This window comes from Primulina huaijiensis, chromosome 12 (assembly GCF_012295235.1).
Source record: "Primulina huaijiensis isolate GDHJ02 chromosome 12, ASM1229523v2, whole genome shotgun sequence".
NCBI lineage: Eukaryota > Viridiplantae > Streptophyta > Magnoliopsida > Lamiales > Gesneriaceae > Primulina > Primulina huaijiensis.
Window position 1 is genome coordinate 9,506,030 of NC_133317.1, and position 72,089 is coordinate 9,578,118.

At 37.0% G+C, this 72,089-nt stretch overlaps 3 protein-coding genes and 1 long non-coding RNA gene across 4 annotated transcripts; 1 reads left to right on the plus strand and 3 right to left on the minus strand.

Moving 5' to 3' along the window:
* Positions 1–4,018: 4,018 nt before the first annotated feature.
* Positions 4,019–6,462, minus strand: LOC140990319 (uncharacterized). Its single transcript, XM_073459942.1, has 2 exons — positions 4,702–6,462; positions 4,019–4,626 (listed from the first exon to the last, which is right to left on the minus strand). The coding sequence occupies exons 1-2, from the start codon at positions 4,807–4,809 to the stop codon at positions 4,222–4,224; spliced, it is 513 nt and encodes a 170-aa protein (XP_073316043.1). The 5' UTR covers positions 4,810–6,462; the 3' UTR covers positions 4,019–4,221.
* Positions 6,463–43,713: 37,251 nt separating this feature from the next.
* On the plus strand, positions 43,714–45,392 carry LOC140990651 (uncharacterized). Its single transcript, XM_073460445.1, has 6 exons — positions 43,714–43,861; positions 44,070–44,160; positions 44,265–44,380; positions 44,611–44,670; positions 44,748–44,813; positions 45,097–45,392. Exons 1-6 carry the CDS (start codon positions 43,805–43,807, stop codon positions 45,214–45,216), a joined length of 510 nt encoding a protein of 169 aa, XP_073316546.1. The 5' UTR covers positions 43,714–43,804; the 3' UTR covers positions 45,217–45,392.
* A 302-nt stretch (positions 45,393–45,694) lies between these two features.
* On the minus strand, positions 45,695–46,360 carry LOC140989589 (uncharacterized). The gene is made up of 2 exons (XR_012177515.1): positions 46,227–46,360; positions 45,695–46,110 (listed from the first exon to the last, which is right to left on the minus strand). It is a non-coding gene; the product is annotated as an uncharacterized lncRNA (long non-coding RNA).
* A 538-nt stretch (positions 46,361–46,898) lies between these two features.
* LOC140989394 (protein FAR1-RELATED SEQUENCE 5-like) lies at positions 46,899–47,753 on the minus strand. The gene has a single exon (XM_073458600.1). It carries the CDS (start codon positions 47,751–47,753, stop codon positions 46,899–46,901), a length of 855 nt encoding a protein of 284 aa, XP_073314701.1.
* Positions 47,754–72,089: the final 24,336 nt, after the last annotated feature.

Genomic DNA, 72,089 nt, shown 5'->3' on the forward strand with positions numbered 1-72,089 from the left:
CTAGCTTAAATTTGTTTCAGGCGATAGGCTCTACGTATCACATGAAACTTAAGTTCCCCACACCCGAAGGAATAGGGGAAGCCACCGGTGATAGCCGATTGGCGAGAGAATGTCATGCCTTTAGCTTCCAGGGGACAACAAGTCACCGAAAGAGACAGGATGCCCCAAAGTACTCATCGCACAGAAGTAAGTAGAAGTTGGAGCATCATCCGGGCAACAGCGAGGTTCATGTTGTTGAAAGCGAATCAGGAAGAGACGAGAGACTTAAAGCCGCATAAATACTAAAGAGTATAGAAGTGATATCGGGAAATTCCGAGATCAAGGTCAAGGTTGGAGCGGGTTTACCAACTAATTTAGAAGAAGCCCTGACAGCTTTTCTGAGAAGTAACGCAGATGTGTTTGCCTGGAAGGATGAAGCATTGCCCGGAATACCCCAGGAGTATGCGCTCCACAATCTCAAAGCAGATCAAAAGATAAAACCAATTAAGCAAAAGAAAAGAACGTCCAGTCTCGAGAAGAGCAAACATATCAGTGAAGAAGTAGAGAAGCTATTAACAGCCAAGTATATCCGCCAAGTCATGTACTCAGAGTGGTCGTCAAATGTCATGCTCGTTCCGAAGCCGGGAAACAAGTGGCGTTTGTGCATAGATTTCACTGATTTGAATAAAGCATGCCCTAAGGATCCTTTCCCGTTGCCAAGGATTGATTCATTGGTCGACTCCACCGCCGGATGCGAAATGCTCAGCTTCTTGGATGCATATCAAGGCTACAATCAGATTCGGCTAGCACTTGAAGATCAGGAAAAAACAATCTTTGTAACTGATCGAGGGATTTACTGGTTCGAGGTGATGCCGTTCGGATTAAAGAACGCGGGGGCAACTTACCAACGGTTGGTAAACAAGATGTTTGAAAAAACAATCGGGCGCAACATGGAAGTGTATATAGATGACATGTTTGTCAAGAGCATACATGCTTCGACCCGCACCGAAGATCTCAAAGAATGCTTTGGAATTCTGAGAAAATATAAAATGAAGTTAAACCCCGAAAAGTGCACATTCGGGGTCGGAGGAGGGAAATTCCTAGGTTATATGGTCTCATTTAGAGGGATAGAAGCTAATCCCGAGAAGATCAACGCAGTTTTGAACATGACTCCTCTGAAGACGTTGAAAGGAATACAAGAGTTAAGAAGACGGATCGCCGCTCTTAATCGATTCACTCTCGGTCGACAGATAAAGGCCTACCATTCTTCAAAGTGCTTATACAAGGAAGTAGATTCAAATGGACGGACGAGTGTCAGCAAGCCTTCAACAGCTTGAAAAAATACTTGACCACACCACCCTTACTTGTAAAACCGTGTGAAGGAGATATGTTATTCCTTTATCTAGCAGTCTCAGTCGAAAGCAGTCAGCGCTGTGCTAACCTTAGAGGAAGGGCGCGAGCATAAGCCAGTATATTACGTGAGCAAAACATTGCAGGGATCAGGACTTCGGTACACCAATATCAAAAAACTGGCCCTAGCGTTAGTCATTGCGGGAAGGAAACTACGTCCTTACCTCCAATCACATCAGGTAGTAGTGTGGACCAACCATCCCTTGAAGAAGGTACTCTCCAGCCCTGAGGCATCCGGTAGGATGGTCAAATGGGCAGTGGAGTTGAGCGAGTACGGCTTGGAGTACCAACCGCGCCCAGTGGTCAAGGCCCAGGTTCTGGCGGATTTCTTAGTGGAAATGGAGATAATAGGTGCAGAATGTTCCAGCCCCGCTTGGACACCTTTTGTTGATGGATCTTCCACCGCATCAGGAAGTGGAGCAGTGATATTATTAGAAAATCCTCAGGGAGACAAGTTTCAGTATTCCATAAGGCTTTAATTTTTGACAACAAATAACGAAGCAGAATACGAGGCTATTATAGCAGGATTAAAGCTAGCTTTAGCCGCAGGAGCAAGAAGGTTGATAGCGCACAGTGACTCCCATCTTGTGGTTAACCAACTTCAAGAGACTTATGTGGCTAAGGAGGAGAAGATGGCCAAAAATGTGCTCAGAGTTAATGAGTTGTTCTCGCGTCTAGAAAACTATGAGGTAAAAGCATGTACCCAGGGCCCATAATGAAGTAGCAGATAGGCTAGCCAAGATGGCGAGTTCTATGGCAAATATCGATAGTAGAAGGGTCACCTTCCTAGCAATTACTAAGGAAGAGGTGGAGGGACCAACTCTTGACATTCTGTGCACTGGAGAAGGTGAACCAAGCTGGAAAGATGAAATCATCAGTTTCCTGATGCAAAGACGCCTACCACAAGATCCCTCTACAGCCCGAAAGCTTTGGATAAGAGCCGCTCGATTTACAATAATAGATAATGAGTTGTACAAGAGAGGCTACTCCTTGCAGTACTTGAAGTGTCTTGCTCCTAGTAATGCTAATTACGTACTTCGAAAGATTCACAAAAGAGTTTGTGGGAATCATTTAGGAGGAAGGTCATTGGCAAGAAAACCTATGCAACAAGGATATTTCTGGCCTACAATGAGGCATGACGCAAAAAAGTTGGTAAGACACTGTCATGCATGCCAAGATCACGCAAATATCAATCATCAGCCAGCTACGCTCTTACAACCCTTGGAGAGCCCCTTGCCTTTCGTGCAATGGGGAATGGATATCGTGGGACCATTTCCAATAGCTTCTGGGCAGAGAAAGTTCCTTCTAGTTGCCGTCGATTACTTCACGAAGTGGGTAGAAGCTGAACCTTTAGCTAAGATAGCTGAAAGAGACATAATAAACTTTGTGTGGAAGAATATAATCTGTAGGTTTGGAATACCACAAGCCTTCGTCTCGGATAATAGAGCACAATTCTCAGATTCTAAGTTAAGAAAGTGGTGTAAGGGGTTTTCCATCAAGCAGTTATTCACTTCGGTAAGAAACCCCCAAGCAAATGGACAAACTGAAGTTACAAATCATACCATCTTGCAGCTCCTCAAAACCCGATTAGGCGCAGCCAAAGGCAAATGAGTGGATGAACTGCCGAGTGCCCTCTAGGCTTATAGGACTACGTCACGCACCTCTACCGGAGAATCACCCTTTAACTTGGTTTATGGGGCATAAGCAGTGGCTCCCGCAGAAATAGGAGAATCTTCCATGAGAGTCCAAAATTATACTCTAGCGGATAATGAAAAAGCAATGAGGTTATCTTTGGATCTCGTGGATGAGCTTAGGGAAGAGGCATCACTCCGTGTGTAAAGGTGCAGAGCGCAAATGGCCAGAGCGTACAATAACAAGGTTAAGCATAGGTCATTTCAAGTAGAGGACTTAGTCTTGAGGAGGGCAGAAATCTTACGGCCAGTAGGTAAACTTGATCCGAAATGGGAAGGCTCGTACAAAGTGATCGAGATAATCAAAGGAGGAGCATATCGTCTTCAGCAACTAGATGGGAAGAACTTACTAAGAACATGGAATATTGCGAACTTAAAGAAATTTTACATATAGACTGCGTATTTCTATTTGTTTTACTTAAAGAACCATCAGTGGCAAGATGTTGTTTCCTCAGTTACCTTTATCAATAAATTTAAAAGTTTTTCCTTGCATTTATCATCTTATCATTTTATGCAATTAAAGACCCATGTACCGAAAAAAGAAATGTAACACACGCAAAAGTCATCACAAGACCCAAGATGTCACAGAGAGCCACCCAAGCATAAGAGGCTTGGCCAGCCCAGTGGAAAGTGCTCAGACACTGTAAGAGGTAACCGAAATAGAGTCTCGGGATACCTACACCTCATCACTCGGGTAAAGACTTCCCGTCTAGACCATAAGGACTTAATTATGCCTAAATTCGTATTCAACTAAGCAACAAGCATAAAGTACGACCGATAGAAAACATAAAATAATGTCCAGATGACATAGTAATCAAAATAAACCACGACTAAATAAAATAGTTGCACAAAAAGGCGATCTCAGAATAAAGGTCAGCCAAGTCTAGTGGAAAAGCAACAAGTCGTACTACTAAAAAAAAAATAACAAAAAAAAACAAGAAATAACATAGCTCATGAAAAGGCAAAAATCATCCATCCTCGATAGCTTCGTCAGTAGGGAGCAAGTGTAGCGCATCAATGACCTCGCAGTCAGCGTCCCCCACTGGGGGAAACTCTGGCAGAGGGTCAACCTGAGCGGTGTCATCCAACTCTGGCACATGAGGTGAAATCTTCATAACCACCTCCTCAGGAACCAAGCCTGTCAAATGGAGCTGGCGACGATAGTCCCGCACCACCTCATCATGGAGACCAAAAACGTGACTGTAATCCTCATCAGCAGAGAAGCACGAAAGGCTGCAAGTGCTTTCTCCTCAACACCCATCACAAAAAACTTCCCCATCTTAGAAGCCAAGAACATCCCGCCAGTCTTCACCTCGGTATGGTGCTTATCATAGAGGGAACCAAGCTCTTTACGCAGTTCCTCGTCATCTCTGGTCTTTTCTTCACATTTCTTTGTCAAACAAGAAAGATCATCTTGGAACTTCATGTTCTCCAATCGAAGACGTTCATTTTCTTCCTTTAATCGGGAAAGTTCTCGGCGAAATCGAGCCTCCTCAGCTCGACCTCTCTCCTCTTGAGCCTGGTAAGCACAGGCCAGAGACACAACCTGAGAAGCAAGAAACAATTGGTTACATCACATTAACATCCTAGCAGACAAGGCACTGAGGGACGAGGAAAGCACCTGGCAACCTATCAAAGTCAGAGATTGGGATAGAGCAGCAGGTGTTTGAGAGACCAGATGGGCCATGTCATAGTCGCATATAATCTCCCTCCCCTTTCTCCATCCCATATCAGGATCATCTGTATCCCAAAAAGACCCCACTCTCTCTTTAGCATTAACTCCTTCCAAGAATAGAGAGTTCTTCCGAGGGCCTCGAGAAGACGATATCGGATCTCCGCGACTTTCTTAAAGTTTGGCGGGGTGGCCACTTCACCCTTCCTCTTGTCATCATTGTGTCCTCTAGTACACTGGTCCTTTCTTTGATCAACATCAGCTCCAGGATCACGGCTGTCAGTCGACATAGGATGAGGCCTCTGGCGACCCTGAGAACTAGACCCTCCTCCACGACCAGACTGGGGGTGCGACCCCGAGATAGGGATAGAAGATCGAGGAGCGGGAGGGTAGCGCCGGTCGTCAACTCTTTTCTTCTCTCCGGTAGAAGGAGACCTCCCCATAGTGTCTTCGCGAGCTTGAAGGGTGGCCAAGTTCATGCACAACCCTACAAGAAAAATAGGGGGCAATGAAGCATCACAAGTCCGTAAATCAAACGTAAAAGCTAAAAATAGCGAACATCAACGATGTGAAAGAAGACAATTAGAGCAAGAAAATGGATACTGCGGGCCAACAAACTCTTAGGGTCGAATAAATCATCAAAAAACCCCAAGGTTTGACACTTAACTTGCAATTGTCAATGAATCATTCTCATTTTCACAACACTACAACTAGATCTCCAAGTTGAAGGTACGTCCCACCCACTATTATTTACAAAAAGAAAATGGGACCGTCAATCCCCTCGAGTCGAGTGTAGTCTGACCATAAACTTGCAACCAGCATGAGGTTAAAAATAGACGGAATAGTCAGGCATAAGGCATCGCACTGAGAAAAGAGAATGGAACAGAGAAGTAGTAGCCTGAATTTGAAACTCGTTTGCTCGATGACAGAATCCCAGAAAATAAGTAAGTGAGTTTGGGGACAATTGACTGAAGCTTACACCTAAGTTATGAGTCACCTCGACTAGTAAGGAATGAGGAGGGATAGAAAACCCACTATTAAAATGGGCCAGGGTCACGGTGAAATACCATACGGGTGGGTTGTGATAAGAATCCCCCAGTCCAGGAGCCTTAAAACTATAGTCGGATGAAATTTCCAATTTACCACTCAAGCACTTCATATTCCGAGGAGTCAGAAGACTCCGATCTAGGTCCCCGGGAATAACTTCTCGATCAAGATTATCGCCAAACAAGGAACCATGAAGGCGAGGTAGAGGAACTTGGGGGATGGGAGTGGAACAACTCTCAAGTTCATCTATTAAATCATCATCACCCAAAGAACCCAAGTCACCAAGAAGGTCGGATCACCCAAAGAACCCAAATCGCTCAAGAGAGACGGAGTGTCAGAGTGGTAGGAGTAAGTATCTGAAGCCTTGTCCCAGCTAAAATCACTTGAAAGGGGAGATTTGTGCATATGACTAGCAATTAATAAGGAGTAATCCTTACCACGAGGCGCACACCCTGCAAGAAGTTTTAAAATTTATCAGCTACCCCGAGAGAAGTAGCGTCAGGCATACAACCCATATTATTTTGCAAAGATTATTCATTACCCCAACACAAATCAACCCAGCCGAATCCCTAGACCAAATCACTCCAACCCAAATCCATTCCACAAATAATCCCAGCCCAATCCCTGGCCCAAACCACCCCAACCCAAACCCATTTCACAAAACTACCCAACCCAACTCTTGGCACAAGTCACCCCAGCCCAAACCCAAGCTGCACCCTCACATTCACCATGGCGAGAACTTCCCACTGTCCTACCACTAGCTACAAACCCGAACAACTGTTAACCCGAGCCAATCAAGGTCCCGACCCCTTGCGAGATAGTAGCAAGCTCGAGTTAGCGACTCTTGCACCCACATGCTGTGAAAAGAACGAGCGAGCTTGCGCCCTCGCGTGACTGCACCATGTCAACCAATCTATCTACTAGAGTTCACAGCCCAGCCCCTGCCCCCCAGCCCAGCACAAGACCGTCACTGAACCGAAAGGTCCCATTGAAACCAAAAATACCATTTTCAAGCACAAGCAAGTGAATAGCAGGGAGGAGGAAAAATATTAAATTTAAAAAAATTCATACAAAAAAATATGATAAGGAGAATAAAAAATGCAAATAGATCCTCGGTTGAACAATAAACATGGGCAGCACATCAGAATGTGGCAGTCCTTGAACTAAACTAAACCAAGAAAATAGTAGTTTCTTCAAAATCAAACAGCAAAGAATCCCCACCCCAACCAAGAACCATCACACAAGCGCCATTCGTCAAATAACATCTATTTCCTTATGTGAACACCAACAGAAAACAAGGAAGTGGGCAAACAAGCCACCGTTTTTGGAAAACTTGAGCGATTTACAGGTCACAACGCACTTATGATTCCGATCGGTTTGCAGAAGAGAAGGGCATCATGAAGAGGATGGTGTCGCCGGAGCTTTCAGACATTTTTCTCCACCAAGGTCAGACCAAGGCGTCGTGGTCGAAGATTTCCAGGGTGACTCACAAAATTACAAGAGTAAACCAAATACAAGGGAGAAGAGAGACGATTGTTTCATGAAGCACGCATTCAAAAAATAAAAGAAAAGCATATGAATATATGTATATAATATAAAAGCAAGAATAATGACTCATAAAGAAAGAAAACAAAGCAAAAGGTGATACCTGACATGGCGGCGGGGAAAGTTTGGAGAAGAATGAGGCGTGTGGGACCCTTGTATAGGGAGGTAGGGTTTGACCTAGTGGCAGAACTAAAATGAAGAATAAAACGAATTTGCTGTTAATTTATTATATTTTATTTTATTTGGGGCGAGGGGGAAAACTTTGTATTCGGTTAAATTAGTACTCTCGAACACCTTCAATAAAGTGTAGGTGTTTGAGAATGGGAGGCTTATGATGGGTATTAGTCTAGAAAATTTTTTATTTTTATGAATATTAGTTTGGCATAATTAAAAAATTGATTAAGGCTGTAAAGATTGGTATGGGCCATTAATTAAGGAAAATATGTTCAATAGAGAGCCCATGATATTCAAGCCCTTGACCCATCATGGAAGTTTATAAATAGGAACTATCTCTACATTTTAGGGGGACATTCACATTATCTTATTCTATGCTCCAAAAGTCTCTAGCTTTTGTGAGTACATATCTTGAGGTGTTTGCTGACTTAAGTGTAGGAGGATTTTTCGCCGGGTATCTTCCGACGCCTCTAACCTCATTTCATGACATAGGTGGTGACCCTGAGATTTACTGGTGTGGACGCAAAAGTAGATGATATTCTCTCATAATAATGTGTTCACCCGGACTGATTGATCACCCGAATTTCGTGCAGCATCAAAACTAAAGAGCAAAAGATACCAAAATAATAAACAACTCAATTATATATGTAAAGCTTAATGAAACATATAATAAAGATAGGGATATGATCTTCAATCGTCACTCTTGTACGCTTTATCCTCTCGTGGGGTCGGAAGAATTCATCTTCGAATCGGAGCGGTCGGGAGAGGTAGCGTTTTCACCAACATAAGGGATAGCCCGGAGGAAGACGTAGGCGATACGCATTTGAATTAATGTGTTCAAGAACCTCAAGGGGGCCAATTTTCCGAGCAACCAGCTTATTGAACTCGTGAGCAGTATATCTGTCTTTGGTCGACACATCCCAAACGAGATCCCACACGAAACTTGACGCGACGTTTCTTATCGACATTGTGCTTTATAGCGGGTAGTGGATGTGACAAGGTGGTCATACATGGCTTGATGAATCTGTCGAAGGTCAGCCACTAGGTTCGGTCCTCGAGCGCCGGAGTAAGGTCGCGGGGAAGCCAGGCACAAAGCCATAGACAACTTTAAACGGGCAGAAGCCGGTACTCCGATTCACAACATGTTGGAACATTTCATGTTTGCAATCTTGATTTTGATGTTAACAAAACTTTTTATTGTGTTTCTAACATATTTACTCAAGTGTGAAGTTATTAACACAAGAAGCAAACTGAAACTGAATTATGCACAAACTGAATTTCTGGCAAGCTTTGGTATTTTGATGATATATCTCTGCTGTTTGATTCAAATGACAATCCGCTAACTTGGATGATCATAAAACTTAATTTGAAACAAGTCGTATTTCACGTCAGTTGGGCAAAATCAGATGTTATCATGGTCTAACTGATCGCTGCATTACCGAACGGATTGCACGAAAACAGCAATCAGTTGGGTCTGAGCAGTTGCGGTATTTCGGTCATATCTCTCAGCTCGGTTATTGGAATGAAGCGATTTAGTATGCGTTGAAAAGATAAGACAATGATCTATTATTTTCAGAAGTTAAAGTCTGAATCGAAGCTTAAGATGCTGATAAAGGACGATAAAACTACTGGTTCTGCACAAACTGAAATCAACTAGCCTGATTTCAGCATACCAGCTGAAACTGAACTGAATCAGTAGCTGACCAACTGAACTGAACCAGTAGCTGACGAACTGAACTGAACCAGCTGCTGACCAACTGAACTGAACCAGCAGCTGACCAATTGAACTGAACTGAACTGAACCAGCTGTTGACCAACTGAACTAGTTGAAATGAACCAGACCAGCTGAAACTAAACCGAACCAGACTAGCTGAACTGAACCAGTTGACCACTCGGGAAAATGTCCAGCAAGGTGAATTTGACCGTTGCAATTTCAGAAACAGTACAGAAACTTTCCAAACGATCATATTCTTGTGTCTAACGTATATATCATTGTTGGGGCTTATAAATACAACATTTTGAAGATCAAACAAGAGTTTTTGAAGAGGATTCAAAGCATGAGGAGTTAACATGAATATATCAGCTAGTTGAGAGCACAAGCCTTTGTGTGAGGATAAATTTGATATGTACACTGTAACTGATAAATTTCTCACACACAGTCACTCACACATATACAAGAGAGTTGTACTTCAAAAATTAGTTGAGTGAGTCTTGCACAAAGACAATAAACTTGTGTATGTAGTCTTTGCATATGAGACAGTAAACAATATGCTGATTGTGAGGTGCTGCTTATAATCTTGAGAGCTAGGAGTTCAGTTAGGCAGTAGTGTAAGTCCGAAGCTGAGTGGGTTTGTACAAAGAGTTGTATAAATCAAAGTCTTCCAGTGAATCCTTCCCAAGGGGAAGAAGGGTGACGTATGAGCATTTGAAGTCTCTGAACATCCATAAACAAATTCATGGCTATTTATTTATTGTACTTACTTATTCTTTCCACTGTTTTGAAGATGCATTATTGAAGCATTTTATGTGTTCTTCAAATACCAAAATATTGCATACAAAGTGTTTGATAAAATGCTTCAACTAAAATATTTTTACTCATTCAACTTGCATATTTTTTAAATGCTTTACAGAATATTTAATCGGTTTCTACGAAGGATTGTTTCAAGTGTCTTCCGCCTGGTTTGAAAAACAAACTTGATTTAATTCATCGGTGTTCAATATTTCAAGAACCGAGCTATTATAGCTCAACGATGATCCCCTAACTGATCCTAACACAGCATTATGAGCAAATTTGGCTAGTGGAAACTTTGCATCGCAAGTCTTGACATGATCACCCACGAGACTGCGCAAAATATTGCCAAGAGAACGGTTAACCACTTCAGTTTTGACTATTGGTTTGCGGGTGATAAAGCCGAACTAGAGGCCAGGCTCGTGTGCACCAGACTCCACAGTCTGCGGCGAAAATGGCTAATAAATCAAGCCGGGCCACGTGAATGGCATCAGTGAATTTCTTACCAGGAATAAAGTGGACCACTTTAGAAAAAAACAATCAACCACTACAAAAATAGATTTGTGGTGCAGCTTCGTGCGAGGAAGACCCACGACAAAATCCATGCTAATATTCATTCAAGATTGGGTCAGGATCGGCAAGGACATATACAAACCCCAGTTAGAAGCAGAGCCTTTCGAAACCTGCAAAATAAGGCAGGATGTTAGATTAGGTGTCCAATGAGCCAACTTGTGGCTTGTGTTTTATTGACTCTTATTTAAAAATAATATTTATTTTAACAGTATTTTACGATTTTATCCAATTATGACATTTATTTTATTTGTATACTAATACAAATTGCATAGATAAACTTATTGAATATATTATAAATACCACAAGGTCTGCCTATCAACATAAGATCATGAAACTCATTATGAAGTCTACCGTAAATTTTAAACATGTTCCTAGTCAAATCAACCACCTAAAATAAGGATAAATGAAGCTTGAGCTCAATACTAGTATATGTGATGTAAACGCTATGTTTCATTGAAAAATGCATGGAGATGTCGATTCATACAGATGGATGATTATTTGATAATGCACTAAACAACCCTCATTCAGACTGTCCAAGTGGTTATCACGTATCGAATGGAATAGTCTGCGATTATGGTTGTACACCATTAGTTTTTTGACCCGAGACAACGTAGATGCTCTACGTACTAGCATGCACTTTGATCAGCTTACCGACTCCATTGAAGGTCATTAGGTGACGAGGTTGAGTGTAGTTTCGAAATACGTTTGAGCAAATGCATTGTAGTCGGGGATTCACCGTTTGCCTACGAGTGAAGATATCTTTTGTGATCTGATTAGTTAATAATGCAAAAATATTTGGACAGAGTATGAAATGTGCATTTTGGAAAAGTGTTTCTTCATTTACATATACCATATCACTGTTATTACTAAAAGATATATCACATCGTTATCAAATTCATTTGCAACTCTTGATATACCAATGGTTTCATATTCGATCGGGAAACATGAGTTGAAGGGGCCGTATTGTACACTAACTATAATTTAAGGTTCTTGTAGACACTATCAATGATACATAATGAATCATGGGGCGATCCTACTAGCTAGACGCTCTTGCCATGATCCGATGGATGCAATTAGACTTGAGTTATGACATTCTTGATCAATGGTTTGACGAAAAGAATGATTCTAACTAGAGTAAGTTCGAATAATAATAAATGTTATTCTAAATCACATGAAATTGTGAACCTACAACTAACTGTATCTTTGAATCATTGAATGTTACACAAATATCAGATTCTGTTTTCCCGTTGAGATAGTCAAATTCAAGGAGTTGAATTTGACGACTGTAATTTGATGAAGATCAAACAGATTGCTTATAAAGGAGTTTATAAGTGGATTTTATGTATTGGAAGTTGTGGAAGTTACCCTAACTGCTAATTAAGTGAGGAGAGTGGAATTGTCTGTTTTGGTGAAGGAGTTCACAAAATTGCAGCTGCCAAAAATGGATCAATGGAAATTTGATCTTCGAAATTTTCAATTTTTATTATATGAATAAGATTTTTATTCTCGGTACATCGGCACTGTTTGATCGTAGATCAATGTTATAATGTGTTCACAATTATTTATTTAGTAATTTAAGAATCTATTAATTAAAATAATAATGTTAGTAGTGATGTGATTCTCATAAAATATTCTAGAAGGGTATATAATTGATTAATTAATTAAGAAATTAAATAACGAATATTTAAATTTTACATATACATGTATATATATGTATGTATTTATGTATGTATAGATGTATTAATACACACACAAACATATGCCTATGCATTATCAATTGTTGACATTGCATGATATGTATAACATGATAATTTTAATTAATTAATTAAAATAAAGAAATCTTAATGGGATCACGATCATGAATCTTAATAAGAGTGAGATTCTTGATTTGACCTGGAATCAAAGTATATATATATTTTATTAAGGGTTATATGAAATAAGAAAAAAATTTTAAACAAAATTTTGACAACCAAAATTATTCTTCCTTTTTCCCTCACAAATTTTGGCCACTTCAATTTTTCACAACAAAACTTACGGCCACTTGCATTGACGAATCGCTGTTGGAGTTTTGAAATTCTGGCGGTCCAGTCTCGACACAAATTTTTTTAAGATATCTAGTACGATCTAAACAAAGAATCCAGTATTTGATCGTTGACCTAATTAGTTATCAAAGGGGAGATCCGTGTGTAAGCAATTAAAAGAAGTGTTATATCCGCTTAAAAACCAGAATAGTCAGAGCCGACGTTAAATATGTAAAGGTAATTCAGATCTAAATACCCTGTGAATGTTTTAAATCATACGATGCCCAAGAAATATTTTGAACGTCAAAGATAAAAATTTTAAACTTCTGCTACAATACAACAAGCCACATATCTGCCAACATCACGACGAAGAGAAGGGAAAAAATATGAAGAAGACAAAAAATGAAAAGTCTGAGTAACTCCCAAGTGATCTTCACCATGGAGGTCCTGCAACAACTTGAGGTGAAGGCTACAATCTGGAATACACATATGAGCGCCTCGAAATAGGAAACTGTCGTGTATGGCAAAGTTGCAGTTAGTCCCATAAGCACCGAGGGCAAGATTTTCGAGAAAAATGGGTCATCCAGATAGGCATCAGGGATAACATCAAAGCCAAGGACAAAGACACACAACTCAACAAAAAGAGTAAGGCGGCGACTAAAGCACATCAACAACACGATTGAGAGCGCCATACTTGTGTTTTATCATGAAAGTGAAATACTGCAGATATGCGATCCAAGAGGGATGCCGAGCTTAAATTTTATCCTGGCCATCTATGTCTTTAAGAGCATCATGATCGTTATGAAAAATAAACTTCTGATGGAAGATGTAGTCGCTTCAATGAAAAATGGTTTGAACAATTTCATCTTTAACGAGCACGAGAGCCTTGAAATTTTTTCGTTGAAATAAGCAACAGGACGACCCTTCTGGCCAAACTGTGAAGAGAGATATTTCAGAATTTGTAGCGAGATGTTTGATATCCCAGCGGGTAAAAGTCGAGAGACTGGAACCTGGGGGTATGTTATAGAATTTAGAAATAACACAATGGAACTGAGAACATATTGCAATGGACTTTGTGACTCACTTGCCTAGATCAAACGGAGTACCGTTTTCTCACACCCAAAGCACAACAGAAATTTAAAAATTTTTGTTTTGACATTCAAAGCATTTCATGGGTATCATATGATTTAAAAAATTCATAGGGTGTTTAGAACTATTTATGTTTGTGTAATTAACGATGTACATCAAATCATTTCGGGAGTAGCTGAGTTGGTTCTTCTTGTAAATCCCTATTAACGGATCTTCCTCATTTGATCGTCTAATCAAATCCAAAATCAAAGACTGGATTTTTCGCTTAGATCGCACTAGAGAACTAGACGAACTTTACATCGAGACTGGATCGTCTGAATTCTATTTCCTCTAATCCATTTTTGGTAGCTGCCAGCTTTGTGAAATTCTTCACCAAAATATGCTATTCCATTCTCCTCATTTAATCAACAATTAAGTTAACTTTCAAACCTTCCATCAATGGAATTACCTTATAAATTACTTAATAAGCAAATTATTTGATCACGATCAAACTACAATCGCTAAATTCAATTACTTGAATTCTTAAATTTGACTTTCTTATAAATTTATTCTTATTCGTGCTTGCCCTAATTAGGCACAATTCTTTTCATTAACACATTGATAAAAAATGTCAGAACTCAAGTCTGATCGCACCAATTAGATCAAAACATCACCCCATGATCCCCTATATATCACTGATATAGCCTGCAAGAACCTTAATTTCTGATTAACGTACAATATGGTCATTTTAATTCATATAGCCCGATCGAATATACAACAATTGGTATATCGAGAGATGCAAATGAATTCAATAACGATGCGATATATCTTTGAGTAATAACAATGAGATCATACGTGTAACTAAGAAAACACATTTTCCTAAAGCACGTGTCTTGCTTTGGCCAGAGACTCCTTGCACTATTAAATCATAATATCACATATGATATCTTCACAAGTAGGCGAGTGGTGAATCATCGATTACAATGTATTTACTCCTACATATTTAAAAACTACACCAAACCTCGCCACCTGATGATTTGCAATGAAGTCAGTGAACATATCAAATTGAATGCTAGTGCATAAAACTTCAACGTTGTCCTGTGTCCAATGACTAATGTTGTACAACCATAAACACTGACTATTCCACTCGATAATTGATAACCACTTGGATAGTCTGATGGAGGGTTTTTTAGTGCATCATCATAGAATCACCCATTTGTATGAATGGACATCTTCATGACTTTACCAATGAAACATGACATTTACATCACAGATTCTAGTCTCAAGATCAAGCGACTTTTATCTTTTTATTAGGCGGCTGATTCGACTAGGAACCTGTTTAGAATATACGGTACACTTCCTAATGAGTTTCACGATCTTACGTTGAGATGTAGACCTCATGGTACCTTTTGTATATTCAAGGATTTTATTTATGCAGCTTGCGTGACTATACAGATAATGTAAATGCCATTATTTTACGAAATCATAAAATATTATTAAAATAAAGATTGTATTTACATAAGAGTAATTAAAGCTTAAGCCACAAGTTGGCTCGTTGGGCACCTACTCTATTCTCCCACTTATCATATAGTCAACTACCTATATATTTCAAACCCATTGCTTCACGATGCGTCTCAAAAAATTGGCATGGTTGGGGCTTCGTCAGTGGATCCGCAATGTTATATGCATAGGCGCCTTTATCTACTGATATGTCTCATTTTCCCACAATATCTCGGATTAAGTGGAACTTCCTCAGTATATGTTTGGATCACTGATGAGACCTCGTTTCATTTGCTTGCGCAACGGCACCATTGCTGTCGCAATAGACTGGCACTTGATCAATTGTTTGAGAATTGATACACGACTCTTGAACAAAATTCCTCATCCAAACACCTTCATTTGCTGCACATGATGCATCTATGTATTCAGCATCATTGGTTGAATCCGCTATTGTGTCTTGTTTGGAACTCCTCCAAGAGACAACACCACCATTTTAAATCATCCACATTGGATTAGACGCTATAATCAATATAGCTTTCCAGTGTAGTTCTCCACTCTTTTAAATCGAGAACAAATTTTTAGTTCTTCTCTAGTACTTAATAATTTCCTTCATGTTATTCTAATGCAATGGACCGAGATTCTACTAATATTTTATTGCACTATTTAGTGAAAATGCAATATCAAGCCGAGTAGATATATACCATACATTATTCTGCTTATATCAGACGCATATGAGATGCGGCTCATGGTGTTTATCTCATCGTCAATCTTAGGGCACATAGACTTAGATAGAGTCATACCATTAGACATTGGGATATATTCTCACTTGGACTCCTCCATAGAGAATCTTCTCATTATGGTATCGATATAAGTAGACTGAGTGAGCCCTACCATCCTCTTTTATCTATCTCTATAGACATGTATTCCTAATACATATGATGCTTCACTTGTATCGTTCACGGAGAATTTACTGGATAATCATGCTTTAGTTGACTGCAACATCCCTACATCATTCCAAATGAGCAGCATGTCATCAACATAAATACTAAGAATTTCAACTGCACTCCTACTAACCTTCTTGTATTCACATGGTTCTTCAGAGTTTTTAACAAAATCAAACTCTTTCATAGTGTTATCAAATATGAGGTTCTATCTCTTTGATGCATGTTTGAGACCATAGATGGATCTTTGAAATTTGCATACTTTATGATCACTTCTTACTGATGTGAATCATTCATATTGAGACATGTAAATCTCTTCTAAAAGTCACCATTAAAGAACGATGTCTTCACATCCATATGCCATATTTCATAGTCATATCATGTTACTATGACTAGCAATATCATAATGTACTTGAATATCATGACTGGAGAAAATGTTTCCTCATAGTCGATACCTTGCCTTTGAGTATATCTTTTTGCTACCAATATTGCTTTGAAGGTCATTAACTTCCTATCTGCCCCAAGTTTTCTTTTGTAAATCCATTTGCTTTCTATGAAAACAATTCCCTCAGGTGGATTTACTGAAGACCATACTTGGTTCGAATACATGTAATATATCTAGAACTTCATGGCTTCAGGCCATTTGGATGAATCAACATCAGACAATACTTCTTTGAAATTTCTTGGATCACATTAAGGAATGAGCTCATCTTGGCCTTCTTCAAGAATCAGACTCATCCTTTTAGATGGCCTTGAGACCTTTTTGGATCTCTTTGGAGCTTGTGTTTCTTCAACTGACTGTTGGAGTGTATGTTCTAGTATTTCAGAAGTGTAGGTTCCCGAATCTCTTTGAGTTCTATCATTCCGAATTTTCTATCTAATAGAAACTCATTCTCCATGAAGATGACATTCCTTGAAAGAATGACTTTTATTTCATTGGGATCATAAAAATAAAATACAGCAAAATTCTTTAGATATCCCATAAAGTAGCACAAATTGGCTCTAATATCCAATTTGTCTCACACTGCTTGCTTCACTAATCATAACATCCTCATATTCTTAAGAAATAATATTTGTGTGGATTTCACATCCATATCTCATATGAAGTTTTATCTAATGCCGTTGTATGGATTTGATTCAACAATATTGCCCCAGTTTCATTTGCAAATCCCTAGAGAGATGGCGACAATTCAATGAATCTCACTATAGATTGAATCATATCCATCAAAGTTCGATTTGACATACAACTCAATTGGAGTGTGGCTGGTGGATTACACTGTGAGAGAATCACATTTTCTTTAAGGTAGTTTTGAAATTCAATACTTAAGTATTCTCCGTCTTAATTAGATCGAAGTGTTTAATACTCTTTCCTAGTTGTTTATCTATTTCAGCTCTGAATTCTTTGAACTTTTCAAAGGCTTCAGACTTATATTTCATTGAATGCATATACTCATACCTCGAAAAGTAATCAATAAAGGTGAAGTAGGATCGACCATATTTGGTGCTAACACTTAGCAGGACAATCACATCTGTATGGATAAAATCCGAAAGATTATGTTCACGTTCCACTTTCCCTGGGAAATGGACTATCTTTCCTTTCAAAAAAGACTCACAAGTTTCAAGAGAGTTAATATATGATATGTCAAACATGCATTCTCTCACTAGTTTGTGCATCCGAAATATGTCATAGTCTAGCGTGCCATAAGTATGCTTGATTTAGACTATCTTGTTTTTTTGTTTGTTGTTGAAATCATTTAGACATTGTTTATGACATATCACCATACTTTTTGTGTTCTAGCTATTTCCAGAATACATCTGGTCTAGATACTTTCCAAGGTCCTTGCTTATCGTATTATAAACAAACATGTTCTGAGTTATCGGGTTTTGTGGGCCTTTTAAGTATCATTTGGAGCTTGCCTCTTATTAGACTTGTTTTCTAGTAAGGGGAAAAATGTTTCTTTATCTTACTTTGTGGGTTATTTTTCGTCTTTGACGAGAATCCCAATAAGAGAATAACATATTCTTTCTTTGAGGTAGCCTCGTAAGTCGTAAACACATTAACTAGCTCTTCAAAGCTAACCTCTAACTTATTTATGTTGAAGTTCACCACAAACTTGTCAAATATGTAAGAGATTGACAAAAAAATATAATGTAATCATGTAACTCGTTGAGAATCATCAATTCCAAGCCCACCACCTACTCAATAAGCCCAATCACATGCACACCATGTTCATGGGCCAGAGCCCCATCTCGCATGCGTATAATCACGAGTTTCTTGAAATTAGTGTGCATCACATTACGAATTTCAACACCACATGTGCATTTGAATGTCAGCATAATTCATTATTTCATCAAAATGTCTCCACAATTAATTTGATATAGAAGCGAGTATATTACACTTGAGCTTGCATACTATGTTCTCACCATCCCACATGCTTCGCTGGTTCAACAAGGCAGGACTGCGTACAACCTTGCCCGCAAAATTTTTTTTATTGAAAAATTGTGCTTATCTGCATGCGCGCTGCCCGGAGCTATTTCGGGCAACCGTTAAAAAAATTATAATTTTTTATTTGAAAAATGATTTTTCAGGAGCTGTGGTTTTCTGGAGTTTCAAATGCAGTTGGAAATAAAATAATCAACACGGTTTTAACAAAATCATACGATATAGAAAAAACTGGCTCTGATACCACTGTTGGAGTACCGTTTTCTCACACCCAAGACACAACAGAAGTTTAAAAATTTTAGTTTTTGCATTCAAAATATTCCTTGGGCGTCGTATGATTTAAAACATTATATGATGTTTGGAACTGTTTATTTTTGCGAATTTAACACTGGACAACAAACAAGTCCGTGATTAGCGGAGTTGGTTCTTCTTGTAAATCCTTATAAAGAGATCTTCCCCTTTTGATCGCCTAATCAAGTCCACAATCGGAGACTAGATTCCTCACTTTTATTGCACTAGAGATCTAAACGAACATTTTTCGAGACTGGATTGCCTGAATTCCAAAAATCCGGCGGCGACGTGGTCGTTGAAGTTTCCATGAATTTTCCTTGTGAAAATAGGGTGGACGGGTTTTTGAGGAGAGAGGGAGGGAAAATTTTTTGTTGGAAATAAATTTGTCTGCCAAAATCTATATGTAAAAACTTGTGGTATTTCATATGACCCTCAATGAAATATTTTTAAGTTTTTATTCGTGATCACATCGGGAATCTTGCTCATATTAGAATTCAAAATCCTAATCCTATCAAGATTCTTATTTTCATTAATTAATTAATTAAAATTTCTAAGTGTTTTGGGACACTTTAGACAACATCCGATTAGCTTTCCAGTACATGCACTCTTGTCTCAACTTAAAATAATACGATTTTATACGACCATATTTGATACAATAATGACAAACAAAGTGGCGTCTCCTTTTATTCGACTTCTGAGTGAAAAATTACTTATTTTGTGTGAAGATTTTGACTGTAGGAGTGGGTGTAGGTGTACTTGAAGAGTTACTGCTTTCTCTCACGAATATAGTTGTTTTTGAGATTCTCCGACTTCAAAACATTGTTGTTGAAGCTTAGATAAACCTTATTATCTTTTCCCATCTTCAGTATATAATCAAGCTTGGTTGCGTTTGTATTAAACTTAGCAAAAGTTTGAGTTGATGTTTCAAGTTCGTCCTTGATCTTACAAAATTCCAAATTCCCTTTAGCTCAGTATTTTCCTTTGAGAGAGCTGTGTTCAATTTATTTCTCTTGATCCACTCGACATACAATTCCTCATACAATTTTTTTACGCTCTCCATAGTAGATCACTTGAATTTTCAAAAGTTGTAGCATTGAAGTAGATAGATTTTTGAGTGATGTTTCGTGCAAGTGTTGCAACAACATATGCAACACCCAGTGGATTGACTTGCAACCAGCGTCTTTTTTCCATTAATTCAGTTAGAGAAGTGTAACTTTCTTCTCTATTAGGTTCTTGCTCTTTATCTGATTCCTCATTTCTTAAGGAAACATTCCGTCCTTTATTTTTGCGAAGCCTATTTGCACATTCATTCGCATAATATTCAAAAGCATTGCATTCTCTACATTGCACACGATCGAACCTCTTAGGATCATATTGATTCTTACGTTCATTCATCTGTCGAAAATTTCCCTAGGCAGATGATAATCTTTGAGTTTTTTGGGGAGCAGTTAGACTTGGAAACTAAGATTGTTGTCCATTTTTCTTTTTGGCTCTGATACTTTTCAAATAATCTCAAAATTCTTTGTGATTAATGAGATATAGTCTTCAAAATGTCCGACTCATTGACTTCTTGTGACAATTGAAGAAGAACGTTGTAGGAATCATTATAAACTTGGAAAGCAATATTCTTATCTTTATCCAATTTTTGTAGATCCATGTTAATCTCGAAAGTACGAAGGGAACTGATCAAGTCATCTAGTGTGCGCTGAGTTGTATCTTGTGCTTCATAAATATTACAAATATTCATATTGAAACACTTCTACCGACCAATCTTTCATTTGAAATTAGATCACCAAGAATGAACACTTCATTGACTTTCTTTCTCAAGCGACAATCATACTCGGTGATTGTCTCCATTTCTTTCATTCTCAAACTTTAGAGGCTAGCATTCTTAACTTCATACATTTTCAGATCCTTCACAATGTTTTTGAAAGATTTCTCATTCATCCTTAGCAGAAACGCAGTTGGTAATAAGATTAAACATATTTATATCAACTGATGTGAAGATGACATTTAATGCTTTTGAATTGTAGTTCGAAATGTGGGATTTCATCAGTTGTCCATCACTTTCTAGTATGATCAGACTGTCTCATCTTCATCAACTTTTTTAGTGGAGTCCAACCATTGACAACTCGTTGCCATGCTCTTTCACCTATGGAGTTGATATAGAATCTTATTTTGAATTTCCAATTAGCGTAATCATATCCATCCAAGGCAGGTGGTCATAGTACAACATTGGCAAGTGACACGTCCATTGAATTTTAATTGTTAAACAAAAATAATCAAAATCTCACTTAGTAACGTCAAGAGTTGACTCTGATAACAAGTGAAAGAATTTTGTTTAACATAATTGTAAGGACTGTGAGTATCAGATATAAGTGTTATATCGGATGTTGTAACAAATCATGACAAAATATAGTAGAATAATATAACACACAAATAATTAAGTTAATTAAAAATAACATAGAGATCATTATGCACAAATGAACACACTTGTGAGATGTCTTAGAGCAAAATTATCACTAGAAAAGAAATCGAGTTCACAAAATCAATACTAGTGAAGAAACGAAAAACTATCTTCTTTAACAAGTCCAAGAAGTAAATTACGTCCTAAAATATCAATAACAAAAAAAATCAAAATAAAAAGGCTAATCTGTATGGCCAAAATTCGGAGAAACAAAACAATTATTCAATCAAAACTTTGTATGGGTGTTGTTTTCAAATATCTCCAACATGTCACGGTAACACAGCGAAACAGCGAAACTTCGTCTTTGCGAGTTCTTCATAAATTCTTTATTTGTTCTCTCGTATCTCGCTACTCTCACTTTGTTCTAGTGCATCAATTATTTTTCAATATGTATAAACTTGTGTTAATCTCGATACGATTCATTGAATAGATTCATACAAGATAAGAAAAATAGTCTTTCCCTGGGAACCAAATTCTTTTAAATATTAAAGATCAAATATAGAGTTTAAGTGAAACGTATGTCCTTTTTATTGCTTAAAAGGTACTAGAATTTTTTTTACACTCAATTTTCGGCCTTATACTTATACCACATGAAAATATTTTTATAAAATATTTTACTCCTTAAATAAAACATCAACCAACTAGTATTTTAAAAATCAAGTGAAGTAGCCATAAAAATGAAATCGTCGAATGTTTTATCAAACCTAAAAAACAATAAGTTTGAAAAGTATAGCCCATACTAAACCTCTCAAAAATCTCTCAAAAACACAAATAAATAGTCCGAAAATCTTTTAACGTAAATCATGAATCATAAATCGTAAATGCAGGAAAGTAGAAGCGCTGGTCCTCAGGTTGTGTGCACCGACAGTCCAGCAAATTCAACCATCAAGACCCCCCAGTAATATTAACATCATCTTTACCTGCATCCATCACACCTAGTGAGTCTAAAGACTCAACACACCGTAATCTTTATTACAAGTAATAGGTATAAAGTCACATGCAACAGTGAAAAATACTTGTACTTAAAATAACATTTTCATGAAGATTCATAAACTTTAAACATGAACATTTTCGTAAACATTTTCATAAACATTATCATGACATGCATAACTTAAACTTTAATCTTTTCCTTTTCCTCAAAACATAACATAAAACCGTTTATCATGATCATAACATTTTTTTCCTTTTTCTTTTCCTTTGTTGAATTCAGATCGTTAATTGTGACTTTTCTCAAACCTCAAAAAATCGATGGATCCATCTACATGAAACCGCAGTAATGGGCCGCGGGGGACACCAGCAACACTCTCACAGGTCAACTGGGACCTGGCCTATTCTCTTTCGAGTAGAATACGATCGTCGGGGCTCCCTCTGGGGCCTTTGCCCATAAATGGGCTCCCTCTGGGGCCTTTTCCTCTCACGATATTCTCATTCTTACCGTTACCTCATATCCTCGTATTCGTAATAATGGAAATACGATCGTCGGGCTCCCACTAGGACCTTCACCCTCACGATATCTCCAACATTATCGAATTAGTCACAATTACTTCACTTCTTTTAACGTTTACATTCTCATTACTTTATGAAAATCATGCATAGCATGTAATTTTGTTTTCGAAACCAATCATGCAACATGTCTTTTAAATGTTTTCCTGAAATCATAAAAAATCCCATAGACATTTAAAAATCATAATTTAATCATGAAAATTTCATAAACATTTAAAAATAATCATAATATCATAAAAACAACATTTAAAGCACTGCCATGACGTTTACTAATTTTTAGGTGTAAAATGACTGTTTTACCCCTGGACGTAAAATTTCTCGTTTTTGACATTTTCTTAATTTATTTGACTCTAACATGTCCCAAATAATTATTTAAGCCTATATGAGTTTTCTCATAATTCGAAATTGACACCTCATCGAACACACCGAGCCATCTCCTAATTTACTCGAGCCACGCCCGAGCCACCTTGAGCCAAAACCTAGCCAACCAACCTATGGACCCTACTGACCAAGCCCAGCCCAAACAACCAGCCTTGGCCCGCTAAAAAACCTCCTGGCCGTGACCCTATTGCATGCATGTGTGTAAGTGTGTATCATGGTTGCTCTAGGACTCCTAGTTAGCATAGGACTCTTCCAGCTGAGCCACCACCGAGCCCACCTGACCCTAACCTTCCCTGGACCATGCCCAGACCCTGCCCAACCACCAGAACCCACGCACGAAGCACTGATCCGTGATAGCAACTTCCCGCGTAGCACCATACTTCCCTCACGTTTTCTTGTTTCGATCGAGTCAGCAGTGAGCCAGCCGCACCAGCCCTTAGCCCGACCCCTGCCCATGACCCTTGGACCCTGATGAACCACCTAGACCCTATGGACTCGACCCCAGCCCCTGAAACCGAAGACACAACATAAGCTGCAGCAACACAGCCGAGGAGACCCACTTGACAAAGACCCTTGTTTTCTTGCTTAGCCACCTAACCCACGAGCCAGCCCTTGAACCAGCCCCTCATGCACCCTCTCTGGACCCTAAGGTCCTAATGTAGCCCAGCCCAAAGTCCCTGACCGAGCCTCTTTCTTCTTGCACAGCAGCAACAACCTGCGATGTTCCCTTCAAGCTCTCGGGTAGGAGTCCTTGTTGGCTAGGACTCCTCCCAGCCCACTTGACTCGAGTTCTAGCGTGGCTAGGACTCTTCCCCTGACCCACACATGACCCTATCCTAGCCCTGGTCCCAACCGAACCAAAGCCAAGCCCTTCAACTCAAAACCGAACCCCTCCAACCACCATGACAGCAACCTGGTCCCAGATTTTATTCCTGATCATGTGCGGTGTTTTGTGTGGGTCTAGACCCTTTAAAACATGTAAAAAAATGTCCCTTTTTAATCCTATACATGGCAGCCCCTTCATGCACACTTGTATCATGATTTTGGATCAAAACAACATGCTTTAAAATTCTTATTTGCATAAAAACGAAAATACATCCAAGTGCAACTTATTTTTCATGCAATCCAATTTTAAATAAATACTATGGTGTGAATGATGAGTAAAAGGGAGAATATGACATGCCTTTGCGTAATTTACGCACGAATATACGTTGACGAATCGAAGAGCGGCGACGCACGATCATGGCTTGAATTCCCTTGAAGCTTTTGAATTTTTCTTCAAATTATTGAGTGTGTGCTGTGTGATGTTTTGCTAGGGAGAAAGAATTTGTATTGCCTTGGAGATTGAGGCGTGAAACATATGGGGTTTTGGGTGGGGTTAATTACATATTATATAGTTAATTACACTTTAAACAAACTTAGGCCCATTAAGTAGTTAATTAGGCCCAATTAATCTCATTAGTTATTAATTAAAATATTAAAAATAATTTTGTTTAGAAAAGTTTGTGAATTTATTAGCCGGGTTGCCAAAACGTTTGTATTTTTATTAAAAATCCAACACCGATAAAATTTATGTCCCGGCGTATAAAGTCACTTCAAAACCTCTTATTTTCAAAAATAATAAAATATATCACCCATATTTTAAATAATTAAAAACAATTATTTATAAAAACATTTTCTATTTTTCAGCCATCGGTATCTGTTCCTCGATCGCAACTCGAATAATCTTTAAAAATTACATTTTAATACAACCATGTAGAAAAAATATATTTTAAACATGAAAATATGCACAACATAATTAATTCCTGGAATCAAAACATTTAATTAAAATACAAGAGAATTTAATAACCTGTGTGCATGTGGTTCGCGTGGACTTTTAAGAATTTCCGGGCGTTACATTAAGAAACTCAATATCTAGAAAGTCAAAATTTTTATGCAAAATTTTATTAAAAAAACATAAAAGAATTTAGGAGATAAATTGTGTTTTGCAGAGTAAGACAAGTTCCTTTCCGCATTAAATAAAATATATTGAACGGAATTGACAACACCACTAATAGGCTTACGCATTTCCGATTCTTCTAGTTTGTCTATTTCATTGAAAGAAGTTGTCCCATCATACAACGCCTATTCAACATGATTAAGAACCAACTGGTAAAGAATAAGTGACGTGCATGTGAGAGCATGTTGAAAACTCAATGATGAGAAGTCTGAAGTTCTCTTTTTGAGAAGTGACGTTTTCAAATCCTTTTGAATGTGGAGTTTCCTTCCTTTTGTTTCATCTTCACTTGTGCAAAGGCCAAACTTCATTTTTTTTCTTTCAATCAATTACACATTTTTGTTTTCCAATCAACCTGGAAAAACATTCCAAATCATTGCTATAAAACTCGGATGATACCCATAATTCATTTACCAAACTTTTATTTGATCATATGTTGTTAGAAACATAATTTCGGAGTTTGACAAATTAAGTGATTGAAGATCGCAGAACTGATTAGTTTAACTGAATCTACTCAAACTGAAAACACTCGAACTGAAGTTGCCCGAAATGATAATTAATGTGTTAAAATAATCAAAGGCAAACCGAACTGATCAAAGCCAATTAAATGTGTGAAGACAACTGAACTATCAATTATGAGATCTCAGTTATACTCAGCACACCTAATCGGCTATATAATCAACTGATAATCAGTTGAACACGTCATCAGCTGGAACATATCCAACAACCGACAATTTGTACATAGCAGACTATAACCTATAGTGGGAGCACCGCATATAAAAAAACTACAGCGTACTATTGTCAGAAGAATGTTGACACAATCAGAAAGGACAAATCAACAGATATAAATCATTCAAATGCTTTCAATATTATTGTTGGAAGCAAAACCTATAAATAGCCGAGAAGTTCACCTGAGAAAACAACTTTGCGCACATGCATTCTAAGTAGATTTTTGAGTTAAAGCTTTCAAAGATCAGTTACGAAAAAGCTCGCATTTATCAAATACATTCATATCTTTCAGACTATCTTTCGAGCACAAGTACCAGCACATCTCTTTATTGTATTCAATCTTTTGAGATCAGTTGTGCTAAGAAAAGAATATCAGTAGTTTACTGATAAATTTGTAAAGATGTTGTTGGAATCAGAATTTCAGAGTTTGACAAATTGAGCGTTTGAAGATTGCAAAACTGATCAACTCAACTGAACGTAACTGAACTGAAACGACTTGAACTGAAGTTGCCCGATTGATAATTAATGCGCTAAACAATCGAAGGCAACTGAACTGATTAAAGCTAACTGAAGCTGCGTAGCGAACTGAACTATCAGTTAAGACTGATCAGTTACACAGTCTGTTCATCGAATCGGCTATAGAGTCAACTGATAAATCAGCTTGACATGTCATCAGTTAAAGAGCTTAGCCAACAACCGACAATTTGTACAAGAGCAGACTGAAAATTGTAGTGGGAGCATAACATATCAAAATACCACAATGTACGATTGTCAGAAGAATGATGACTGTGTCAACTCAGGACAAATCAACAGATATATGAAATTTAAACGCATTCAATATTACTGTTGGGAGATAAGCCTATAAATAGCCGAGAAGATCAGCTGAGAACCAATTACAGTTACCGATGGTAAGAGTTACACTTATCGAGTTAGCAAAAATAAGAACAAGCAAATTATTATCAGTTAAAAAGAGCTCACACTTTATCAGATTTATTTATAGCTTTCAGCCTATATTTCGAGCACTAGCACAAGCACTTACTGTTAATTTATTCGATCTGTTTAGATCAGTTGTGTTTGGAAAAATACATCAGTTGCGTACTGATAAAATTGTAAAGATACTAAGAGTTTCAGTTTGACAGTGTTTAAGACCAAACTGAAATGGGTTATTACAGCTTCTGTAATTAAACAAAGTCTTTTAGTGAAAATCCTATCCTTGAGATAGAAGGGGTGACGTAGGAGCATTTGAAGTCTCCAAACATCTACAAATCTTTGTGTTCTTTATTTCTCAAGTATTCAATCTGTCTTTCAGTTTGTTTTCGCACTTTAAGTTAACTGATTGACATTGATAACAAGATTATCGAATTCAGTTTATCATTAAACTGATTCACCCCATCAAAAAGTTTCGAAAATCGTAAAGTGTTTATTCAACCCCTCATTTTAAACACTTTCAGTCACCCAATCGATCCTAACTCATACTAAGAGTTTCAGTTTGACAATGTTTAAGACCAAAATGAAGTGGGTTATTACATCTTCTGTAATTAATCAAAGTTTTTTAGTAAAATCATATCCTTGTCATAGAAGGGGTGACGTAGGAGCATTTGAAATCTCCGAACATCCGTAAAATCTCTGTGTTCTCTGTTTTAATTATTTTTAGTATTCAATCTGTCAGTTAGTTTATTTCCGCACTACATTAGTTAACTGATTGACATCGATGACAAGATTTTTGGATCCAGATTATCACTAAACTAATTCACCTCATCGAAAAAGATTTGAAAAACAATTCAACCCCCTTCTAAAATCTTGCACTCGTATATTCGATCCTAACAAGTGGAATCAGAGCAGTTTTCAATCTTGTTTCTGAATACTTTCTATCTATACATATGTTCACTATGTCGTCTTTCAATAAAATCCCCATGTTCTCAAGAGAAGAGCTCGACGACTGGAAGATCAGAATGCATGCTCACTTAGCTGCACAAGATGATGATATATGGTACGTCACAACTGACGGACCAATGAGAATATTAAAAGCAAATACAGTTGTTGCAATAACTGATGGAGCACCCCATCGCATTGAAAAGCCTAGAGAAGAATGGACAGCTGAAGATAAGAGTAAAGCAAACTTGGACAACGTAGCAAAGAACATTTTGTACAAGACATTGGACAAGATTACTTTCAGTAAGATCAAGATATGCAGAACAACAAAAGAAATTTGAGAAAAGTTGATTCAACTATCCGAAGGAAATGAGCAAACAAAAGAGAACAAACTCTCAGTCGTCGTGCAAAAATTTGACAAAATCAAGATAAAGACGGGAGAGTCAATGACTGAATATGATGAACGAGTCAGCGACATCATCAATGAACTGAATGCATTTGGGAAAGTGTATTCAAACAAAGAAATTGTGCTGAAAGTTGTTCGAGGTCTTCCCAAAGAATGTGATGTTAAGACGATGGATATGAGAGAATCGAAAGACCTAAAAAAGGTAGAACTGCACAAATTGTTTGCATTTCTTAAAGCGTACAAATTCAAACTACAGACAAGAGAAGGAGAACCTTCAACGCCAACAGTTACAGCTGCTCTCAGTGCCATGAAACTGGAACCAACTGATTCAGCTGAAAAGACCACAGAACAGCTGAGTAATGACGCCATGTCATTATTCGTCAAAAAATTTCAAAGATTCATGAGAATAAATCAAGGTTCCTTGCAACGAAAATATCAGAAGAACATATCTAAGGAAGAACCAAACTCTTGCTACAATTGTGGAAATATAGGGCACTTCATTGCTGACTGTCCTAAACCAAAGAAGGACAGTCGATATTCAACTGAAAAGGGAAAGAAGTCGGTTGAGTACCGAAGAAAAGATAAGAATGATAAAAGATCATTCGAGAAGAAACATGATGTTTTGTTGGCCGGAGAAAATAAGTCAAAGCGGGCAGAGACTGATACTGATGAGTCAGATTCTGAGAGCTCAATCAGCTCAAGCGATGAAGATGAAGCAAAGTGCTTAATGGCCAATGATGAAGAACTTGAATCAAGCAGTGAACACATATTTGATTTCAGTTCATCTGATTTTTCATGAGAAGAACTCATTTTCACATTGCATGACATAGTTAATGAGTATCATAAGCTTGCTCTTTCATTTGAGAAAGTCAAAGCTAAGCAAACCGATCCCAAAGACAACAAAACTGAAACCGATGAATTAGTTGATCTGTTGAGTCTAAGAAAGGAGATTGCTGAGCAAAAGTCTGAAATGATTGGGAATCAATCTTTAATTCAGCAGTTAAAAATTGAAAAATCAAGACAAACTGATCTGATTAAAGCTTGGAACAATTCATCAGTCACGTTGACTGAGATACGAGATTTACAAAAATCAATTACTGATAAAACTGGTTTGGGATTTAATAGCCATGTTGAATCATCTGCAAATGATACTATGCCAAAGTTGATTGAGTGCAAAGGGAAATATATTAACTTTGTAAAGTCAACTATGATACATAAATTCTGAGAACCAAGTAAACTTACTGAGCAACCGATTGAAAACACGAACAAGGCTAAAAGATTTGGAATTGGATACAGTCCTAAGAGTTCGACTGATTCGAGAAGCTGGTCACCCAAACGGTTCAGCTACAAAAATCAGAACTCTAATAATGGATACTTCAATTAGTGTAATTATAAGCCAGTCCAGAAGAGGTATCGGATTAACAATCAGTCCAAAAAGGTTAAAAATCATATCGTTTCATCTGCACACCACACATCTAACACACACAAGCCAGGAAAAATCATTTGGAACATAGCAACTGGAAAGTCAGTCGACTGATCCAGGTCTGGTTTTCAAAGGACTAATCAGTTTAGGACCCAAATAGATGTGGGTACAAAAATTATTTATTGTGTGTGATTGCAAGTGACAGGTATACCAACAAAGAATCAATACGGTATTTGGACAGTGGATGCTAGCAACATATGAGAGGGGATGCTAATTTGCTATCCCAACTAATCAAGTACTCTGGTCCAAACATCAGTTTTGGAGACAACTCAAAAGATAGATCATAGATCCTCATAGAGCTATTAAACATATCGTATCATGTATAAAAATTCCAAAGCATATAAATCATATATCCTCATAGAGCTATTAAACATATGATGTAAATATATGATTCATATAATTATGACGGTAACATCATAAAACTTACAAGTTTTGAGGCTTGACGACTGAGCTTTCCGGCACTGATGGTGGCACAATCCTTACAGGACCTTTGCTCTGATACCAACAGAAACGTCTGCTATACGTTTCGTTAAAACATGCTAGAAATTTTTTTTCCTTAATCTCTATAATTCAAAATATACATATATATACTTTAAAATAACGTGACACCATTTTTTTTAAATAAACAATCAACTAACATTTGCAAACCAAAGGAAAACAGTTTAAATCGTAAAATCGTTAACATTTTACCAACCTAAAAACATTATTTGAAAAGTATAGTTCATACTATAACCTCTCAAAAACCACTCATAAACATAAATAAATAGTCGTAAAAATATCTTTTAACATAAATCATAATCATAAACTAGTGCGAAAAGCTAGCGTCGGACCTCGTGTTATGTACACCTTCAGTCAAGCAAAGTCAACCATCAAGACCTCCCTTAACATTATTATCATAATCACCTGCATCAATCACACCTAGTGAGTCTAAAGACTCAACACACCATAATCTTGATAACAAGTAATACATATACAGATCTCATGCAACAGTGAAAAATACTTGTAATTAAAATATCGTTTTCATTAAAATGCATAAACTTTAATCATAACTATTTTAATAAACATTTTCATGATGCATAAACTTTAAACATAACAATTTCCATAAACATTTTCATGATGTATAAACTTTAAATAAAAACATTTTTATAAAGATGCATCAACTTTAAACATAAACATTTTTATAAACCTTTCATAAACATTTTCGTAAACCTTTGAATATCATCATCAACATATTCATATGAACATTCATAACTTAAACCTCAACATTTTTCTTTTTCCTCATTTCATAACATATATCCTTTCATCATGAGTATATGCATATTTTCTTTTTGTTGAATTCAAATCGTTAATTGTGACTTTCCTCATCCTCAAAAGTCGATGTATTCATCTACATGAAACCACATCACTGGGCGGCGGGGACATCAGCCACTCTCTCGTCAACTGAGCCTTGGCCTATCTTCATCGAATGGAAAAACGATCGTCAGGCTCCCTCTGGGGCCTTTTCCCATAAATGGGCTCCTTCTGATACCTTTTTCCTCACGATATCCTAATTCTTATCCTCATATCCTCAATAGTCACAATCACTTCACCTCCTCCAACGTTTTACATTTTCATCACTTTATAAAAATCATGCATTTAATATCATTTTCCTTTTAAAAACAAGCATGCAACATATCTTTTAACGTTATCGTTTCCTCATAAAATCCAAAATCGTTTAAAATAACATTTTAACATATTAAAAATCCATAAACATTTAAAATAACATTTTAATATCAAAATATTTAAAATATCATTTTGACATATTAAATCATAAACATTTAAAATAAACATTTTGACAAAAAAATCCCTAAACACATAAAATTTCATAAACATTTAAAATAATCTTTTTAACATATAAAATTCCATAAACATCGATAACCATTAAAAATAATCATATTAGCACATAAAACAGCATTTAGGGCACTGCCATGACGTTTACTAATTTCTAGGTGTAAAATGACTGTTTTAACCCTATACGTAAAATTTCACGTTTATGATTTTTTTTTAATTTCATTGACTCTAACATGTCCCAAATAATTATTTAAGCTTACATGAATTTTTCATATTTTTATTTATCTTAAATCGAGGACTTTTAAATTAATCTTTAATATAACATATTACTGCGTTTTAATATCGAATTAAACCAAACCTTAGTATAAAATTCTCAAATTACAAACTTAGACTTTAATAATTATTTGATCTTAAAAATGATTTTCCATAATTTTATAAAGCTTAAAACTAGGCTTTTCAATTAATTCTTCAATTAGCGTATCGTGCGGCGATTAAATCCCGGATAAATCCAAAACTCATTATTTTGACCCCAAATTTTAAACATAACATTTTATCATTTATTCTACCCTTCCAAGTCATGAGCCACACCCGTGGACCCATGGATTCAATTTTAGTTCTTAAAATCTCGAAATTTACACCTTATCGAACCACCCGAGTCATCTCTCAATTTACTCGAGCCACGCCCAAGCCACCTCGAGCCAAACCCTAGCCAACCCACCTAGGGACCCTACTGACCAAGCCCAGCCCAACGAACCAGCCCTGGCCCTCTCAAAAACCTCCTGGACAGTAGACCCGATTGCATTTGCTGCATGTGCTTGAGTTTCCTTCCCTTCACCAAGACTCCTAGCCAACTAGGACACCTCCAGCCCTTAACCACTTGACCCCTCATGACTCTAACCATCCTTGGACCATGCCCAGACCTAGCCCAGACCAGCCCAGCCCCTGGACCCAAGCAGCGAACCACCCGAACACAGCAACAGCCTGCGCGTCACCTTTGTTTACTCACGGTTCCAACTTATCCCTCGAGCCAGCTGCGACCCAGCCGTACCAACCCCTAGCCCGACCACTGCCCCTCATCCTAGGACCCTGATGCACCCCTAGCCCAGCCCCAAACCGAGCCACAATCCCCCATGTACATCAGCTGGTCGCGAGAGGGCTTGGGGAGAGTCCTAGCTTTCGTGGACTCCTCCCCATCCTGAACCACGAGTCCTAGCCATGCTAGGACTCTTCATAGGACCTAGCCACGATCCTAAGGAACCAGCCCCCATCCCTGGTCAAGCTCCAAGACACCATGCATAAAAACCGAACCTCAAGACCCCTTACAAGACAACACACCTTCGGTTCTTTATTCTGAAACAGACCCACGGTTCCAGCTTTGTTCTTCCTGATTTGCAACGTTTTTGGTGTGTTTTAGGACTCTTTAAAACATGTAAAAACACCCCTCAAACCTATCCGAATCATGGCTGCCCCTTTAGATCATATTAAACCCGATTTTGGATGCAATTTCTAGATTTAAAATTGACATATGCCACAAAACGGAATTGTTTCATGATGCATTTGTTTTTCATGCAAATACTCAATTAAATAAATGGTGTGATAGATGCTTGAAGGAAATAATATGGCGTGCCTTTGCGTATTTTTTGCATGATTATAAGTTGACGATTGCGAAAAACGGGCGACGACAACCTTGGCTTGATTTTTCCCCTTGAAACTTTCGAATTTCCTCTAGAATATAAGGTGTGTGTGTCGTGTGACTTGTGGGAGAATTTGAGAGTGTAGGGCATGGGGTTTAGGGTTTAATGGGGGTGATTAGCACTTTAAATATTAATTAACACACTAATAAAAGTCTTGGCCCATTAAAAAGTTAATTAGGCCTATTAGTGTTTAATTAAAATATTTAAAAGATTTAAAAATAATTTTGCTTAAATAAGTTTGTGAATTTATTAGCCGGGTTGTCAAAACGTTCGTATTTTTGTTGAAAAACCAACACCGATAAAATTTACGTTCCGGCGTATAAAATCACCTCAAAACCCCTTATTTTCGAAAATATGAAAAAGCATCACCCATATTTTAAATGATTAAAAACAATTAACCAATAAAAACATTTTCTATTTTTCAGCCATCGGTCTCCGTTCCTTGATCGTAATTCGAATTACCTTTAAAAATACATTTTAATGTAACCAAGTAGAAAATATATTTTAGACATGTCAAAATGAACAACATAATTAATCCATGTAATTAAAAGAATTAATTGAAATACACAAAAATTTTAATAACTCGTATGCATGTGGTTCGTGTGGATCTTCAATTTTTCGGGGCGTTACACAATTCTTCCCTTAAATTGAATTTCGTCCTCAAAATTCGCTTATTCTTGATAATCAAAAGTTTAGACTTAGTTCTAGTATCTCAAAAATCCACGCTTCCGCTGCGCTACTATGATAAAACCTAAATCTTAGGATGTCCTTACGTCTCTTTGATCTCAATTAAATTTATCTTCTAAATCCTTATTTTGCAATTCGCAACTTAAAAGGACCCATAATGACTTAGTGATGTTACTATTATAGCCTCGAATTTCAATTTTTCTTACAATTCCCAATATTAAAAGATGGATAATCATACTTATCGTATATTACTTTCTTATTTTATACCCAAAATGGTTATCAAATTATCATATTTCAACATTAAAATCTCAAACGCATCCGCTAGCGCTTAGATTTTCAAGCCTAAAATTGATTCATCCTTAAAAACCCTTGATTAACATTCCTTATAACATTATAACCAAGATATTCCAAGGTTTCAAATATTCTTAAAAGTCTAAATTATCGAAAATTCTTATCATTTAACACATTCAATCATCGCTTATTGCTAAATTAGTCCCAAATTCAGTAATAATTGCAAAACTAATTCTTAATTTCCTAAAAAATTATCCAATTAGTCCTAAATTTCGAAAATCCTACGATTAACCCATATGTTCTTGGCATTTTTAATTTCCTTCTACTTGTTTTCCATAACATAAATTTCAATAATTTTAAACTTATTTACCCAAAATCAATTCCTATAACCAATCTTACCTTTCCTCAAAACTTAGAATCCCAATTTATACATTTTCTTACTTCCAAAGATAATCGCAGTCTTCGAATCATTATTACTTATGAGTAATTCTCAAAAATTAATTCAACTAGTAACCACGAATCATAAATATTTTCTTAGAAAATCTACGTGTTCCAAAGACATTCATAATATTCATGCTTAACTTATAACCCAAAAAGTAGAACGTCGATACTAAAACCCAAAAATCAACATTGTCAAATTCCACCACGAAGCCAACATGCATTAAAATCAAATAATTTCTTATTTCATATCGTATCACGTATAAAAATTCCAAAGCATATAAATCATATATCCTCATAGAGCTATTAAACATGTGACGTAAACATATGATTCATATAATTATGCATGTAACATCATAAAATCATATAAAGCATGTAAACTTATAAGTTTTGAGGCTTGACGACTGAGCTTCCTGGTACTGATGGTAGCACAATCCTTTACAAGACATTTGCTCTGATACCAACTGAACCGTCTGCTATTCGTTTCCTTAAAACGTGCTAGAATTTTTTTTTTCTCCTTAATCTCCATAATTCAAAATATACATATATACACTTTAAAATAACTTGACACCATTTGTTTTAAAAAATAAACAATCAACTAACATTTGCAAACCAAAAGAAAACGGTTTGAATCGTAAAATCGTTAACATTTTACCAACCTAAAAACATTATTTGAAAAGTATAGTTCATACTATAATCTCTCAAAAACAACTCATAAACATAAATAAATAGTCGTAAAAATATCTTTTAACATAAATCATAATCATAAACTAGTGCGGAAAGCTAGCGTCGGTCTTCGGGTTATGTGCACCTTCAGTCCACCAAAGTCAACCATCAAGACCTCCCTTTGCATTATTATCATAATCACCTGCATCAATCACACCTAGTGAGTCTAAAGACTCAACACACCATAATCTTGATAACAAGTAATACATATACAGATCACATGCAACAGTGAAAAATACTTGTACTAAAAAAATCGTTTTCATGAAGATGCATAAACTTTAATCATAACCATTTTCATAAACATTTTCATGATACATAAACTTTAAACATAACAATTTCCATAAACATTTTCATGATGCATAAACTTTAAATAAAAACATTTTCATAATGAAGCATCAACTTTAAACATAAACATTTTCATAAACTTTATATAAACATTTTCGTAAACCTTTTAATATCATCCTCAACATATTCATATGAACATGCATAACTTAAACTTCAACATTTTTTCTTTTCCTCATTTCATAACATATATCCTTTCATCATGAGTATATGCATATTTTTTTTTGGTTGAATTCAGATCGTTAATTGTGACTTTCCTCATCCTCAAAAATCGATGGATCCATCTACATGAAACCACAGTACTGGGCGGTGGGGACATCAGCGACTCTCTCGTCAACTGAGCCTTGGCTGATTCTCATCGAATGGAAATACGATCGTCGGGCTCCCTCTAGGGCGTTCTCCCATGAATGGGCTCCCTCTGGGGCCTATTCCCTCACGATATCCCCATTTTTATCCTCATATCCTCAATAGTCACAATTACTTCACCTCCTCCAACGTTCCACATTTTCATCACTTTATAAAAATTATGCATTTAATAATTTTTTTCTTTTAAAAAGAAGCATGCGACATATTTTTTAACGTTATCGTTTCCTCATAAAAATCCATAATCGTTTAAAATAACATTTTAACATATTAAAAATCCATAAACATTTAAAATAACATTTTAACATCAAAACATTTAAAATATCATTTTGACATATTAAATCTAAACATTTAAAATAAACCATTTGACATAAAAATCTCTATACATATAAAATTCCATAAACATTTAAAATAATTTTTTTAACATATAAAATTCCATAAACATTCATAGCCATTGAAAATAATCATATTAGCACATAAAACAGCATTCAGGGCACTAGACGTTTACTAATTTCTAGGTGTAAAATGACTGTTTTACCCCTAGACGTAAAATCTCATGTTTCTGACTTTTTCTTAATTTCACTGACTCTAACATGTCAAAAATAATTATTTAAGATTACATGAATTTTCTCATATTTTTATTTAGCTTAAATCGAGGACTTTTAAATTATTCTTTAATATAACATATCATTGCGTTTTAATCTCGAATTAAACCAAACATTAGTATAAAATTCCAAAATTACAAAATTAGACTTTTAATAATTATTTGAGCTTAAATATAATTTTTCATAATTTTATAAACCTTAAAATTAGGCTTTTCAATTAATTCTTCAATTAGCGTATCGTGCGGGATTAAATCTTGGATAAATCCAAAACTCATTATTTTGATCCCAAATTTTAAAAATAACATTTTTATCATTTATTCTACCCTTCCAAGTCATGAGCCACACCCGTGGAACCATAGATTCAATTTTAGTTCTTAAAATCTCGAAATTGACACCTTATCGAACCACCCGAGCCATCTCTCAATTTACTCGAGCCATGCCCGAGCCACTACAAGCCAAACCCTAGCCAACCCACCTAGGAACCCTACTGATCAAGCCCATCCCAAAGAACCAGCCCTGGCCCGCTAAAAAACCTCATGGACATTATACCCTATTGCATGTATTGTGTGTGCGTGAGTTTCCTTCCCTTCACCAAGACTCCTAGCCAAATAGAACACCTCCAGCCCTTAACCACTTGACCCCTCATGACCCTAACCATCCTTGGACCACGCCCAGACCCAGCCCAGACTAGCCCAGCCCCTGGACCCAAGCAGCGAACCACCCGAACACAGCAACAGCCAGCTGCGACCCAGCAGCACCAGCCCCTAGCCTGACCATTGCCCCTCATGCTAGGACCCTGATGCCCCCCTAGCCTAGCCCCAAATCGAGCCACAATCCCCCATGTACATCAGCTGGTCGCAAGAGGGCTTGGGGAGAGTCCTAGCTTTCGTGGACTCCTCCCCAGCCTGAACCACGAGTCCTAGCCATTCTAGGACTCTTCATAGGACCTAGCCACGACGCTAAGGACCCAGCCCCCAGCCCTGGTCGAGCTCGAAGACACCATGCATAAGAACCGAACCTCAAGACCCCTTACAAGCCAACACACCTTCGGTTCTTTATTCTGAAACAGACCCACGGTTCCAGCTTTGTTCTTCCTGATTTGTAACCTTTTTGGTGTGTTTTAGGATTCACACCCCTCAAACCTATCCCAATCATGGCAGCCCCTTTAGATCATATTAAACACGATTTTGGATGCAATTACAAGCTTTAAAATTGACATATGTCACAAAACGAAATTGTTTCATGATGCACTTGTTTTTCATGCAAAAACTCAATTAAATAAAATACTATGATGTGATAGATGTTTGAAGGAAAGAATATGGCGTGTCTTTGCGTATTTTACGCACGATTATTTGTTGACGATTGCGAAGAACGGCGACGACAACCTTGGCTTGATTTTTCCCCTTGAAACTTTCGAATTTCCTCTAGAATATAAGGTGTGTGTGTCGTGTGACTTGTGGGAGAATTTGAGAGTGTAGGGCATGGGGTTTAGGGTTTAATGGGGGTGATTAGCACTTTAAATATTAATTGACACACTAACAAAAGCCTTGGCCCATTAACAAGTTAATTAGGCCCATTAGTGTTTAATTAAAATATTTAAAAGATTTAAAAATAATTTTGCTTAAATAAGTTTTTGAATTTATTAGCCAGGTTGCCGAAACGTTCATATTTTTGTTGAAAAACCAACACCGATAAAGTTTACGTTCCGGCGTATAAAATCACCTCAAAACTTCTTATTTTCAAAAATATGAAAAAGCATCACCCATATTTTAAATGATTAAAAACAATTAACCAATAAAAACTTTTTCTATTTTTCAGTCCTCGATCGACCGTAACTCGAATAACCTTTAAAAATAAATTTTGATGCAACCATGTAGAAAATATATTTTAGACATGTCAAAATGCAAAATATAATTAATCCATGTAATTAAAACAATTAATTGAAATACACAAAGAATTTAATAACTCGTATGCATGTAGTTCGCGTGAATCTTCAATTTTTCGGCGCATTACAGGTTTTATATAACCGTTATCATTGACCCAAAAAATCGTTGTCTTTGACCCGTAAAAGACAACGGTTTTATAAAAATCGTTGTCTTTCGCTTAAAAAACGCACATATGCCAACGGTTTTTACTAAACCGTTGTTAAAAAGCATACGACAACGGTTTTCATATGTGCGTTGTTGTTTTGTTTTTTTCTTGTAGTGCAATCTGAAGTATAATTTAATTAGCATCAGTCAGTTATGCGATAACAATTTTTCAGTTCAGTTCAACAAGCACATTAAAAACTCAACTGATGACATCATCATAACTGGTGATCGATGTGGTAATACTTATAAGGTAATTTTGAAAAATCAACCTAATGCACCAATTTTCTTTGTAGCTTCTAAATCTTCTAAAAACTGGTTGTGGCATAAGAGATTGAACAACTTGAATTTCAAATCCATCGCTCATCTGAGTAATCATGATCTTGTAACTTGTTTGGTGCAATAATTGTCCCTGCATGGTAAAGCGATCGAACCGTGGTGCTTGAGCTGCTGTGCGGTTTAAAAGATTTGAGTTGCACCATTATAGTGTTGGTCCTACAATTGGTATCAGAGCCAAGGTCACGGGTTCGATTCCCATTGATTGCAAGGAGTGCAATTATTGGGAGGGAGATTGTTGGGTGCAATAATTGTCCTTGCTTGGTAGAGCAATAGAACCATGGTGCTTGAGCTGCTGTGCGGTTTAAAAGAATTGAATTGCACCATTACTACTAGCTATAACTTTTGGTAAAGCGGCAAGCGTTCAGTCCTACATAACTGGTCTGCCTAAAATTGATTTCTCAAAAGATAAAATTTGTTCAGCATGTCAGTTAGGTAAACAAGTAAGATCTTCTTTCAAGAAAAAGTGTAGTAAATCTTCCTCCAGATGTTTATAATTGTAGCATATAGATCTTTTTGGTCCTATACCAGTCATGAGTTTAGGGGGAATGAAATGCACTTTCGTAATCGTTGACGATTTTTCAAGATTTACTTGGGTTATTTTTCTCAAATTAAAAGATCAAACTGCTGCACAACTGATTAAGCTTTTCAAAAGATTATTAAATGAAAAATCAGTTGGAATTGACAGAATAAGGTCGGATCGAGGGACTGAATTTGTCAATCAAAATCTTTCTCAATTTTTAGAAAATACTGGAATTAAGCATGAGTTCTCAGCAACTAGAATTAGGGGTGGCAAAATGCAACACGACCCACAGTCAACCTGACACGACCCAACACGAAAAAAATCAGGTTCGGATTGGGGTTTTTCTGGTTAGTTCCAGGTTAGACGAGTTTTTGGTTGGATCGGGTTGGGTCGCGGGTTGACCAAAAAACTTTTTTTTTTTAAATATTACCTATATTTTTATATATTGTATGTTTGAACAAAATTTATTGTATATTTATATGATAAATTTTCATCATTTAATATTTATTTTGTATATTTTTTTATTTTTTTAACAATTGTTTATTTGATTTAGTAAATATACTTTTAATTTTCTACAATTAAACTATCAAATTTAAATCGGAAATTTTGTTATTATGTGTTTAAATTAAAATATTGTTATTATTTTTTATTATTTCAAATTTTTTAAAAAAAAATAAAAAAAATTCGGGTTAAGCGGGTTGAATCGGGTTAGATGGGTTTGTGTTCGGGTTGGGGGTTTTCGGGTTAGTTCGGGTTTGGGTTGAAAAAAAAAAATTCACGGGTTGACATGAAACACGACCCACCCGACCCGATTGACACCCTTAGCTAGAATACTGCAGCAAAACGGTGTAACTGAAAGAAAAAATCGAACTCTTAAAGAAGCAACTAGAACAATGCTTGCTGATTCCGGTATATCTCAAAGATTTTGGGCAGAAGCAGTAAACACTGCATGTTATACTCATTACCGATAAATGATTAATAAAAATAATTTGAAAACACCATATGAGATCTAGCATGGACAGAAAAGTGTAGTGTCCTATTTCAAAATATTTGGCTGTAGATGTTTTATTCATAATAATGACAAAAATTTTCTGAAAACATTCGATGCTAAATCTGTTGAAAGAATATTTTTGGGTTATTCATCAGTTAGCAAGACTTATAGATTGTTTATAAATGTATTTTAAATATAGAAGAGTCAATTCATGTTGTATTTGATGAATATGCACTAACTGATAAGCCAACTGATCCAGTTGAACTAACTGATCGCTTTACAAAAATCAGTTTAGAGGATAATAGTGAAGAAGAGGTTCACATAAATCGAAACATGTTTCAAACACCAGAACCAAAAATATTGGATCAAACAGGTTAACAGGAAGCTGTTCCTAACAATCACTTGGTAGAACAACGTAATGGTATTCAAATACCAACTGAAGCTGTTGCAACTGAAACTGGAGGAAATGTTGAGTTACGAACTGAACAGTTGCTGAAATTGATCCAAACTACTGATGGAAGAAATCACATTCGTTATGATGAGACATATGCACCAGTTGCACGACTGGAAGCAATAAGAATTTTCCTTGCCTATGCTTCCTTCAAATATTTCAAAGCATATCAGATGGATGTTAAAAGTGCATTCCTAAATGGTCATCTACATGAAGAAGTCTATGTTGAACAACCACCAGATTTTGTAAATCACTCTTTTCCTGATCATGTTTATCATTTGAACAAAGCATTGCATGGTCTCAAACTAGCTCCCAGATATGAGAATTTGTACATATTAATAGTCATCACTACTAGTACCATCATTTAATCAGTAAATTTTAAATTAGCTAAATAAATCATTTTGAATTCGTTATAATCTCGATCGACGATCTGACAGCGCCGATGTGTCAGGGATTCAAGTCTTGTTTATATAATGAAAATTGAAAATTTTGAAGATCAAATTTTCACTTGCCATATTGGGCAGTTGCCGGTTTGGTGAACTCTTTTACCAAAATAGGCAGTTCCACTCTCATTCCTCAATTAGCAATTAAGCTAACTTTCATTTATTCCATCTTATGAAATTAACTTATAAATTCTTTTATAAGCATCTTGTTTGATCTTTATCTAACTATAGTCGTCAAATTTAACTCCTTGAACTTTGAGTTTCTCAACAGAAGCACAAAATCTGATACTTGTGTGACCTTCAATGGTTCAGGGATACAGCTAGTTGTGGTTCACATCTCTCTATGATTCAGAATAACAATTATTCTTATTCGAGCTTACCATAATTAGACTCATTCTTTCATCGACTCTTTGATCAAAAATGTTAGAACTCATTTCTGATTGCACCTATCGGATCATGGTAAGAGCATCTAGTAGCGTCGCCCATAATCCCCTAGATATCACTGATAGTGTATGCAAGAACCTTAAGTTATGGTTTGTTTATAGTACGGTTCCTTCAACACATATATTCTGCTCGAATATGTTACAATTGATATATCAAGAGTTGCATATGAATTCGATAACGATGTGATTTATCTTTAAGTACTAATAGTGACATGATATGTGCAACTAGGACATCTTCGACATCTTCATGCCCTTGTCAATGAAACATGACGTTTACATCACAAATTTTAGTCTCAAGCTCAAGCGACTTTTATCTTTATTTTAAACAGCTAATTCGACTAGAAATCTGTTTAGAATATACGGTACACTTCTTAATGAGTTTCATGATGTCACGTTGAGAGTCCGACCTCATGGTACCTATTGTATATTCAATGACTTTACTTATGCAGCTTGCATAGGTATGCAGATAAATCATAATGTCATAATTTAATAAAAATCGTGTTACATCAGAGTCAATAAAAGTCCAAATCACAAGTACCTACTCTAACAACATCCTCCTGCCAAGTACGAACTTTTCAGGAAACATTGAGCAGGAATTTTTTGAATGATATCAAACATCAAAGTTTGTAGTTTTTTGTTCCTTGCTTTTCAATGCTGATATTCTGCTACCTTTTTTTCCCAGACTTTCAGCTTCATTCAGATCTAATTTGGCTTTGTTTTTCACATCGTTTTACAAGGTAACTAAACTCGTCTCTTGAAAATGAACTATAACAAAGACAATTAAAATTTGGTACTGTTATTTATAAAAACAATGAATCGAGTTACATATCATATGCTATTATTCAATCCATTTTACATGATGTCACTTGACATGATTCCTTAAATATATGTTTGTAAGATATATAAATGATGCTTCGTTTGTAAGATTTGACTTTAAAAGAAGAAAATAAACATAGCAACATTAATTAATTTTATAGTCTTCTCTATTTTCAAATAATTGAAGTTTGGATTCAATAAAATTTTTAAATAAAAAACTAGATAAGAGCTGATATTAGATCCGAACAATTATTATTTAATATCATACAAAAGGCAACATTTTGGCTAGATACAATTATTTGGTTTCTGACGATTCATTCTCTCTTGGTTGACTTGATGTGCTCCATCCCTCAATAAAACGAGCATAATTTTTTTTTTTTTTTTAAAAAATAGTATGTGGGGATGGGAGATTTTTACCAATCTCTAGGTGCCACCTCTAGTCAAGTTCTAAAATTTATATTTATCATAAGGTAATTTAATCTTTTATACTGATTAATAAGAGCCAAACGTGAGATCCATATGTTTTGTTCATCAATTTTCACTGAGGTAGCAATTGGTTATTCCATTAGTAATGTAATGAAAAATAGAGGATAGTCAAACCTTGGTGTAGTGAACCCAAAAATCTTTGCTGGTAAAGGGTGTGTTTCAAGTTTTCAAATTATAAATTGAATGTTTCTTGCTAAAGAAATCTGAGACAAAATATATCTTTATTATTCATCAATCAGAGGTTAAATACAAGAGGAGGAAAAACTAAAAATGCTAGAATTAAGGAAACAAACTAACAACTCTTGATAATATCAAGAGTTTAAACTTAAATACCCTATCGGTAATCCTAAGATAATGGAACTAGAAAATGACACATATTTCTACACTCCCCCTCAAGCTGAACCATAAACATTCATGAGGTTTAGCTTGCCACACAAGTTATCAAACATAGGANTGCTGCTTAAGTATTTCTAGCCAAATTAACAGGAGATCTTCCTGCTGCTTTTTCCTTCCAAATTTTGTTCATTGAAAGAAGAAATTCTGCTGGAATAATGGGACAAGCCTTTGGCAAGCTCTATGACGATCTCTTTGGCAACTCGAAGATTCGGGTAATTTTTTTCACTCCTGAAGTTGATAATTTGGCGCGAAACTATAAAAACTATATGCATTGTTTTTGGTTGAGTTATGAAAGTGTTTGTTTCGAATCTAGATGGATTGAGTATTGATTCATTTGATCAATACATTGAGCTAGCTAGAGCCGGAAACTTTGTTGGATTTATATCTGTTTCTGAATGTTGGTCTTGGTTGGTGGCGTAGATCGTGATGCATGGGCTGCATTGTGCTGGCAAGACAACTGTTCTGTACAAGCTTCACAGCGGAGTGGTTCCGCCGAACAATCCTACAGTTGGTTTGTTATTCTTTACTATTACTGGGGAGATCACACCCATATCTTTTCGGATTTTCTTGTTTTCGAGACAAAATTTGGACTTGAATGAATTATGTTGCAATCAGGTTTCAATGTAGAGGAGGTTCGATATCGAGATATAACGTTTATGATGTTGGATATGGGTGGACGTGATAGAATGAGACCAATATGGAGACACTTCTTTTACAACACTTCGGGGCTGGTAATGCTCCTCTAGTACTTGAACTCGGCAATATGATCTATTTGACAGAGAAAAGTGATTTCTTTCAAAACTTCAATTTTTAGGCAACATGATGATTCATTAATCCATAGCCTTTTTAAGCAGTAACAAGAACAATTAAGGCTTATATTTGTAGGATTTGGGTACATATATATTCCAAGAAGCTATTTCTGTAAGTCATTTGTTGGTGATTGGTTCTTCTCTTATGACAGATATATGTTTTAGACTCTGCCGATAGAGAGAGTATAGGGTGGGCAAAGGAAAATTTTCAGGTTTCGTCCGAATAATTAATTTTGATATATNTTTGTGTCTCCACATCTCTTTCTCACTTCTTTCATTCTTTTTTCAGGCCATCATCTCACATCCATACATGATTAATGCTGTTATATTGGTCTTTGCAAACAAACAAGACATAGTAAGTCGTTTTACTGAAACCGAACTCGAGCCAGTCACGTGTAGACGTTATTTCCATTAAAAATATATTTCCTATTCTTGTCATCGGTATGATGACGTGTCACCGTAAAATACTGACGTATCGACGCACATTATTCGTAACACCACTTAGGTGAAAAGGACTAGAATCGCCCAAAAAAAAAAAGTACACGTATGTTAGTGGACTGCAAATGTGAATTAATTGATAGCATGACTAAAAATTTTAAAAAAAATGATTGTAATTTGGCATTTATTTTTGGGTTCAGGAAGGGGCAATGACACCAACTGAAGTTTGTGAAGGGCTTGGTCTCTATGATATGAAAGACAGAAAATGGCATAGACAGGCGACTTGTGCTATCAAGGGAGAGGGCTTGTATGAGGGGTAGCCTGGTTGGCTTGCAGGTTGCAGGATAACAAAGCTGCTACTAAAATTTCTTACGACAAGGAGACTGATCTGTCCGCAATTGAATATGACGGACGGGATCCGAGTGAAGGGTAAAATCTAAAGATTTTGTATGTTTGTTTATGACGGAAACAAATGGACCAAAGAAACCTTACAAAATAAAAATTGGATGCAAAGTCCATTTGTATGTATGTATCTACAATACTTATTCCTATGCCTGATAGATGAATTTCCTTATACATTTGGTGGGGTTTGTCGTTTCAGAGTACATGGTAATGCCGACTCAACAAACATGGGTATGATGGTGCTAAAATAAGGGACCCGGATCACCTACTGATGCTTGAACACATTGAATTTTTTTTTAATTTTTCTTTTTTTTTTTTTCATTTTTTTCCCTCTTTTTCTCTTTTGTTTTCCTTCCATTTTCCTCCATTTTTTTTCATCTTCCACAAACATTAGCAGACAATTTTATATGAAATAATATAAACATTTTAATTCTTTTATGTTAAATTAATAATTTTGCAATTAAAAATTACTATATTAAATTTTTACATGTGAAAAACCGTATCATTTTTTTCGAATTTGATGAGTATTATTAATTTTTTTTCCAATGAACATAATTTTTAACAATATAAAACTATTAACATGTTAATGCTTAAATTAAAATTTAGAACATTTTCATCATGCAATATCAAAAACTAAAATTCAACACCACATTTCCATAAAAAATAAATAATTCATACATTTTGAAATTTCATTTCAACTAACAATGTTAATCGGCTATTCTTTAAATAAAAAACTACTCAAGAGCATTATTCGATATATCTCCATTGAAATCCATGGCTTCAAGAGAATGGTGAGGATGATCAAATTGTGTCTATATTAAATAAGAATAAATATTATAAAATCAATTTTACCATATAAGAATTAATATTTTTTTGGCTTAAAAGTTTTACCCACTAAAAATATTTTAGATATCATTAAAGTTCATACGATTAATAATTCAGTGAAATTGAATTGACTTCTAGTTGTTTGAAGACATGCATGAGGTACCGGAGGTGCTGAACAAGATACGGGTAATTCATCGTGTGTTCCGATATCCTACAATGATTGTAAAAATAAGAAATCTATATAATTTTTATTTCAAAAAAGTATTAACATTAGTTAATTTACCTCGACTCTCAAATTTGTTTTTCTTCGTTTTGCTTGAAGTTCTACCCAATTCTTCAACCTTCTTGACTTTTTCACGCCATTTCATTTCTTGAATCCTTTCGCTTGTATCATAGAAGGTCATATCGATGATGTCCTGACACCACCATTGTTGTCTTGGCTCACTTCAGTCAAACGCATTTCCATGACTTGCTTGGTTAGATCACATACCGAATTATGCACCAAAGAGAAAGTTGATGGGTGGACGGAGGCTTCGGTTGCCAGTCTTATGAGCATCATACAAATCCCCATACAATCATGTACCACTCCAATCCTAGCTTTTCTCGTCCATCTATTCAAGATATAATGCTCTGGCAGTTTTTTTACGTCCTGCACATCATATACTTTCACAGCATGACAACACAATAATCCAGTCATCTCAAATTTTCGGCAACTACATGAAATCATCTTTGTGCTAGGATTAAATGTCACCCTCCATTCTCTTTCTTTATCAATTCACCCGACAACATATTCAAATAATGGTTGAGTTTCATTTTTATATTTTATGTAAGCAGCTGCGAACAAAACAAACTCTACTTGAAATAGATGAAAGATAGTGAGGGTATAAATTTCAGAAAGTTGACGCAACATAGGAGAACTCTCTAGCTTTAATCTCGGTAATTTTTGGCGTGTTTCAAATTCACATCTTAGCTCATTGTACCGCTTTTCCTCCAAGACCTGTTCGAAGTGCTTAAAAAATTGCATTATATCTAAGTCGGGTTTCATACAACTCTTTATATCAGAATTGACACTTTCACTGAGTTGTGTGTTTCTCATACCAAGTGTGAAAGCCTTGTTCATGTAACAAGCTGCCCATTTCTCCTTTATATTGTAAGTGGATTGCAGCCATGTGTTTTCTTGAATATTATATTGTACTAGTAGAACACTCCAAGCCTCCTCGAATCGGGTCTCATCATCAATGCCATACATGCATCTCTTAAAATCATTTAAGAAATGAGAACCATCTTTCATCAAGTTTCCCAAGTGTTTGATGCCATTTTGCATCAAATGCCATGTGCACAATCCATGAAATACCTCAGGCATCACCTTTTGTAAGGCCTTTGCCATAGCTTGATCCTGATCAGTGAAGATAGTGAGAGGCTTTTTTTGCTTGTGTGCCTCTAAAAAAGTTTCGAACAACCATTTAAATGATGATGCAGTCCCATCATACAAAAGTGCTGCACCAAAAATCACTGCTCCTCTATGATGATTGAAACCTGAGAAGATAGCAAGTGGTCGGTATGCACGGTTCGTACAATATGTGGTATCTAGTGACACAACATCACCAAAATACTCATAGTCGATTAGCATTCTCGCATCATCCTAAAAAACATTAGTTATCTGTTCTTCCACATCCATCTGATTAGCATGGTAAAATGATGGATTTTTAGATAACTGTTGTTGAAAATATCGTATCAGACAACCAACTTCCCCATATACCATACTTCTTTGTCTTTTGGATCGAATATAATTTTTAGCATTTAACATTGTATAACCAAGATCATCTATTCCCCCTGCATGCTTACTCATCAACTGAAAATTTTATTTTTGTTTAAGCCCAACATCCTTTGCCAAATCAATCTCGTAGGCTTGAACTTCTGTAATTTTACGTTAGGAAGACAACATACGAACTGTTTCTTGAATATGGAGTGGGTGATTATGCTCTTCGATAAACTCATTAACTTTATATTTACTATCCACAAATGTGACGCCCATTCTTACTTTACAATTTGTTCGAGTCTCAAGCCGAGGATTGAGTGTCGATTATTCTCTTTTGTCTTTTTTACAAACACCCTCCTTGCAACAAACATATTTATACGAAGTTATAAATCCGGTGTTCTTGTTCTTGTTAAAATAATGCTTCCTAACTCCAAATCCATTTTTCCCACCATATTCAACCCAAAACTTCCAAGACTCGTCTAGACTATCAAATTCCATACCAATCTTAGGCTTGAATTCTATATTTGAACTAGAATCCATCAAGAATCTGAAAGTATCAATAAAATTTTTGGCTTGTTTCAGATCAATAGTAACATAAAAATACAAACCAACAAAATCAAATAAAAAATTCGATAGCTAAACAATTAGAAAAAAAAAATTAGACATTTAAAATAAGAAAAAATCGAACCTTGTATGTTATAGTATTGCCTGCAAAAAAAATAATAATAAAATTGAGAGAGAGGAAAAACGAGAAAAAGAAGAAAATGGATTATGCGGACGGTTGAGATTTGATAGATCTATGGTTGTACCCTAAGATATGTAATCGGGATTGTCCAATTTGAAATGGACGCACCAAATTGAATCTAATCGAGAGATGTGATCCAATGGCTGTGACTCGCCAAATGGGGTGCGATTTATACCATTAGATTACTAATGGATTGGATTTAATCGCAAGCCTAGAGTGTTTATTAGCGAAAACATGATTCCAATCTTGGAAATCTATAAATAGGTCGATCCTTATATCATAATGGAAAAAGGCTAGGAATCCAAAAACGTCAGAATACATATATTTTCTTCAATTACTTATTGCTGCATACAATTTTGGTTCATCATATTTGAAGGTTCAAAAAACATCTTGAATTTCACCCGGTTTTGTAACTGGAGTGCTGATATTACAAAACATAAGTCCTTGTATCTTGGGAGACTATTGTCATGTTCCATAAGCGGCGTATATGATGCAAATTCGTCTTAAGGAGATATGGTTGAATTCTAGCCTCAACTTACATTCTGTTCGTGCCTTGGTCCATAGCTTGTCCCGACATTTGCTGCGGAATCAACCCAATAGTTTCAGTTTTGCATTGTATCCAAACCAACAATCTTAAGAAAGTTTTTATTGTGCATTCTGAATTCATCATTTGGGGCCCATTCCAGCTAATGTTCCAGCGGTCTATGGTGAGAAACCCGAGAAGTTTGGGAGCACCGAATTTAAAAGATGGCAACAAAAAATGATGGTTTATCTGACCATTTGGAATCTTATGATTTTTTTTTGTATGAGAAGGCTCCAACGATATCTGGGAAAAAAAACCGACAAATACAAGGTAATTGCTTATGATGTTTGGTGAAATTGTTATTATTTATTTCGTAATTATATCATCAACTATTTAGAAAATATGTTATACGACGTGTATAGTTGAATGGAAACTGCAATAGATTTGTGGAGATTCTTGGAAAATAAATATAGAGAGAAAATGTGTATGAAGAAATTCATTGTTGGAAAATTTATAGATTTCAAATTAGTGGACTCCAAATCTGTTATTGTACAAGCCCAAGAGTTGCAATTAATTTTATATGAAAGTTAAGTGAGATCAAGACTGTTGCAGATTACGCCGTGACAAGTTATGAGATATACATGGAAACATACTTCATTTTTGATGAATTTTTAAGAAAACTTGGTGGATAACTAAGTGGAATGATGTGTCAATTATATATAACGTGATGAGCACATTTTAATAAGATGTTATACTTTCTGTTGTTTGATTATAGATGAAATTTGTAAGTTTTGTACTCTTAAAACTTCGAATTTTAAGATATTAAATCTTGAATTCAGTTTTATAAGCTTTTACTTTTAAAATTTAAATATTTAATGAAATTCGAGAGTCCAAGTTTAAATTTTGTAAGCAAACATGCATAAATCTAAATTTTCAAGATATATAAAATCTTGAATTTAAATATATAATCTATAACAATTAAAATTTGGAAAACTTGGAAGTTTGAACACCAATCCAACAATAATTGAAATAATAGACTTTAGAATACGATATTGTCAAATTTGATAATAATGTACAAGCTTTGAATTAATTAATCAATAACGTTTAAATTAAAAATTAGCAAGATAGAAAATCTTGAATTTGGATTTATAAGTTAATAACACTTAGAATTTATAAAGCTTTTGAAAGATCGTTTGTGCTAGCACCTTCGAAGATGCTTCAAACACAATATTCTCCATTGAGTTGCAATAGCTCGTGTTCTAAGAATGTTAACACCGATGAATTAAATCAAGTTTAGTTTAAAACCAGCGGAAGAAACTCGAAGTAATGCTTTGTGAAGAAAGCTGTTTATATTTAAAAACATTTTAACTTATGTAAACTGAATAACTGAAAAGCAAATGATCAATTGTCGCATATATCAGTTCAGTTATAGTAAGAACTGAACTGATGGATGCTCTAACTGATCAAGTCAATTTGAAAACAATAGTTAATCAGTTAAATACACAAGATATGTTTATTGATGTTCGGAGACTTCAACTGCTCCTACGTCACCCTTTCTACCACCTCGGGTAAGATCCACTAGAAGAATTTGATTTATACAATTACTTGTACAAATCCACCCAGCTTATGACTTACACTACTACCTAATTGAGCTCCTAGTCTAGACTGAAGGCAGCACCTTCCAGCCATCACTTCTTTAACGTCTATGTGTCAAAGACTACATACACAAGTTTAATATCTTTTTGCAAGACTGTATTTTGAGTGGTGGTGGTGTTCGTGTGTGAGAACTGAACAATGAATACACCAAAAAGGTGTTCTCACGCACTGAAAAAAATGAGCTTATAAACTAAGCTGATAATGTGATGAAGTGTCTCTCTAGGCTGAATGCTTCTTGAAAGCAGATAGGCAGATAAGCGTGCCCTTTTATTTTTATCACACTCTCTCTGGTTCTCTTTTTTTTCGTCTCCACCGATCTTCTCTTTATATAGGCGGGAAACTAATCGTACAGTGAGACTCAATAATTGTATCGGTTGCATCTTGAATTTGTTCCTTGGACATTGTGTCTGGACTTTTCGACTGTCCTTCTGGAACGTTTGTCTTTAATGCTATGATGCAACGTTCATTATTGCCATTGACTGGACAATTGATTTGTACCTTTGTGCATAGCTGGAATCCACTTAAATGAGTTTGTCTTGTTCTTTAACTGAAAGATTCTAATCGATGCTCCGAACTAGTCAGCTGAACTGATCTTCAATTGGGTTGGCGAAATCAGTTGACTCATCAGTTGAACTGATTTCGCTCTTGTTCAATTGAACTGATTAGCTGAGCTTTTTTTCAGTTGAACACTCCTTCGGCTAGCCAGACTTCTGAGTTTCTCCTGCTAAACTACCTATCTGCTGGACAACCAACTGAACTGCTTATTTGACATATCAGTTTGTCTGATTCAGTTTGTGCGATCAGTTGGGTCTTGAGTTTGTGATTTAGACAACTCGTAACTGATCCTAACTTCTGCACACTAAGGTAAATCATTAGTAACAAAAATAACAAGTTTTGTTAACATCAAAATCAAGATTGCAAAATTTTTGAAAAGTTCCAACAATCTCCCATTTTTTTGATGATCACAAAACTCAAGCAATTAAAGCGATAAACACAAATTAAAACACTTTTAAAAACTATTAAGGTTCGAGGGTTTGTACATTTAAACGACATTAAAAGCTCCCCCTCAACATCTGAATTTAAAAACAGGTTAAAAACAATTTTTCATTTTGAGGACAAAAGAAAACTCCCTCTCAAAAACTGAATTTAAAACTCGTATTTGAGAAGTAATTATCTAAGCATCCATTCGGATGTTATAATCATTCAAGTAATGAAGACAAGAAATCTGGAAATATCCATTCAGTCACAACGAAACACAACTGGATAAACATGATGTTTATTTAATCAAATAAATTTCCTTGTATTTTACATTTGAGTACATACATCAGTTGTAAGGAAAATTGCTACTACAATAACATATTTTAAATTACATCAGTTATCAGTTGGTTTATGTACGACAAAACTGGATATACCAACAACTGGTTGCCTTGACTGCTTGAAATGCTACACCGGTCATGAGTTCAATTTTCTAGAGAAACGAAATTTGCCTTGAATTTGATTTCTTTGCTAGCTAACTTGTCGAGCAGACTCAAATTAACTCAACTGATGCTGAACTGCATTGATTTGATATATCAATGAAGCAACGTTAAATTGCTGGTGATTAATCTCCATTTTAATCATCCAACGTCCTAGCATGGCTAAGATTCATTTGTTTTTCAGCTGAACTGGTAGGTTTACAACTGAAATCTTGTTCACCAAACAATTTATCTGTGCATCTTGACAGGTGAAGCTCAGGACCCTGCAGGCTGATTAAAACCCCAAAGCTAGGAGTCTAGAGAAGTGGCGACAACGTTAGTTGCAGAGCCAATCCTCTCAACCCTTCGCAATGAGCGATAGATAAATATTTTCAAATAGTTTTGAAATAGTATGAAATACTTTTAAATAGCTTTTAACACTATTTTAAAGTAACAAATTTTAAAACACAGTTTTCTTCAAATGTTCTTCTTAGAACAACTAGCTCTGATATCAATTGAAGGATCGTTTGTGCTAGCACCTTCAAAGATGCTTCAAACACAATATTCTCCAATAAGCTGCAATAGCTCGTGTTCTAAGAATGTTAACACCGATGAATTAAATCGAGTTTGGTTTAAAACCAGCGGAAGAAACTCGAAGTAATCCTTCGTGAAGAAAGTTGTTTATATTTGAAAATATTTTAACTTATGTAAACTGAATAACTTAAAATCAAGTGATTAGTTGCCGCATATATCAGTCTAGTTATAGTAAGAATTGAACTGACGGATGCAATAACTGATCAAGTCAATTTGAAAACAATAGTTAATCAGTTAAGTACACAAGATATGTTTATGGATGTTCGTAGACTTCAACTGCTCCTACGTCACCCCTTCTACCACCTCGGGTAGGATCCATTAGAAGACTTTGATTTATACAACTATTTGTACCAACCCACCCAGCTTAGCACTTACGCTACTGCCTAACTGAACTACTAGTCTAGACTGAAGGCAGCACCTTCTAGCCAACACTTCTTTAATGTCTATGTATCAAAGACTACATACACAAGTTTAATGTCTTTGTGCAATACTGTATTTTGAGTGGTGGTGGTGTTCGTGTGTGAGAACTGAACAATGAATACACCAAAAAGGTATTCTCACACACTGAGGAAAATGAGCTTCTAAACTAAGATGATAATGTGATGAAGTGTCCCTCTAGGCTGAATGCTTCTTGAAAGTAGATAGGCAAATAAGCGTGCCCTTTTTTTTTATCACACTATCTCCGGTTCTCTTTTTTTTTCGTTTCCACTATCTTCTCTTTATATACGTGGGAAACTGATCGTACAGTGAGACTCAATAATTTTATCTGTTACATCTTGAATTTGTTCTTTGGACTTTGTGTCTCGACTTTTCGACTGCCCTTCTAGAACGTTTGTCTTTAATGCTCTGATGCAATGTTCATTATTGTCCTTTGACTGGACAATTGCTTTGTACCTTTGTGCATAGCTGGAATCCACTTGAATGAGTTTGTCTTGTTCTTCAACTGAAAGATTCTAACCGATGCTCCGAACTAGTCAGCTGAACTGATCTTCAGTTGGGCTGGCGAAATCAGTTGACTCATCAGTTGAACTGATTTTGCTCTTGTTTAGTTGAACTGATCAGCTGGGCTCTTCATCAGTTGAACACTCCTTCGGCTGGCCAGGCTTCTGAGTTTCTCCTGCTGAACTACCTATCAGCTGGACAACCAGCTGAACTGCTCATTTGACATATCAGTTTGTCTGATTCAGTTTGTGCGATCAGTTGGGTCTTCAGTTTGCGATTTAGACAACTCGCAATTGATCCTAACTTCTACACACTAAGGTAAATCAGTAGTAACAAAAATAGCAAGTTTTGTTAAAATCAAAATACGTTCTTTAAGTAATAACGCTTAAATCTAAATTTAGTAAGATATTGAAATATTTAAATTTTTTTTCTAAGTTTATAACACTTAGAATTCGGAAGAATTTAAATTGTTGAATTTGGATTTCTAAGTTATGATGCTTATAATTTTAAAATATTTGATTATCCAAAATTGTGGGAGGCAGCAATCTAATTTACAACCTATATTATCAATAATAACCACACATAAGAAGATTATAACTCCTTGCAAATTATAGAATTTCTACAAACTTTTCTACGAATATCTTAAAATGCGGGAGTATTTGACAAATGTAAAAGCGCCTAAGTCGAAACAAATGAATGTATGTATCAAAAACAATTCATTGCCTCATATTGGATATATCAATAATTGGTGTGATTATTCGAATTTTGTGCATAATTCATACCTTGCAAAGAAAAGTAAAGAAGAAGTATGTCGCGAAAACTATGACAACAAAAATGAGATAAAAGTTCTTTGTGATGAAATAACGATGTAGATATAACTGAAACTAGTCATAAATGAAACATAGAAGAAATTGAAGTTTGTTACAACATAAAATAACAATGAACTTTTGATAGAAGAAAGTTATCACAAAAGTTGCCTCAACACACAAAGAAATTAAACAACAAACAATCATGGAAATGATGTTGTTCCAAATGCTCATGATGAAAGTGATCATAATATGATTATGACCATGAAAAGTTGTTGACCAAGGATCTTGACACAAAAGGTATGGCTCTAACAGATGTTTTACTTGGAGCTAAGGTCATTAAAACATTTAAATGAATTGTTCTAACACAATCTCATCATATTAGGACAATGCTAATAACATCTAATGTTTATGATCTTACTTCTATTGAAACATCAGTAGATGTGAATCTAAACTTAATGGTGAACTCGTATCACGATTAGAATATTTTAGCTAAATGAGAGTATGATGTATATCATAAACTATTCATGTCCAAATACTGTCTTCTGGTCAACAAACTTAAAAATTTTATACAAGATATACAATATTATCAGAAGACTATTGTGACACAAAAGACATATTTGACATAAAAAACTTGATGGTGAAATCATTGTTTATAACTTAATCCACTATAGAATCCTAGTTTATAGCATTGAATAGAGCCATAAAGTAGGTGAATGATTAATAAATATGTCTGGAGGATAACTCATATTGGTTAAAGCTAGTATTTTCCATGATAATACATTGTCATGACAAATTGATTATTGGAAAGAATACATATAATAGCAAGTCACGACACTCTTGTCGTAGACATAATACCATAAACCAATTGACCTCTAATAAAGTAATCTTAGTCGACTATGTGAAATGAAAAGATAACTTGACGGACCAATTGACAAATTTTAGTAGAGATTAAGATATTGCACATCAAGAGGAATGAGACTAAAAATCTACAACCAAAACTATCATAGCGATAACCCCCAACCTGGCTGATTGAAGATCTCAAGATCTTGGTATAATGTGACAACTAAGTTATGAGAGTTGTTGCAAAAGCACTTGAAAGGAACTTTACAACAAAGTTTTCTTTTCATTGCTAGGATGAAAACATCTTGTCTACCACATGTATTGAGGCTAAGTTCAAAGTTTTAATGATTCTTATTGATGATGACCGGGTGAATTGGGTAAGAGATAGGTGGGCAATTTCACCGGATCGAGTTGTTTGGGTGAACGGAAAATGAGAGCACAACAAAATATATTCAAACCTAGCGCTTTTCTTCCAGGAAATATAACGTTATCCTGAAAACACAAAGATAACCACGTGAATGGGTGCCGGAGGAGAATACGACGTGACCACTCTGACACTCAAGTTAGTGCAGGGTTTTTAGGGAGAATCTGCTAATAAATATTGTAGGCAAAATGTAAAGTGAACACACCTTAATATTAAATAAACCTGGTATTTATAGAAATAAAGTCTATGATGACCTTGTTTTCAGTGCCCTCTTACTAATTATGGCAAGATGGTTGCCTATACCCTGCTGTCTAATACCTTTTTTGATATGTCAATCTGTCTCTTTCACATTGCCACCTCTTACGTGATTTTGACAGTAATGATTACCGAGGCAACTCGGGTAGAAAGCCATCACCCGATCATTCGTCTAAAATCTCGGGCTCCTGGTAAATACCTGAGGGCATGATGTCTCGGGTAACCATTTGTCCGGCCAGTATCGGAATGACCAAAAACCCCTCATACCTTGATCCATGACCCCGGATCATCCAGTACCCTGAACCCGGGTCTTCCCGGGGGTATCACCACTCTCTCTCTCTAAATAGTCGGGCTAGAGTCCCTCTCGCTGTCCCGATTACTCCCTTGTTCTCGGGCATGGAGAATTTTGCCATTTTGTCTTCTCGAGTAGAGAGGGATGATGCTATGGTAACGTATGCCCTAGAATTTGAACGGTCCATAACATTCCGAATTCCGAGAAGGCGAACAGTTTGAAACGCCTCGATCTCCGAACTCGTTTTTTCATATCCTAGCACAATTTCCGAGATGAATCCTGATCGTTTTTTCTTTTTTAGACCAACGGTTAAGATCAATTCCCTTCACCTATATAAAACAACAAACCTTTTCTCCTAAATATGAGTCCACAGCAGAACACTCTGATTCACCGTCCCCCTCTGTGAAAAAATTTTCTCCTCCACGTCCTTCCAAAAAGCCTCAAGTAAAAAGAAATCCTCCCATGAAAAGAGAAGGGCAAAACCTGGATTCCCAGTCCCCCTTCCTCTGACACCCTAAGTGCTCCCTGGTATTCTATCATGGAGAGCACTCTTTGCCCTGGGGTGGAGGAAGATATTAGAGCCATGGGCTCTATTTCTTCTTATCAAATCCGGATTCTTGGTCCCTCCGATCGGGCTGACAAAACCCCGGAGGGTTTTTTCACCTTCTTTAAAAGCCAAGTACGTAGTGGCCTTAGGTTCCCTATCTCTTCTTTCTTTATTGAAGCGGCCCATTTCTTTGGTGTCCCAGTGAATCAACTTCACCCCAACTCTTTCTGTATCATGGCCGCAACTTATATTCTTTTTAAGATGCACAATCTCTTGATTAATCCCATTATCCTTCATTACTTCTTTGTATGCCGGTTTGGGGACAATACGTTTTCATTATCTGCCCGTCTGAAAAGCCGGTTCCTTGATGATATCATTTCCTCTCTAAAGGGATGGAAAGGCAGATTCTTCTTCATCACTTTACCCTCCCCTCCCCAATTTCTAACTGTCTTTCTTCCCAATCTTCCCACTCAACCTACCCTTCCTCGGGCTTATAAATTTGAAGAGCCATTCAACCGGAGTCTAGAACTTGTGGAAGGGAAGAATTTTTCCTCTTCTCTTCTTCTTTCTGAAGAAAATATGTTGGCTTGCGGGTTGAGTGCCCGGGCAGATGACCCTGTGGACAGGGTGATTGATGCAATGGCTGACTCGGGCGCTCAACCCGATAATTTCACTTTCCTATATTCCTTGCTTATTGCTTAATAATTGTTTGAATAACTTTGTGCTCTATCTTTCCCCTATTTTTTCTTTTTTTTCTTTTTTTTAAAGATAATTTTGAAATGCAAGAGGCCTTCGCCAGGAGACGGGCTTTGGAGAATAAAGCTAATGAAGAAAATAAGCAGCTCGGAAGGCGAGCAAAGAAAATAAAAGTCTTGCCGAGTGTGCTACGGGTAATCAGGCTTCTAGCACAAATCAACCGCCGGTTGATAACCGGCCCGATACTGCCCTTGGGGAAAACATCTCTATTTCCCAACACCTACCTCTCCCCAGGAATCTGAGGACCCGGCCCCTCTCCTCCAACGAAAGAGAAAAGCATCCGATGTCCCGGAAATGGTTCTGGTGAGTGACACCGAGGATGGAGGCGAGGGCCTTTCTTGAGCGACCTTTACGGGCATTTCTCCTCAGGGACAGACTCATTTCAGTCCTCCCGAGGCTAGAGGCAATCTTTTTCTTGATTATGTTTCTTCCGCCAGAGTTAGGCTGTTGAAAGGGATGGCTTCTCCTGCAGAGAAAGCCTACCTCCGGGGACTAGGTCCCAATCACAAACTTTTTGAGGGTACAGCTCGGGCCCTGTCAGTAAGTCTTTACCCTCCCTACTTTCTTTTAACTCTTTCTGCTCTTTACACCGCCTTCAAATGCTAGTCTCCTCTTATGAGGAGGTCACCGCTATTGCTAAGAAAGAAGCGTCCCGGGCTCGGTCCGTTAACACATTGGATCAGCAAGTTCAGGGAGAACTGGAGCGAGCTAGTCTCCTTCATGAGGTTATTGTTGATGGTCTAAGTACGGAGTCAGAGGCGGCTCACACGGGATAGAGGGAGGCCCGGGTGGCTAATGAAACTGCATTAATTCAAGTCCAAGCGCACTCACCTTGGACCTCTCTTCTTCAGAGAAGAGGATTCATTCTCTGACAGAAGAGCTGGATCGGTACAGGATCCGGGCCATTACTGCTGAATCCTCCTTAGAGAACTTCCTCCAGTCCAAAGAGGAATGGCGAGCCTCCTTTTTTGCATCCTCTGAGTTCAAAGAGGCAGTTGAAGATAGGGCATATTCCTTCTTCGAGACTGGCTTTAACAAATGTCGGGATCAATTCAAAGAGGTAGGAGTCCTTCCTGCAGATAACAAAAACTTTCCAAATTTTGATCTAGCAATTGCTTCGCTGCTAAAGAGAATGAGGAGGCAGTGGAGGAAAGCGACCATCCTCTCGGGGTTGGAGAGAATGAGTCCCGGGAAAATCCTCCGGTTGTAGAATAGGATTGTATTTCTTTTTGCCTTTCTTACTTGTTTCTTTGTACTTTCAGCCCTTGGGCTTTTATTAATAAAAATGTCTTTGCTTATTCCTTTTTATACTTTGAGACTTGGTGAGAATCTACACAATCTTTAAAAGTTGTTGGGCAGCCGGTTTTTTCTTTAAGCGTTTTGTTGTTTGTTTTTCCCTAAGTATTGTGAGGCATTCGGGTTCTTCTGTCATTTTGGAATTATTATACTCCTAGAGTCTTAGTAGAATTTTCGGGACGTATTCATCCCAAGTTTTAATAATCTACAGGCCACGGAGCCCTGGACCAGGGTATGGATCCCTGAATTTATAGGATAATCAGGGTACGGAGCCCTGAGCCAGGGTACGGAGCCCTAGATCCATAGGATGGTCAGGGCGCTGAGCCCTGAGCTAAAGTATGGGTCCCTGGACTTATAAGATAATCAGGGTAAAGAGTCCCGAGCCAGGGTACGAGTCTTTTGACTTATAAGATAATCAGGGTTCGGAGCCCCGAGCCAGGGTACGGGTCCCTGCTCTTATATTACATTTTTTTGAGTCATTCTCCCTTTTCATTCCACTGAGTCGCAAGTTACAAACACAAAATTTTATCAAGTATAATATTTCTTCTAATGAAAAGCATTCCAGGATCTTTTCAAAGATAGACCCTGGATGTCTTCTAAATAGAGTGCTCCTGTACTGAGTTCTCTGATTACCTTGTAAGGATCCTCCCACTTGGCTTCCAATTTACCCACTTGTCCAGCTGGATTGGCTTTCTTTAACACTAGATTACCCACTTTGAACACTCGAGGTCGTACACGTTAATTATAAGCTTTGACAACTATTCCTCGATAAGCTTCCATTCTAACCGCAGCTCTTTCTCTTTTCTCTTCTAATAAATCCAATTCTTGAGTCCGATCTATGTCATTTTATTTGGCGTAATTTTGAATCCGTGCTGAAGCCTGTCCAATCTCTACTGGAAACATGGCCTCGGATCCATACACAAGACTAAAAGGAGTCTCCCGGATAGCAGCCCGCGGAGTGGTTCGATAAGCCCACAGAACGCTGGGTAGTTCCTCTATCTAGTCCTTCCCAATTCCTTGTAGTCTGGTCTTCAAAGCTCGTACAATTACTCGGTTAGTGACTTCTGTTTGCTAGTTAGCCTGGGGTATGCAACAGATGTGAAAGATTGGGCAACTTTCATCCTCTATCCAGCCATTCCCAAACTGAGGTCTATAAATAGGCCATAGGATTTCTCACTGTGAAGGGGGTGTTGTGTGTTTATAGGGCAAGTCCGAGCAGAGCAGTCCAAGAAGAGCAGAGCAGTCCAAGAAATTCAGAGCAGAGCAGTTCAGGCAAGTCAGAGCAGAGCAGTCCGGACAGAGCTGAGCAGTCTGGACAGGACCGAGCAGAGCAGTTTGGACAGATCAGGGCAGTCCGGACAAAACAGGACAGTCCGGACAGAGATGAGCAGTTCGGACAGGGCAGAACAGTCTTGAAAGAGTAGAGCAGTTCGGACAGAGCAGCTAGGGAACGAACTGCTCGAACTTTGACCGGTTGGACTCAGAGCATCGTCATCAGCGGGCTGACGATGGACAAAGGTATAGAATTGTATCATTATTATTTTAGAAGTATTTGGTACTCTATTTAAGTCTGGTAGATATGTTTACTATAGTTTTCACTTGATGTATAGGCTTGGACTAGACATGGTTGTTCTGGTTTTCTTGTGTATTAGGATTGCAGTAATAAAGGTACAAAAGTACTATCCGAGATATCCTGGTCGAGTATACATTCTTATATGTGTTGCATGATTATTTGCTGCATTGATATATGTCATATGATGCGTGCTATTATGTCACGCTTTATGGTGCATGTTGCATTTCATGTTGAGCCGTATCTCCTTCGGGATAGCCTTTACTGTTGAGCTGTATCTCTTTCGAGATAAGCTATATCTTGTGGGGCCGCTCTGCCCTATCTTGTGGACGCATGGACACCTAGAGTACACAGTGGCCGACGGGTGGGGAGGGCTTCGGTGATTCGAGACATTTCAGTTCCACGTCTGATCTTGTAGTGGATGTAGTGACCCAGAAGAGTACCGCGCGGCACTATCCACTTAGTGCCTCTAGACTGAGCATGTTGAGATCTTTTGTGATTCTTGTTTCTTGACTACCCTAGTATCATATCCAAGCATGTGCATGTCATATAGATTTGTATACTCATGCTTTTTTACTGGGCGTTTTTATCGCTCACGTCCTCGGTTTTGCTTATCTTGGACACCCAATTCCCACGGGGCAGGCCTCAGGTTGGATGGCTCAAGAGGAGGAGGAGGACGTTGAGTAGCCGTTTGATTTAGTTTATCAGTACTGTTTTGATTCGATATGGGTGTACCATATATTTAGATTTGAGTTATTCTGAACTTTGATTGGGTTGTATAACTATTGTTTATTAACCGTTTTCGCAATTATCTCTGATTATTGTTATTTAGGTTAACTGCGTGCTTAGCTCTTGATTAGTAGGTGATTCTGGAACGGGTCACTACATTTATGGTGTCAGAGAATGCGTATGATTTTGGGTTATAGATTCTGCTTTGGGATTTTTGTTGACCATTTGAACGTTTTCCTCCATTCTGTCTACCAGCGATGGCTGACCACCTTGGTGACGAGAGTAGTCATGGCAGTGTAGGTCGTTGGGGTGACCAAGACAACCATAGGCGTCATCGTGAACATCGTCATCGTTGGGGCGACCAAGACCGCCATAGGCATTTTGAGATGCACTGTTTCATTCAGATGGGGCCTAAGCCTTTAGTCGGTGGTGAGACTCCCGATGTTGTGGAGGATTGGTTAGAGCGCATGGAGAGTTGTTTCCGTGCATTCCAGTGCACTGAAGAGCAGCAGATGGAGACCCTTGGTTTTCTTCTCGAGGGGCATGTGCGCAAGTGATGGCGATCGACTTCTGCGCCGATAGTCCAGTCTCATGGTAGGGTGACTTGAGCCGACTTCCGTGCAGTTTTCATGCAGCTATATTTTCCTCCAGCCTTTCGCCAGGCAAAGACGATTGAACTTCTGAGTCTTAAGCAGGGGAGTATGTCTGTTGACGAGTATCAGCAGAATTTCTTCGAGTTATTGCCCTTTGCTCTTCATATTAGTGGCAGTTATGGGGCCAAGTATGACCATTTTCTTCAGAGCCTTAATCTCTTTGATCGAGTCTCTGTTTGCGATGATCCTACTTCTTATGAGGGGTTAGTGAACCGGTGTTGCCATGCAAAGATCAGTCTACAGCGTGGTAGGTCTATTCTGTCTTCTCGACCTCCGAGTACTTTGACCCCTCGTGTTGCGTGTTTTCTTAATTGCTCGCAAGTGCACGACGTCAAGTTATAATTAAATGTATTTTCGATTACAGGTGTCGATCCCTCGAGGAGTATGTATTTAAATGTATATTAATGCTTGTAATTAACATAGTCTCAATTTTATTTAGAAAAATCACTTAAAAGATTTGTTTGCAAGAATAACTAAATTGAAAATGGATTTAAGTAAAATATAATACCAAACTTTTTACAGCAAATAACAATGGAATAAAAGATCTAGAGGTTTGATTTCACGCAACTATCCACCATGTGTAATTCCTATTAGCTATGTTATAAAAATTCTAAATTCTTCTTATTCATTAGCCAAGAATCCTAATATTATTTACTCCTTTTTCCAAGTAATAAGTATATATTGGTTATCTAAAAATGAATTGTGACATTCCCATCAACAATTTATAAATAAATAACATTTCAAGCACTAGATTCTTTATAGGCTTCAATAGCATTATAAGCCTCCCGAACTCTATAAATACTAATGATGTATTTGTTCCTTTTCTTGTTTATAATTTCCTCTTCCGAGAGATAAATTGTAAACATATAAATCATTCAACTTATGGCCAATAAATTGAAAGCATTAAGATTGGAATAATACAAATGAACAAGATGAAAAACTTAAATAACTTATGTCATAGATTCCAACACATGGTTTCTAGTTTTGTTCCATCATTCCTCTAGAAATAAAATTTAGTTCATAATAACACAATCAAAAAAACATAACATGTTACAAAACAAGAAATATCAAATGAAAAATAAAAGAAAGAAGAACTTAGAACAAGGGTTTGAAGTGCAGTTTCCGTCCCCGGATTTGTGCAAAAGATTTCTCAAGAACTTGATGAACTTGATCTTCAATCCTTTTTCAGCAGCCTCCACTCCTTCCTTGGCTCCCCCATGACCTAGATAGTGAATAATAGAAGCCTTTTATAGTCCTAGACAAGTCTTTGCATGCAAAACACAAAAGTCATCAACTCCCATGCGCAGCACATCAAATTTCAGAATTTCCGGACTTTGTCTGTCAACGACCGCGGGTGCGGTAAAGATGGCACCGCGGGTGCGCTGCTGTTTCGGGGAAAACTTTCATTTTCGAACTTCAGTGACCATGGGTGCGGTAAAACAAGCACCGCGGGTGCGGTACAGCTTCGGCAGAACTTCTGAAATTTGATTTTCAATTACCGCGGGTGCGCTGCCTGTGTTAGCGCGGGTGCGCTGGAGCTTCTGAAATTTTTATCTTTTGCACTTTCCAATTCAACATTTTACTACTCCAAACTCTTATTCTAAACTTCCAAACTACAACAACAAAAACAACAACAAATCACATAAAACCTGCTCAAGAATCACAAAATTCTAAGTTAAAAACAAGTAATAAAAGTACAATAAATTGCACTTATCAAACTCCCCCAAACTTAATATTTTGCTAGTCCCGAGCAAAACAAAACAACACGAACAAACAAATCATGAAATATTTTAAAGAACTTGGCCTCAAGATAAATTAACAAACTCTTCATGCATTCACAAGTCAAATCAATCCAACCAATTTTTCATCCGGATAAAATCATGCAATCGGTTAATTTTCTTAACTTCTAATCTCTTCAACTCATGTTTCAAAACATTCTCAATCGATTTCAATTTTTTTTTTTTTACAAACACAAATCAAGAGGTCTTTTCCGGTAAAGATTGGGTTCAAAGCCATATTCATTCAAGAAAGGAATACCCAATAAATATTTGATGCAATGAGGTGTGTGTAAAATTGATCAAGATTCATACTCAATGAAAGTGTTTATCGATTGTCCATAGGCTAGATCCTCCCAATCATTCTCCACTAGTATATTGGACAACTATGACTTGGTCAATAGGATTTGCAATGCTTGTAATGTTAGGCCTTGGCTCATGGCTACAAATGAAGATTAGGAATTCAAATAAGGGAGTAAGTTGAATTTTATCTCTTTTGCAAACTCCATTTTTTTTCTTTCATCTCCATTTTTTTTATTATTCATTTCATCTCTTTTTCTCCCATTTTTCTCCAACTTCTTCGAAAAAAAATTATTAATTTTTCTTTTCTTTTGCAGGAGAATTTCCTTTAAATTCTTACTCCCTTGAGAAGGTAGGAAATTTATGTTTAAGATATTCAACGGGGTAGTAAATGTGGGATATTTGAAAGGATATCGAATGGGGGTCTTTTACACATATTTACGTGTGCCATTCGAATTCATATAGGCTACAAAGAGGTGACAAATGATAAATTAATTTTATTTGGTAGCTTGAAAGGCTCAATCGATCCAAAAATCACCTAAATCATAGTTTGTCCGTATTTCGCCTCGAGTGTTGGTTGGATAGTTCTAGACAAAATCTCAATTCACCAACACAAAGTAGAATCTAATCATTGTGAAAAGTGGTGTCTCAATGCATCAACCAAATACATATATATTCAAAAGAAAAGTGTTTGGCTTCCAAGAAATTTCAAGAACACAATTCTTTTCTCATATAGGCTCAAGAAGGCTTAAACTGAATATTTATGAACAATATAAATAGTCCCAAATAAAATCAAAGATTGCCTCAATCATATATGTGCTTAAAAAAATTTATTTCAATGTCAAATGAAAATCACAGAGTTGTATAGAAATTATAAGTCTCAAATTTACCAAATCTCATGATTGTTTTCTAAATTTTTCAAATTGATCGATTAACATGAATGTAATGCATGACTTTTCTTCTTAACACAATTTTTTTTTTCTTTTCTCATCATTGGCCATTAAAAAAATATTTTATGACTAAAATACTACAAACACACAAGCAAACAACTCAAATAAAACTAAATAGATAAATAAACACAAATAAACACACAAAATAAAATAAATAAAATAACATCTCCCCCAAACTAAAACATGTGCATCGTCCTCGATGTAAATAAACATGGAAAATAGAGGAATACACATACCTCGGGCAACGACCGTCAGTAGTCATTGCTATCCTCATCATCTGGGTCATCTTGTGGTTGTTGGAACTCCGACGGTTGGTATATGGGTGGCCATTGTGGAGGAGGTGGGAATGGATTACCAGAGGTTGAAGCTGCTGGAAATTGCTGAGCCAAGACATACGTAAAATCCATCATATAGTCCATAAATGTATCGGTCCTAAACCGAAACGCATCCATGTCTTGGCGTTGATTTCGCATTTCCTCTTCTAAATGGGTCAACCTATCTCTCATATTTCCTGGTTTCGGTTGTGGTGGTGGTTGTGGATCTTGAGCTTGAGCATGGGCACGTCTTTGTGCAGCTCTTCTGTTGAATTCCCTTTCAGCTCGACGTGCCTCAGCTTGTTCACCTCTCACTGCCCTATGTGGTTGAATTACCACAATGACATTTTTCGGCTTTAACAATTCTTCATTCACATCCCAAGTCACTCCCGCATTACGGCATAATGCAGTGATAAGAGAAGGGTGGAGGAGTCCACTAGGAGAGTTACCATTTGCATAATCAAGCATCGAACTCTGTAGCAATTGACCTAAATCAATTGTCCGTCCCGTCATGATGCAAAAAGTAAGGATAACCCTCTCCTTGATGACAGTGGTGGTGTGTTCGGTAGGCTTAATCCTAGCAGAAATAAATGAATACCAATCTTTGGCAACACTTTTCAGATCAGACTTTGCTAGGCTAACATGCACATCTTCCCTCATTCTCCACTCCGCTCCCTCTATGCATATTGTTTGAAGTATATTATTATAATCAACTTGCTCAGCCCGGTATTCTTCATACTCATCATGCATAACTGGAGGGATACCATATAACATATTAATCGTATGTGCATCAAAGGCTACCATTTTTCCTCTCACCAACACCTTCACTTGTTCATGCCTAACCTTGAGGTTAGCATAAAATTCTCTCACCAACGAAATGACAGCATCTTGTGGCTGCCTACCAAACTCCTCCCAATGTCGAGCAGTAAGCATTAATCCAATTTCGGATCGGGGAAAACTCAAATCAAATCCCCTTTCTTTTATAATGCTTTTGTTCAAAATTCTTCCATAGTTTTCCTCCGCTATCTCGTTCCAAAACTTGTTTGCATCATATTTTGCAGATGATGATCCACCCTTTGCTTGTTTCTTTCTTGGAGGCATTTTATCAAACACCTTCAAAACACCAACTTTCTCTTCACTCTAATTCACAAAACTAGATGATTCTGCACTCCCCCAAACATGTTAACCACAATAACACCACCTCAACAATATACACACCAATATAATCCACAATATCAAGAATGTCCTCCAATAAATGTCAAATTTTTTTTTTCTTCCATAGTAAATAAGACCAATAATTTTGAATCTCAACAAATGTACTATGGAGTTGCTCACCTTGAGTGTAGAAATGTTTCTTGGAAGAACAAAATCGAAGCTCTAAGCAAATCTTGATGAAATTTTCGAGCCCCTTTCAAACCCTAGGTTTGGTGTTGATTGTATGAAATGTAGATGGAAATTTTAGTGGAGTTTTTTTGAAGTTATGTAAGTGTTGAGTGTATTTTGAGTGGAGGAATGTATATTGAGTGGAGGAATTTCGAAGTGGAGGAGAGAAAAGTGAGAAGGGTTCTTCGTTTATTCGTCATTTCTGCCTCATTCTGATTTTAAAAACCACGACCGCGGGTGCTCTTTGCTTTCGAGAAAGTTTCAGTATTTTGTATACACCACAACCGCGGGTGCGCTCCAGTTTTACCGCGGGTGCGCTTGGCTTTCAGGAAATTTTCTTCTTTTTTTTTTCCTGAAAAGAAAACAATTGGGATTCATTAAGATTTGGGAAAAAACAAGCACACAATAATACAAAAATAAACAACCTAAAATAAGAATACAAGAAAAAAAACAAAACCGAAAACAAAATGCAATAAAAAATAAATAAATAAATAAAATTTGGGTTGCCTCCCAATTAGCGCTTGGTTTAACGTCGTCAGCCCGACTATACCAGTTTTGTTCACGGTGGTTCGCTCAACCCAATGATGTCAATGTTCCTTACTTCAGTCCCATAGTAAGGCTTAATCCGCTGTCCATTTACCTTGAAGGTTCTTCCATCATTGCATTTTAACTCGATAGCTCCATCAGGGTATACTGTTTCTACAACAAATGGCCCTGACCAACGCGACTTTAGCTTACCAGGGAACAACTTCAAACGAGAAGTGAATAATAATACTTGTTGTCCTTGCTTGAAATCTCTTCGAAGAATATGCTTGTCGTGCCATTTCTTGGTCCTTTCTTTGTATATCTTAGCATTCTCGTATGCATCATTTCGGAATTCCTCCATTTCGTTCAGTTGCAACAGTCGTTGTTCGCCAGATGCTCCCATATCAAAATTCAACTTTTCACAGCCCAAAATGCTTTGTGCTCCAGTTCCAAAGGTAAATGGCAAGCTTTCCCAAAGACCAACCTCTAAGGTGACATTCCGATAAGTGTCTTATATGCAGTCCTGTACGCCCATAACGCATCATCTAGCTTGATTGCCCAATCCTTCCGGTTTGTCTTCACAGTTTTTTCTAAGATCTGCTTGATCTCCCGGTTGGATATTTCTGCTTGCGCATTAGCTTGTGGGTGGTATGCCAGTGTCACCTTGTGCTTCACATCATATTTGGCCAAAAGTGAGTTAAAAATTTTGTTACAGAAATGCGTACCTTCATCACTGATTATGGCTCTAGGTGTTCCAAATCTTGTAAAGATGTTCCTGTGGACAAACTTAACAACAACTCGAGCATCATTAGTACTGGTGGCAATTGCTTCCACCCATTTAGAAACATAATCAACAGCAAGTAAAATGTAAGATTGACCAAAAGAGGATGGGAATGGACCCATAAAGTCAATACCCCAGACATCAAAAAGTTCCACTTCCAAAATATTTGTTAGTGGTAACTCATGGCGTCTAGAAATATTGCCAACTCTTTGGCATCTATCACAAGACTTTACTAAAGTATAACTGTCCTTAAACAAATTAGGCCAATAGAAACCTGACTGTAATACCTTAGCTGCTGTTCTAGATGCTCCAAAGTGTCCACCATATGGTGAAGAATGACACTGCTCTAGAATCATCCCTGCTTCCTCCTCTGCTACACATCGTCTAATTATCTGATCAGCGCATCTCTTGAACAAGAAAGGGTCATCCCACAGAGAAAACTTGACATCATGAAGAAATTTCTTCTTTTGGTGATAAGTTAAATCTGTTGGTAATTCTCCTGCAGCAAGAAAATTAGCTATATCTGCAAACCAAGGATGTGTAACATTTACCTTGAAGAGTTGTTCGTCTTGGAACGACTCATTGATAACTCCACCTTCGGTCTTTTCTTCCAGCTCCAGGCGTGACAAGTGATCTGCCACCTGGTTCTCACAGCCTTTCTTATCTTTGACTTCAAAGTCAAATTCTTGAAGTAGGAGTATCCATCGTATCAACCTGGGCTTGGAATCCTTTTTGGCAAACAAGTAACGAATAGCTGCATGGTCAGTGAAAACAGTTACCTTGGTACCAATGAGATATGTTCTGAACTTGTCGAATGCAAACACCACTGCTAGCATCTCTTTCTCAGTAGTTGTATAGTTTTGTTGGGCTGCATTAAGTGTACGACTTGCATAGTAGATAGCCTTGAACATCTTGTCTCGCCTTTGTCCCAATGCTGCTCCCACAGCATAGTCACTAGCATCGCACATGAGCTCAAAGGGCTCCTTCCAATCAGGGACTATCATGATGGGTGCAGAAATCAGTGCTGTCTTGATCCTGTTAAATGCCTGCAAACAATCATCGTCGAAAATAAATGTAGAATCTTTCTCTAACAAATTACATAAAGGTCTAGTAATTTTAGAGAAATCTTTAATATAACGACGATAGAACCCCGCATGTCCTAAGAAACTTCTTATCCCTTTCACATTCTTTGGCGGTGGGAGGTTTTCAATTGCCACAACTTTGGCTTTATCCAATTCCATCCCTCTAGCCGAAATCTTATGCCCAAGCACAATACCTTCTGGAACCATGAAGTGACATTTTTCCCAATTCAGCACTAAATTCTTCTCTCGACATCTCTGCAAAACAAGCGTTAGATTTTGCAAACAATGATCAAATGATGAACCAAAAATAGATATGTCATCCATAAAAACCTCCATTATTTCCTCGACCATGTCAGAAAATATGGCCATCATACACCTCTGAAAAGTTGCAGGTGCGTTGCAAAGACCAAATGGCATTCTTTTGAAAGCAAATGTACCATAGGGGCAAGTGAAGGTAGGCTTCTCTTGATCCTCCGGTGCTATGACAATTTGATTGTAACCTGAATAACAATCTAGAAAGCAATAATAATGATAACCACCTACTCTATCAGGCATCTGGTCAATAAAAGGGAGGGGGAAGTGATCTTTCCTAGTCGCATCATTCAATTTCCTGTAGTCTATACACACTCGCCAACCAGTCACTGGACGAGTTGAAATCAATTCATTATTCTCATTTCTCACCACGGTTATACCACCCTTCTTAGGCACTACTTGTACTGGTGAAACCCAAAAACTGTCAGATATAGCGTAAATAACACCAGCATTTAACAATTTTAATAACTCAGCTCTCACAACTTCTTTCATGGCTGGATTAAGCCTCCTCTGATGATCAACATACGGAGAATAAGATTCCTGCATCAAGATCTTATGCATACAAACAGTAGGGCTAATCCCCTTTATATCAGCAATTGTCCATCCCAAAGCAGATTTAAATTCTCGCAACACCCTCAACAACCTATCTTTCTCATCACTAGTAAGAGCAGACGATATAATTACCTGATATGACGAACTCTCGTCTAGGAATGCATAGCACAAATGAGTCGGTAAATCCTTCAATTCAGGAGATGCTTTTGGTACCTCTTTACTTGCGTCTTCAAGTACCTCTTCATGATGTGCATCTATCTTTTCTTTAGGTAGCGTATTGAGAACAAGTAATTCCTCTCGCACATCCCAATCCTCTTCATCCACAATAGAAGCTGATTCCAATAAGCATCTCTCCAAGGAATCTTTTGTCATCCTACCTGCACCAATATGAGATACACATGAATCAATTATATATATACTATTACAAGTACTTACCTTATTTGGTCCTCTGATGGTGTTGTAGATGTTGAACATGACTTCCTCTCCACCTACTCTAAATGTGAGCTCGCCCTTGTGCACATCAATCAAAGCTTTTTTGGTGGCCAAGAACGGCCTTCCAAAGATAAGTGGCGTCTCCTGGTCTTCCTCCATATCTAGAATGACAAAATAAGCAGGAAATATGAATTTGTCTACCTTTACCAGCACATCCTCCACTATGCCTCGTGGATATGTAAGTGATCTGTCCGCCAGCTGCAGAGTAATAGTGCTAGGCTTCACCTCACCAAGCTCCAAAGTCCTGTAAATAGAAAAAGGCATCAAGTTAATACTGGCACCTAAATCACATAAGGCCCTATTTATTCTAGAACCACCAATAACACGAGGAATAGTAAAACTCCCTGGATCTTTGAGTTTCTGTGGTAGTTTCTTGTGGAGTATGGCACTGCACTCTTCGGTTAGCTTTACAGTCTCAGATTCTTGAAGTTTCCTCTTGTTGGACATCACATCCTTGATGAACTTAGCATAATTGGGCATTTGCTCCAATGCATCAGCAAATGGGATGTTAATGTGTATTTTCTTGAATATTTCCAAAAACTTTGCAAACTGATCATCTAATCCTTTCTTCTTGAACCTCTTAGGATATGGAAGATTCACCTTCGGTAAAGGTTGTTGTTCCATCACTTTCTTAGGTTCCTCTACTTTCTCTTTGTCCACACTTACACCATGTCCATCATCTTCCTCGACTAGAATCTCTACACCCTTTTCAACAGGTTTTGGGATACCAATTTCCTTGCCACTCCTGAGTGTGACAGCTTTGCATTGTTCCTTAGGATTCACCTCTGTATTGCTTGGAAACTGTCCTCTATTCTTATCCTTTAAAGCAATGGCTAGTTGCCCAATCTGTGTTTCTAAAGATTTCATCGTGGCACCCATATTACCCATGTTTGTCTCCATGTTATCAAGACGAGATTCGGTTTTAGCCATTCTTTTTCCAGACTCTGCCACAAACGTCCCAACTAGATCTTCAAAAGACGGCTTTCCCTCCCCTTTTTGTGTATTGAACCCCGGTGGAGGATTCAACACATTTTTGTTGTTTGCATATGAGAAATTCTCGTGATTTCTCAAACCTGGATGATATGTATTAGGGGGAGGGTTACCTCGATATCCTCCGTAGCCACCAAAATTCCTATTGTTGATATAATAAGCCTCATCAGGAATATGTGGTTCTTCAGTAACAACCAATGCATTTTCAACCTCTGATGTACTAGCCTTATTCATAGCTGCAATTTGAGTTGTTAAAGCTGAAACTTGTGCGGTGAGTGATGTAATAGAATCTATGGCATAAATTCCAGCTTGCTTCTTTACTCCTGACCTCTCAGACGGCCACTGATAACTGTTAATGGTCATTTGTTCAAGCAAATCATATGCTTGATCAGGTGATTTAGCAAATATCGTGCCACCCGCTGCTGCATCCACAGTGCCTTTTGTTTGTCCATTCAAACCATTATAAAACAATTCAATCTGTACCCAATCTTCAAAACCATGGTTTGGACACCTCCTCAACAACTCCTTATCCCGTTCCCATGCCTCATATAATTGCTCAAAGTCAATCTGCCTAAAAGTACTTATCTCAATTTTCAACTGTGCAGACTTCGCAGGTGGAAAATATTTAGCAAGGAACTTGGTTGCTAACTCTTGCCATGTAGTGAT

Bases quoted from the DNA above. Each gene is read 5' to 3' on its own strand.
- LOC140990651 (XM_073460445.1), top strand. From the start codon at position 43,805: ATGGGACAAGCCTTTGGCAAGCTCTATGACGATCTCTTTGGCAACTCG. The intron at 44,161-44,264 runs GTTTGTTATTCT...TGTTGCAATCAG, and splicing joins GCCGAACAATCCTACAGTTG to GTTTCAATGTAGAGGAGGTT. The intron at 44,381-44,610 runs GTAATGCTCCTC...CTCTTATGACAG, and splicing joins TTTACAACACTTCGGGGCTG to ATATATGTTTTAGACTCTGC.
- LOC140989394 (XM_073458600.1), bottom strand. From the start codon at position 47,753: ATGCTAATCGACTATGAGTATTTTGGTGATGTTGTGTCACTAGATACC.
- LOC140990319 (XM_073459942.1), bottom strand. From the start codon at position 4,809: ATGGGATGGAGAAAGGGGAGGGAGATTATATGCGACTATGACATGGCC. The intron at 4,627-4,701 runs GTGCTTTCCTCG...CTTGCTTCTCAG, and splicing joins TGACTTTGATAGGTTGCCAG to GTTGTGTCTCTGGCCTGTGC.